Genomic DNA, 72089 nt, shown 5'->3' with positions numbered 1-72089 from the left:
AGTCATTCTTAAGTTCTAGCTTTTCATTTTTATCTCTTGTCTTTCTAATGATCTTAGTATATTGGTTAAGCAACTTGACAAGATCATCATAAGAAGGTGATTCAAATTCATCATCACTATCACTATCATCATTGCTAGCATGATCATCGCCACTACTATCATCATCATTTGATACCTTTCGTTCACCCTTGGCCATAAGGCATAGGTGTGTAGAGGATGATGGCGGTGGTGTCGGTGAAGATGATGAAGAGTCAATCACAATAGCGGCCACCATCTCATTCTCACTATCATCATCGGATGAGCAACTTGATGAATCAATATCTGTGAGCCAATCATCGACGATGTATGCCTTACCATTTTTCTTCTTCTTATGGAAATCATTCTTCTTGCCATCCTTCTTCTTGTATGGCTTGTTTTTCTTCTTCTCATCTTCATCTTCATCTTCATCACTTGAGTCATCTTTCTTTCCCTTATTCTTCTTCTTGTATTTGTCTTTCTTTGGCTTGGGGCATTGATGTGCTAGATGACCAAGTTCTCCACAATTATAGCAATCCATCTCGGAGATTGGCTTCCTTCTATTGCTAGTGAAGAACTTCTTTTTGCCATCAAACTTGACACCATTCTTGTTGAGCTTCTTAAGCATCTTGGCGGTTCTTCTCACCATGAGAGCAAGGCTTGCATCATCAATTTCATCATCACTTGAGCTCTCATATTCAATTCTTGCTTTGCCCTTCTCTTGGCTAGCCTTGAATGCCAAGTCTTTCTTCTTGGTGGAAGAAGAGCCATCTTGCGGTGTGATGTGCATATACATCTCATGTGCATTGATCTTTCCCAAGATTTGAGTTAGTGTAATGGTGGAAGATCACCTTGATGAAGCACGGTCACAATGTGCCCATATTTGTCAATGGAGAGGACACTCAAGATCTTTCTTACAACATCGAATGGTTGCATTTGTGTAAGTCCGAGCCCATTGACTTCCTCTACAAGAACATTTAAGCGTGAGTACATCTCATTAGCACTTTCTTTAGGAAGTATCTCAAAAGAATTAAGCTTTTTCATGACGAGATGATAGCGTTCCTCATGCTCACTCTTTGTTCCCTCATGGAGCGCACAAATGTCCGACCAAAGTGCATGGGCATCCTTGTGGTTCCACACATGATTAAACACATCTTTGCAAAGACCTCTAAAGATGGTGTTTCTAGCCTTTGCATTCCATTTTTCGTAATTCACTTCATCGCCTTGAAGGTTGGCGGGATCCTTAGGTTTTGGAAAGCCTTGTGAGGTGGCTCTAAGTATTCCAACATCTAAGGCTTCTAAATAAGCCTCCATGTGGATTTTCCAATAAGGAAAATCATCTCCCTCAAAGATAGGAGGAGGTCCATCCAATTGAAAGGATCAAGATGCCCAAGAGGGGGGTGAATTGGGCTAATTCTAAAATTCTTTGTAATAATTAAACCCTACACTTAGCCTACTTCACCCCTTGTGCCTAGAATGTGTTCCTATTGATCTACCGCACAAAAGTTTTGCACCCTAGGTTCCAATCCTACTCTAGCATGGCAATTCTAAGAATGTAAAGACAAGAATTGAATTGCTCAAATGTAAATGCTTAAAGTAAAGAGAGGAGAAGGAACGCGGCGATGTTTTGCCGAGGTATCGGAGAGTCGCCACTCCCCACTAGTCCTCGTTGGAGCACCCACGCAAGGGTGTAGCTCCCCCTTGATCAATGCAAGGATCAAGTGCTCTCTATGGGCTGATTCTTCGACACTCCATCACGGTGAATCACCCACAACCGCTCACAACTTGAGTTGGGTCATCCACAAGCTCCGCTGGATGATCAACAAACTCCTGATCACCACCAAGCTATCTAGGTGATGGCGATCACCAAGAGTAACAAGCATGAACTCTCACTTGACCATGACAAGCCTAATGAGAAGGGTGGATGCACACTTGCTACTCTCCTTACACTAATGAGGCCTTAATCTTGGATTCTCAAATCTTAATCACCTCACTAGGCTCTTACTCTCCTTAGCACTCTCAAGGGTGTTTCTCAGCTGAACAAATGGGCAAGAGACCTCCCTTGGATGAATAGAGGAAGTATTTATACCCCCTCATTCAAAATGAACCATTAGGAGGTTACGTCAGCACTCTATGGGGTGACCGTACGCTTCGGTCAGTTATCCCTGCTATAGAGCCATTAAATTGTTACCAGACTCTGACCTATGTCTGATCAGCACTGACCGGATGCGTCCGGTCATAAAAACTGCTCTCTGGAGCCTTACTAATGTTGACCGGACGCTGGTGCCCAGAGTCCGGTCACTTCATTGTTTAGCATCCGGTCAGTTACCGGATCCTAACTAGCATCTGGTCAGCACTAACCGGACACATCCGACCAGGAATTTCCCTCTCTGGAACCTCTCTAGAGTTGACCGGACTCTGGCACCCAGCGTCCGATCACTTTTCACTCAGCGTTCGATCGCAACCAGATGGCTCTAGTTGATCAAATGAACTGACTGGACTCACCCTTCAGCGTCCGGACAGTCATTTGACCCTCCATTCACTTCCAACTCGAAATCATATGTGAATGAAGTTTGCTCCAATTGATCTTAGGGCTACTCCTGAGCTACCTAGTGCTAGATTTGACAAGTGTGCACCACACCTAACACACTAGACTCACCTAGGTCAAGCTACTAGTTCATACCCCCCTTAATAGTACAGCCAAAGGAAAAACAAAGCCCTAAACTACTCTAAGTGTCTCTTCAACACCAAATGACACTTAGAACTAGTCCATCCTTAACCTCATCGTCCATCCTTTGAAAACCAAAACGATATCCATCGTAAGGGTATGACAACCATGATTGCCCAATCAATTGCCATTACCATGACCTAACTTAATTGCCTCTGCAAAACACACGTTAGTCATAGTAATCTCATATTGTCATTAATCACCGAAACCCAACTAGGGGCCTAGATGCTTTCAGTCTTCACCGACCCGAGAGGATGGCGACTTTTGGGTTAGATGTTGATTCTCCACACATTTTTATGGCACACACTTCGCACGATGGAAAAATTAGCTGATATGCCATTTTAAGTTTATTTGCCCTCAAATATGGTGGATGGTAGATGTAGGCTTTTCTCATGTGTTGGATGAAGAGAATCTAACTCAAGCACAAGAGAAATGCCTAGATCTCAACATCCAAGCTACTAACATCATGTATAGATTTTTGGATGATTGCATATTTGGAGAGATCATTAACATGAAGACCGCCCATGAGATTTGGAGTTATCTCAATGAGAAATATGGGATGGTATCTGATGATGATGATGATGAGCCCAAGAAGGAGGCACATGAGGATGTTGAGCATAGCCACAATTCGTTGATTGTGGAAGATTGCTCCACCTCATGGTCAAGTGATGATGATGATGATCAAACCATAAGATCACTGACAAGATTGATAATGATGCCACAAGTGATGCAAATGATGATGCTACTCCATGCACACTTGTTGTTGATGATGATGATGGCTCTGAGAGTGATGTTTCTACAAGCTCTCCAACTACATCACATTGCTTCATGTCACAAGGTGACACCAAGGTATCTAATGCAAATGTGATTGATCTTGATTCATATGAGGAGCTTCTAGATAGATATGGTTGCATGATCAAAGCTTTAGAAAAAGAAATAGCTAAAACCGAGAAATTGAAAAATGAAAACTCTTTTCTAAAGAACACATGTGAACAACAAAAACATCTACTTTATGTTACTACTTGTTCATATGAGGAGCTAAAATTGGCTCATGAGGAACTTAGTGTTGCTCATGATAACTTGGTACAAGACCATGCTTTTCTCACTAAAGAGCTTTCAAATGAAAAATCTAAAACTAGTGAGAGCTCGTCACAAGGGTCAATTGATCAATCACATGTTGCTAACCCCTGTGATGTAGGCAAAAAGCATGTATCAACCTCTTGTAATGATTTATTAGATATACCATATTCTTTGTATATAGATGCTTGTTCTACTTCTATGCCTTGTGAGACTAACCTTTTGAAGGAGAACAATGAGCTCAAAAGAGAAGTGAAGAATTTGAGCAACAAGCTAGAGAGGTGCTACAACTCCAAAGTCACCTTTGAGCATATGTTGAACAACAAAATAAGCTATGGTGATATGAGTGGCATTGGATTCAACAAGAGCTTGACGAAGGGGGAAAGAAAGAGAGAAAGAAAGATGAAGAAGCAAGAGAAAGAGAAGCTATCTCATTTCCTATGCTTCAAATGCCATGAAGTGGGTCATCTTGCAAATGGTTGCCCCAATGAGGAAAAGCTCAAGTTGAAGAAAGAAGAGAGGCTAAAGCATGTCAAGTGCTTCAAGTGCCGCACATGGGGTCATCTCACCTCTATGTGCCCAACCAAGCAATTGGTGAAGCAACAAGTGAAGCCTCAACCAAAACCACTAGTTAAGCAAGAAAAGAAACCCCAAGTGCATGACAAGTCCAACCATGAAGATGGTGGTGATTCGGGGATAAAGAAGACAAGAAGGGGTGGAAGAGCAAGGCATCCAATGCTTATTCAAGATGCCAAGATGATGAGCAAGAATCAAAAAGGGAAGAGAGATTTAGCTCACATCAAGTGCCATGCATGTGAAGAATTGGGCCACCTAGCTTCGGGGTGTCCAAGCAATCTTGAGAAGAAGGCTCAAGCAAACAAGGAGAAGAAAGGCAATGAGAAGCACCACATGAGCAAGGAAGAAAAGGCTCAATCAAAAAGGAAGTGCTACTCATGCCGGGAAAGGGGACACATGTCTCATTCATGCCCCCTAGGTAACTCTCCTAAGCCCATTTCAATTAATGCTAACACTATGCTTAGGAAGAATGGCAATGGTACCTCATTGGTTGCAATTGCAAAACATCCCGCTACTCATACTAAGGCTATGCCTAAATATGTTGCACCTAACTTGAGAGGACCCAAACTAGTTTGGGTACCATCAAAAAGCGGATGATTGATTGTAGGTACCATCGGCATTGGAGGCTTGATTCAATTGATTTTATATTGATCATCATATGTTGAGTCAAGTTATGAAGCCTAGTGCACATCCAAACCCAATGCCATGATAATTGAGTGAAATCCAAATGTGCTACAACATACAAGTGCTATATTTCAAGTTGTGGGTGATTTATTGGTTATAATTGGAGGCTTGCAAATATTTGAGTTGAAGCTTGCTAATGGATGGTCATGAACTATAAAGGTACATTCTTAGTTGATCTAATTTATTTGGGTGCATATAAGTTGATTGAATTGGATAAATATGCATATGTTGCTTGCTATCAGATGATTGAATGGATCAATTGTTTAGTAATCAAGTTTGGATTGATTTGAGTTGGATAAATTCACAAAACAACTTTTGGTAAGTGGATTGAATGGATTTATGTTTTGTGAAAGTATTCAAACAAATTGATTTCAAGTTTGGTTCAGTTTGAAGAAGAATAGCTCAATGTGTTGAAATCTGTCCTATATTAAAAATCTGAGCTAGTTGATTTCAAGTCTAAATTTGAGTGATCAAATCTATTTGGATTGGCTTAAAATTTGGTATGCATGCTCTAGACTTATGGTATAAGATGATGTACAAATTTCATGATAATTGGATAATAGATGCTTCAGTTTTGGAGTGGATCTTGTCAACTATGGTGCAACAGTTTTCAGCATGTAGCGGTGGTGGAAGAATTGTAATCTGGTAGCAATATAGAAGTCAAATGAATCTAATTTTTTTACATCTGCTAGATGACTTAGTTGAGCACATCTCCACCAAATTTCATGGTATTTGGATCTGTACATTGAGAGTTATAGGTATTTCTATGAAGGGTACAGAATCTGCCAGAAAAGTGACAATTATTAGATTAATCAAGAGTCACTTGGATTGAAAGGTCCTCAAGTTGGAATCATGTTTATAAGTGTTTGAGGTACCTAAGTTTGGTTTTGGATTGATCTAGAATCATGACAAGCAAAGAGTACAAGGCCATTTAATTGTGGAATGTACTTGGCACACATTGAGTACTCAAATTGAAGATCAAGATCAAACTCAAGATGAAGATGAGGTTTAAGTTCTTGTGACAATTGGAAATCATTTGGTAGAAAGAAAAGGACTTAAATAAGTAGAAATAAAAAGACTTAAAGAAGGATTCAAGGTTATTCATCAAATCAAGTCCATCATATGGATTAATCAAGCAAAGTCATTTCAAGTGAGTATCAAGAATGGTTCTTTGGAGAGAGGTCATTTCTCCCTAGTGTAGAGGCTTGTTGCCTTTTATAGGTAAATCAAGTGTGGTACTTGAAAGGCTAACATAGAAGTGGTGATCTATGGGATATTCTAGATGCTTGGTTGAAGCAATCAAAAGGGTTGATCTAGCAAGCAAGCAACACCCAAAAGAGAGCTAGTCATGATAATTCAAGTGGTACTCTAAGTAGTTCTCTCATGCAAGCAATGAAGAATGAAAAAGCAAGCCAACCACAACAAGAGCTAGTGCACTTGATCATAAGTGGTTCTCAAATCATATGGGTAAAGAATGGATTTCATTATTGATGATTGGTCTTCACCAAACTATAATTGGACTTCACATTGCTATTGGAGTAATAAATTGGAATCTATGTGACTATCCTCTACTCTAAGATAGCAAAGGTATCATTATAATGTGCATGATCATTTTATCCCTTACTAGTATGCGGTTAGTGCATATAGTACATGCTTATTTGGATCATGCATGAAACATGAAAGTTTTAAATTCATAGCCTACCACTATTGCTTGAATGGTTAATTGATCTAGTGGTTAGTATATGAATTTGTTCATGAGTTAGTGAACCCAAGTACTTGATTTAATTTGGATTGCCAACAAGTGACAAGTACAACCTCGATAAGATAACCTCCAAATGAGTGTGAAGAAGCTTAGAGAGGGTTCAAACCAGACTTGAAAGCTTAGGCAAATCAATTTGGTTCAAGTCAACATTAGAAGCTCATGTTAGTGATAATAGTATAAGCACAAGATAATAATGCAAATGGATATCTAGTTTAGTTATTTCAAGTGGTATTTAGACTCAAACAAGAAGAATTAACAAGTGGTGTCTAGATCAACTTACAAGTGATATCCTACAAGTGGTACTCATGAAGATAGAAAATGTTCAAGAGATGGTTTTTATTGACAAATCAATCATACACGTGGTATCACACTTCTACACGTAGTATCAATCATACAAGAAGGTGGTTCCACAAGTGATCCTCGACTTTAACTGATCATCAAATGAAGAAAAGTTCCCTCACATTCAAGAGCTCAAGATTATCAAGTGAATGACCCATGCTTGGACATAGAGGGAGAAGCCCCACTACAATTGGTATCAAGGTCACAAGATCCTACACATGGTGTCTAAAGAGCTATACAAGTGGTGTCATTCCAATAATCAAGTGATGTCCATAAAAAAATTACAAGATTCAAGCCTCAACCATCTACCCCAATGCGAGCCTTTGCATCAATGAGAAGCACATCTTTTATGAAAATTGATGACAAAGGGGGAGAGATTGTCCAAAGATATGAAAGCTTTGGGAGAGATTAAGACAAAGAAGTTGAAGTTGGACATGGACATAGACAAAGAGGGAGCAACATTGAGGAATTGAGAAGGATTAAAATTCTTAGACAAGAGAAGCACACAAGTAGGGGGAGCAAGCTCATGAACTTTGATTGGTTGCATTTGATATGTGCATATTCATGTGCTTGCTTGCATTGCATAAGTTTTTAAATTTTGATATGCATGCTTGTGTGGTGTATGCTAGTTGTAGAACTTGAATGATGATTTGATAACTAGCATGCATAGGATAGTAGCTAGACTTATATTTTTACAAGTGGTACTAGAACCTTGCTTGTAATGTTGATCTCATGAGGTTTCTAGTGTATTTGGTGTCTAGCTACTCATGGTGCTAAGGATGGTGTTAAAAGTGCAACTCCGATTGGTATCACGCTACAAAGGTTTATTCTTTACACCTTAGCATCATTGGTAGTAATTACTCTCTCATAATTCTAATCTATGCATATGTGCGACCTTCAAACATCCCGTTACCTAGGGGGCATAGATTAGTAATTACTCTCTCATAATTCTAATCTATGCCCCCTAGGTAACTCTCCTAAGCCCATTTCAATTAATGCTAACACTATGCTTAGAAAGGATGGCAATGATACCTCATTGGTTGCAATTGCAAAACATCCTGCTACTCATACTAAGGCTATGCCTAAGTATGTTGCACCTAACTTGAGAGGACCCAAACTAGTTTGGGTACCATCAAAAAGCGGATGATTGATTGTAGGTACCATCGGCATTGGAGGCTTGATTCAATTGATTTTATATTAATCATCATATGTTGAGTCAAGTTATGAAGCCTAGTGCACATCCAAACCCAATGCCATGATAATTGAGTGAAATCCAAATGTGCTACAACATACAAGTGCTATATTTCAAGTTGTGGGTGATTTATTTGTTATAATTGGAGGCTTGCAAATATTTGAGTTGAAGCTTGCTAATGGATGGTCATGAACTATAAAGGTACATTCTTAGTTGATCTAATTTATTTGGGTGCATATAAGTTGATTGAATTGGATAAATATGCATATGTTGCTTGCTATCAGATGATTGAATGGATCAATTGTTTAGTAATCAAGTTTGGATTGATTTGAGTTGGATAAATTCACAAGATGACTTTTGGTAAGTGGATTGAATGGATTTATGTTTTGTGAAAGTATTCAAAAAAATTGATTTCAAGTTTGGTTCGGTTTGAAGAACATGGCTTGGTTGTGGTCTCCGTCGAAGCACGCAAAGAAGATTGTGCGGTGCTCCGGAGAAGTGATTGTGAGGGGTATTGTGCTCACCCCGCGGGAGCCGCGAAGAGCAACTCTAGTAGAGCGAGACGCGAAGGGCGACAAGTGGTCTGGCCGTGTCAAGTGCTAGAGCTTGTGGTAAGCACTCCACGTGGGAGAGTGTGACTTGCGGGTCACCTCTAGCAAGAGGACTGGCGGCAACCTTAGAGCTTGTCTCAACGGGGACTAGCTTGGTGGCAACCAAGTGAACGTCGGGATAAAAATCACTATATCATCCTTATCTTCCTGTTGGTTTGCATTCCCCTTACACAAGCTCGTAATTACATTTATATATATTGTGCTTGTGTAGTTGCTCTTGTATTTAGTTAGCTTGTGTAGCTTGCTAGTTACCTTTTTGCTTGTGTAGCATAGAAGTAACTCCCTTGCGTGACTAATTCGGTTTGAGTAACCTTGTTAGTCATATTGCTTAGTTTGTGTAGCTAAGTAATTTGCGCTCTATAATTTGGCTTGTGTAGCCTTGTTATTGAGCTTTGCTAGTGAGCTTAGGTGGCTTTGTGCATTTGCTTACTAGATTGTGTAGGAGCTCCCCCGGTTGCCAAAGTACTAGTTGCATAAGTTTGTGTGACCTTGCAAGCTAGAATTATTATGTGAGCTCTAGCTAGCCCGGTGCCTTTGTTGCCTAATTAGTATCTTTATAAGGTGCTTGTGAACTTAGATAGATGGGTGTAGTCTTGGCTAAACCGATAGTTTTAATTCCGCTTTTGTTTCGATTAGCCGGTGCGTTTAATTTTAGAAAGGACTATTCACCCCCCCCCTCTAGTCCTCCATCTCGACCCTACATCTGGTCCGTGGCTTTGGGAGCCGCCTCCTAGGCTTCGTCAGTGGCAGTCTGGGGCCGGCGCCTGCTCGGGCCTGGCTGTCAGGGTTGCCGCTGGTTGTTGGTGCAGCTGCCGCGGGTGCAGCAGGAGGCCTGCTCTTGTCGACGTCCAATATCTGAGTGAAAACTCTGCCTGGTTACTCCGGGCCGGCGGCGGTGGCGTAGCCGCGTCATATGCCTTCTTGAAGGCGTCATCGAAGTTCTTGTTCGTCCGAGCGGGCTGGGGTCGTAAGACCTATTGATCCCACTGCGCCGTTCGCCAGAGTCAGCTCCTGCCTGGTGTTGCTCCTTGCTATGCTAAGCCTGATTGTGCTCCATGCTAGTCTTCGCTTCGGTTGGTCCAGTAGTTGCCTAGTGTTGCCGCGGTCGTTTGCTTCTCTGTAGCGGATGCTTTGCCGCTGTCGCTATTCTTCGACGGATGCTTTGCCGTCATGTTGCTCGGGCGATTGTTGTGCCGCTTGGGTCTCCCCTCTCAGGCAGATGCTTTGCTCTTGTGAGCATGATGACCCCCATCCGCGGATGCCTTGCCGCATTGATGGTCATCGTCTTGGGCGGATGCTTTGCCGCCGTGTTGCAGTTCTAGCGGATGCTTTGCCGCCTGGGTCTCTTCTCTAGCGGATGCTTTGCCGCCATTATCATGCTGGCGCCCTTGGCGGATGCTTTGCCGCCGAGGTTGATGCTGGCCTCGTCGCCTTTGCAGTCTTCACTACGCTACTGGCCACCGATGTGTCGTCTTCCTGTATTAGGCTTAGCCGGTTGGGGATTTTAGGTGGAGGGTTCCCCCCCTCCCCTCGTGTTTTCTTGCTTTTGTTTGTGCCTGTGGGATTACGTTGGTAATCCTAGGATTACTTACGAGTCATATGTATCTTTATACCAACTCTAACCTCTTTTAATGAAGCACGTGCCAAGCACGCTTTTGAAAAAAAAAGAGTTGAAAAGAGCCTCTGTCCAGCAATTCATAACCATTATTTCAGAATTCAGATTTCTCACCCACCAACTAACCCCTACCAAAAAAAAAGTCATATTCCCACAAAGAGCCTCTCTCCTTCTCACCTTATTCTCTCTCCCCTTTGCATTGTATTCTCTCTATCTAACACTTGCCCGTCGTGCCTGTATATATATACTTACATGCTGTGAGCATGTGAGCTCACCCCAGCGGCTTGGAACTTGGAGGTAGCAAAGCGTGGGTGAAAGATGTTTGAGACGGAGGAAGGGGGAGGACCAAGAGGTGTGCTCAAGGTCAAGGTAGAGCAGGATCAGCTGGAGATGCCGGTCCATAGCCAGGTGAGGAAGATCAAGCAGGAGGAGGCGGCGGCCAGGGAGCTCCTCCTGAGACTCCAGCTGCTGGAGATGAGGGCGCCCACCGGCTTCCGCGAGCTTGTGGCAGGCCTCGCCGTCGCCCCTTCGCCGCTCTGGGCAGGCAATCTCGGTTGGGGACTGATCAAGGCCCTGCCTTCCCTAGCCTCTCTCGGCTCGATCAACGGGGTTGTACATAGGTAGGTGGTGGTTCTTCTTCAGTGTCAGTGCGCTGCCCATGCCCATCCATGTCTCGCAGCATATGGATACCTGAGTTAGGCTGTTAACTGTGATGGAGATAGTAGTCGCTGTGTTCTCAGTTGTGCGATGCGATGTAAATATTTGCTGCGGTGCTTGCTCGTTAGCAATTTTTTGCTGGCTGAAAGTAGTGTCAGACAGGGTTGCAGGACCGGGAGACCTCAGGCATGAGGGACAGCAACCACACGTCGCACACGGCCAATACGCAATCTGGACCATCTAGTAGGGAGAATTAATCATTAATGCCAAGTGAGGAAAAATGAGAATATACGTGTTGCCAAGCTGCCATTAGTACGTGATTGTAAATCCTAACCCATGATGTTGGCTACAAGGCAGGTATGTGAAAGATGCATCGGACTAGACTCAGCGAGCATCAACATCAGCGTAGACAAACGCCGATGAACTGCAGTATTGATAAAAACAACACGATGCAGCGAAGGCACATCGCAGAGCAGAATAGACCGGGTGCAGATTTTGGCAAATGACGATTATTCTAAAGCATGAACCTAACAATTAACACCATCTCCAAAGCAACCGATACAAAAATAAACACATCAGGTTGCAAACTTCATGCAAACACTACACACTGGCAATCTTTTGTTCGAGTTTACTACAGAGGGTCTAGTTTTCCTGAAACCAACGCACAAAGCATGTTTCCTTGCTCCCAGAAAATGACGGATAAAACCACAATCTTGCAGCAGACGTCATCTACCGGTCTTGCAATCAATCGGTTTTCATGGCCTCCGCGTGATAGCTTGCCAGGTCTTTGTCCAGCTCATCTGCAGTCTTCTCAGGCTTCCTCCCTCTTCCGCGGCCCTGGAACTGACCACGACCCCTGCCCCGGCTCTGGAACTGGCCACGGCCCCTGCCACGGGCCTGGAACTGGCCACGGCCTCGACCAGCTTGGAAACCACCACGGTTGTTAAACCTGTTGCTGGGATTACTGGAGCAGCAATATGTAAGGTCATGGGTCAGTACAAAAGACCAAACAACTTCTTTGTACTCTTTAAAAAAACATATTTTTTAGTGTTTAAGGGTGCACCAACTCAAGAGAGATGTTCAGCCATAAAAACAAGTTAATAACTAAAGTACCCCTCTTTCCTCTCTTTTTTGTAAAAAATGACCAAGTCCACTCAATATACAAAATTTGACCTCGCAAAACATTATAAATCTTCAGTGCGTCCAGTACATCTGTACCATGCAAAACATGTTTTCTTTGCATGAGAAGCAAGAACTCACTGTTTAATTAGCGACTTGCAACCAGCACAGTGTGTTTGTTTATAAACGAGTGCCCAGGTGCCAAAAATCTAAAGCTAACAATAAACATCAAGCTATTGCTACACTGAAAATATGATGGCATTGTAAACTACTAGTAATAAGGCATGAGATGGACTAAGGCACTAAGCCTAAGCAAATAAAAGAGACCACATTTATCTAGTATTAAATGCAACGAATTACAAAAAAGTTGGCTTTGACAGAAGCCTTACCTTAGAGGTCTACTGCTTGAACCTCTGCCACGTTGACTAAACTCAGGCCTGAATTATAAAAATATTGAGTCAGGTGCACCACCCTACAAAGTAAGGGGATAAAAAGGAAATAACATGGTGCTTGATATCAAGTTCACATTGAAGCCACATATTGTGCATTCAAGCTGTGATGTCAAACTGCTAAAGGGAAATAAAAAAAAATTGTAACAGTTCAGAAATTCACATTCCAAATTAACTATAGCATGATCATACTGCATCACATAACACCTGAATCTTTTATAATATATGTAGGAGGACTAATGACACATTAAAATGCACATATCAAAAAATATGCAGATATCTGAGAAACTTGTTATAGGACTTCCAGATCAGATATGGTAGAAGGAAGACTAGTTTGCTGTAAAGCAGTATACTCTGCCAGCAACAAGTTTTTTTTTATAACTATGGTTAAACTAGTGACAAAGGAACACATAATGTTTGTTATAGTGATCTAGCCAGGATTTTTGGGCAAGTCTTTCGTACTTGAAACTTAACAAGAAAATTCAGCATGACAGTTTACAGAAGATTGTCCTAAATGAACTAATTAGCTTGTCCTAAATGAACTAATTCCAAGCTAAAATGAACTTTGCAAGTATAGCAACACAGTTTATGATTGGACTACAGATAAAATGAAAAGATACATGATATGTGAAATGTCGAAGTACCACTTACGTCATAACAACTGTTCTTGTAGCTCTGCCATTAGAAGCCCCAACAACATTTATACGGGGTGTCATAGGCAAGCCTAAGTCACTTCCAATGACTTCTATCTTCATAGCTTTTCCATCAAGTAGAACATTATTATAACGCTTCAGTGCAGCAATTGCATCGCTCCTCCGTGTAAACACCACCTCTGCAGTGCCCTTTAAAATTAAAAACACATATATTAATATAACAATTGAGGAAAATAAACATAGCTAAAAAACTGTAATAGTGACCAGAGAAGGTAATATAAACATAACATAGCCACGCAGTGTTTCATCAAAAGACACCACGACAATCACCAGGTAAAATTTCTTCAGCTTTATTCTGCTGCCGATATTAATAGGTTCAAAGCCAAAATAAGATGGCCTTCTGTACTTGCAGCCAGGCATGCATAACAGTATGGCAAGAACCATATGTGAGCCATAAGTCAAACATTCTATTGTACTACTCTTGTTATCTAATCCTCATGATCACAAAGGCTAGATACAAATTGTTCTAGGAATCTAGCTACAACTCTAACCACAAAATAAAAATAATGGCAATTAACATGTGAACATATTCATCCACAGCTATCATCAGAAAGATAAAATCACTGATGAGTAATGCAGTAAATATTTTACTGCCATTATAAGTAAGCGAGCATAAAACTCTGCTTGTTTTCAATAAACTATATACATTCGGTGCAGTGTAAACAAATGACAATTCAATAGGGATTCACATATAATACCAAGCTAGATGATGCCAACAAAATTAAAACTAAAAGCATATAGAAGGCTCTCTATTAAATAAATATATACATGAAGTAAAGATGGATTTCTAGAAGGTACGAACATTTGGGCGGCCATAGCCATCATAGTGAACAGCAAATCGTTTCAAATGGCCAACTTCTGAAAACAGCTCCTACAAGGCAATTGTGAAAATAAAATTTCAGTTTGATGGTTCTGTATCAAATAATGAAACGAAAGAGAGAGAAAACTAGGCTGCCAAGTTATTTGAACATACCTTTATATCCTCATTAGAAACCCCATAGTCCAAGTTTGAAATGTACAATTTTGTACCAGTTTCTATCCCACTAGCCGCCATGCTATCACTAAATAGATCAGGTCTCCAGGTCATGTCTTTGGTTCTGCTAAATGACTGAAAAATGCCAAACATCCAGCATGTGAGGGAACATGTCATTATAAAAGAATATCTCTTCGAATTGTTTCATATGATCATGCCAACTATCACGAACCACATTGATTTATAATTGATCTTTAGAGAAGAGTAGCGATAATTATAACCGAGAAATAGCAAAACCATGTAGTACTGCATTAAGTTAACAGCTGCGAGGGAAAGAGCTCCACCAATATCACAGAAGTCCAGGAGACAAATGGCTTAGAGCACTTGTTATGTAATCTGCCTAGAAGAACTTCCCTGGGAGTATGGAACAAATCCAGAACTGTCGAATAAGGGGCACATTGCAGTTCCATATATGGCAAGAAGATTGATGGAGTCTGCCCTTCAGCGTATCATGATTTAGACACATCAAACTGGAGTCCACAAGCTTTCTTTTTCATCTATTTCCTTCCATATGTTCGAAGAAATGGCTGGTGTTCCAACAAAATTCCCATTAGAGATGACCACCATTTCCTTCTGCCCCTCAAATAAATGCAACCTTATGCTCTACCTGCAAAATTTCTACCAAAGTTGCATCTGCCCCTCCAAGCCTCCAAACAATACTGACAGAATGCATTAGTCACAGACATCACAGTTACTCCTGCCCCTCCATATAATGTAAGCTTAGACATGTTCTCCTCATTCAGTTTCTACTTTACTCAGGAATCTGACCATGAACAAAAACATAGTGACAGATTTGGTCTTGCCTTAGCAATAGTGCGTGCAGATGGACGGGAGTTAACCCCAAGAGGTCCACGGGGAGGCAATCCTGATCTTCCACGCAGGACATGTCCACCTCGCCCACCACTTCCTTGAATACGGCCACTACCCCTATCTCCACCCCTTCTTTCGTAATATGACATAGCTCAAAGTTGTTACACAGTCAACCAACTGGCAAGCTACAAGTACAATGGCAACCTGCAGTAAAGATGGCAATGTTTAGATATGCAGGGGGGAAGATAGACATAGCTCTGAACTGTGCACTTGCAAGAAATCACACAAACATGTAACACAAGTTGGATATGGTGAGTACCTTTAAAAACACTAAGTCTAATCTAAAGAAACTAAATTACTAACACAAACCTGTTCACCGCACATTGATATTGATAATATTGATATTGATAATAGAAAGAAAAACTATTGCAATCAGCAGTGAGGAAACTGGATATAGACAAAATAAATAAAAGGTAAACGGATTGCGCAAAAGGGTTTGCTGACAGTCTGACATAGATTCAAAGTAACTAATGGACAACTTACACGAATTCTACAGAAGATTTCACAAACTGCAAACAACAATGAACTATACTTGAGACTTGAGATCAAACTGCTCAGTGCTCACATATGAAACATCAGGGTACAAGCCCATCTAAACTTAATACAGTTATGATGCATCATCACGGGAAAACAATTCAGTTTCCATGCAGCTTGTTTCCAGTTTACCGTTAATAAAAAAATATTGAGTTCCTATGTAGCGAGCTTAGGAGAAATTCAAACTTGAGAACTGTTGTTAGGAGTTGTATTAAGCACTGAAGTTCCTACAGTAATGACAGTGGACACATTAAACAAATGTCATCGCCAGCGAACCAAACAGCTCCTACTCTCGATTCCAGAACCCATATTTTTGAACATTGGAAATTCCTGCAGTCTACAGCGAAACCCGCAACGGCGAGAGCGCAAACAGGGCTAACGGCTAAGGCACCGAAGAATTCCACAACAAGTACCGAGCTGTACTCTACAACCCTAAATCCCCCCTCAATCCCACATCGGCTCCCTCGCCAGCCCTACCATCTGCCGTCGAACAGATCGGATCGGTAAAGATATCATCACGAAGAGCGCACGGGGCGGAGGAGGCAACTTACTCTCGCGGCGCGCAGGGGTGTTGGCGATTGGGTGGAGAATATTCTTCGGGGCGCTCCCGGCCTCAGTCTCCTCGAGCCTCCGCCAGATGCCGCGAAGAGGGAGGGGGAGGGGGCGGAGGCGGCGCCGCAGAGGGAGGGGCAGAAAGAAGGGGGCAGGATGCGGCGTGAGTCTGGAATCAAAACCCTAGCTCTCGGTATCTCGATTCCTTCTGCCTGTGAGACGGGATTTGGGAACGAAGCGAATAAGAACGGGGGAGGGGTGGGGCGTAGACTCGGGACTCGGGAGAGAGGAGAGGTGTCGCGCTCGTTCGAACTCGGGACTCGGGTGGCCAGCCCGAATTTTTATATTTTAGTCTCTTTTTTCAAAAGTTTCTCACAAATAAACCTCTGATGAAAAAAATTTAAAAAATAAACCCTTAGCTCGGCGCCATTGATGCTGACATCGAGCTAACACATCTCGGCGTCAGCGTCTCTGGCGGCGAGCTCCTAGGCACGGTAGACTAGCGCCGAGCTCGGCGCCATAGATCTTGGCGTCGAGCTCCCTACCATTTAACCCCAGCCAACCTTTCCTGCCCAAGCGTTTTTCTTCTTCTTTCTCCTCTCTCTCGGGTTTTTTCTCTCCCCACTTAACCCTACCTCACGAATCGGCATATTGGCCCTTGGAAACTTTGATTTGATCCGTAGATCTTCGAGAGCAAGGTATCCTCGCTCTCCTCCTAGTTTTTTCGCATCGATTCGATATGTATTAGTCGGATTTTTGAACGTAATAATCGTTATCACTTAGGGTTTCAGTGTATCCATCAATATATGTATTATACAACCGTAGGATGATGCCAAGGCGTAGAAAAACTAGCAAACCTAGGCGCATGTAGTTATGTTATGGGTTCATTGTTGTGCATCAAATAGAAAACCATAGGTTTATGGTTTAATGTTAATTGCTTTGGGTTCTTAAAACGAAATTGGTTGTATTGTAGTTATGGTTCTCATTGATATTTATTTGTGATGTTTTGATTTATGTTTGTTAAATTACATCCGTTTTGTTAGATGCAAGAAATATTTCGGGAGGAGTTTTGGCGAAAACGGATCGTCCTCGAGAATTATACCCCGACGCGTCTAGCAAAGATGTCCCCGTCCCTCCTGACCTCCCTATCCCTAACTGTGACTGTGGTTTCTCAACCCATGTTTTTTAATCGAAACATCCGGACACTGCGAGGCGTTGCTTCTACACATGCAGTTGTTTTAATGTAAGAAATTGTTTCCACTATCCTTTTTCTTTATTTGTGTAAGTATGCTACTAATATTTTGTTGGAATCTCGTTGTGTAGGATCCATGAGAGGTGTTTTTTCTTTCAGTAGATCGACGGTACAGACAAGTTTGATCCTAGGTACCTCTTTTTCGACGATTGATTTAGAGGGAGACATCCACGTGAGCACTTCAAGCAGTAGGGTTCCACCCCCCCTAACCCTTCAGCCAATGACGGACTAAGGAGAAGCACCTAGCTGCAGTTAGACGACTCAAGGAACCTTCCTCTGTACGATTGTGGAGATCGAGCTATGATAAACCTTGAGAATACGTTGGAGTTTGTGTATCTAAACAAGCATGAAGTAAGTGCAAAGTGTATGTGTTAAAATATTGAGCTATATGTGTTCATGTACTAATGTCTACTTATTTAGGTGCTTTTCAATGGTGAAAGTGTCGTTTCAAGGAGTAGTTGTATGATCCTAAGAACCATTGACCGAAAGAACCGCGAAAGGTTAAGGAAAAGAAGAAAGAAAGGATAATTTACAAATCACCTCCTATCATATACGAATATGGTGTTAAATCCAACTATGGTCTAGTCCCTTCGGAGCTTGGAATAGGCCATTATTACGGCCATATGGTTGAGTATGATGAGGTTGGTTATTTTTGTGGTAAACATGAAATCGTATTTTATTTCTTTTGCTAAGATATATATGATAAAATTTGTCGTTTGAACAAAGCACTAGGAAATGCAGATGGGAATGTTATGATGGTCAAGCTAAGTTCTTGGATGAACTGAAGAAAAGGCAAGTAATTACATAGAAGAGGGGATATGCACCTGACTACGTTAACCTATTCGTTAAACATCACAAAGAAAATATGTGTGAGTTTGCTAAACAGCACGGTATATGTAACCCGATCGATGTTGGGCTTAACAAATAGGGATTAGAGAGGCGGATGACGTTAGAGGAGGAGAGGGCAAGGAATGAGGCAAGGAAGGAGACAAGAGTATAGATGTAGGTCTTGAACGAGCATGTTGTTGCATTATGTGGCAGTGGGTGCTTGAAGCATTTTTTCGTTGCATGATTTTAAATGAAATATAATCACGTTGCTAACTGATTGTATTTTATACATAAAAGGATTGGTTGCAGCGAGGAACATACCGCAGAGCTGGCTCGTGCAAGGTATGAGGAGAAAAAATTAGATGAGCATAGATCTCGAGTTGGTCACACCATTCATTCACCGATTGTGTTATCTGATAAAGGGGGGCGAGGATAAGGACGACACTGGTAGACTGAGTGAGCTCATTGCTCTAGCAGAGGCGGCTTGCAGGCGCAGGAGGCTAAAGACGATACTGGCAGACTGAGCGAGCTCATCGCTCTAGTAGAGGTGGGGTTGTAGGCAGAGCAGGCAGAGGAAGACACTAGCAGACTGAGCGAGCTCATCGGTCTAGCAAAGGCAAGCTTACAAGCGGAGGAGGATGACGACGCGTTCTTCACTTAGGCCGTAGCGGCCGCAGTGGCCGCAGATGAAGCTAGGTGAAGTACACCATCAACTGCAATGCCATTATCTCCAAGGCAATGCAGCTCCTTCCGAGCCTTTGCAACAATCTCACTAAATGAAGGCCTATCATTGAATAGCACAGGCACGCTTTGCATGTCAACAAACTCAACATATTCATAGCGATCGTTTTCAACGGTGCCTCCATGATATATGGTGACTAGGTTATCCATCTAGTTCAAACACGTAACGAAACACATGTCATTTAGTCCAAATTAGACGAAAGATAGTACCTATCAAGTACTTTCTAACTACAAACTAAGTAAATAAGATAATAACTACGTATATTATATACAGTGTACTCACTAAATAGCTAGATCATATGTAGTTAACTAAATATGTAACTATATATCTAAGTAGCTATCTAACTATATCTATGTATCTATGTTTCTATCTATTGACATATATATCTCACTAGATCACTAACTAAATCAACTACTTGAGTCATCACATTAACTAGTAAATAACAAATGCCAACTAAGTAGGTATATTGCATATTCATAATTTTTACCTTTCCAACGACTGATCCATGGACGTCGACGGAGTCACAACGGACAATGGGCGTGGGTCAGGCCGACGATCTAGGCCGGCAGTGGCACAGCCGGGCGCTACAGGTGGTGGGGTCGGTGGTGGCACGACCGATGATAGCTGTGGCGCGCGGTGGGCGTGGGATGCCCGGGGCTCAGCGCGGCGAGTCCAGCTCGACGGGCGCGGGAGGCACGGCAGCCGTGGCCGAGGGCGGCGGTGGAGGGAGGCAAGGTGGGGTGAGGCCGGCAGTGGAGGGCGGCAAGGCGGGCCGCGGCTGAGGCCGGCGGTGGAGGCCAAGGCGAGGCTAAGACGAGGACGACGGTGGAGGGCGGAGGAGGGCCGCTGGCCGTGGCGTGGGCGGCCAGCCGCAGGCAACGGCGTGGCACAGGGGGTGATGCGGCCACAGGGCATGGGCCGTCCGCTGGGGCGCGGCACGGGTGTAAGGTCGAGATGGTGGACTAGAGGGGGGTGAATAGTCTTTTTCTAAAATTAATCGCGTCGACCAACCGAAACAAGTGCGGAATTAAAACTATCGGTCTAGCCAAGACTACACCCCTCTATTTATGTTCTCTAGCACCTTCTAAATATACTAATTAAGCAACAAAGGTGTTGGGCTAGCTAGAGCTCACCTAACTAATTCTAGAAGCAAGGTCACACAAACCTATGCCACTAGTACTTCAAGCAACAAGGGAGCTCCTACACAAGCTAGTAAGCAAAAGCACAAAGCCACCTAAGCTCACTAGTAATGCTCAATAACAAGGTAACCAATGCCAAATTAGAGAGCGCAATTACAAGGCAACCAATGCTCACTAACAATGATTTTTCTCCCGAGGTTCACATGCTTGCCAACACGCTAGTCCCCGTTGTGCCGACCGCTCACTTGGTGGTTCGGCGGCCAATTGGCATCACCTGCCAAGCCCACACGTCGAGCACCGTAAGAACCTACCCCAAAAGTGAGGGTAGCTCAATGACACGCTCAACTAGAGTTGCTCTTGCGGGCTCCCTTGTGGCGAGCACAATGCCCCTCACTAAAGCTCTTCTCCGGAGCACCGCACAAGCTTCTTGCAGGCTTCGACGGAGACCACCACTAAGCCATCTAGGAGGTGGTAACCTCTAAGAGTAACAAGCACCACCGGCTTGCAACTCGATCACCTAGTGTCACTCGATGCAACCTCACGATGCAATCACACTAGAATCGCTCTCTCACACAATCGGATGATCACTATCAAGCATATATGAGATGGAGGACTCCTAAGCACTCACAAGCATGGACACAAAGTCCCTCGAGGTACTCAACTCTAGCCATGGCCTGAGGCCACCTTCTATTTATAGCTCCCATGGGCTAAACTAGCCATTACCCCTTCACTAGGGCAAAACTCGGGACGGACTGGACGCTCCGGTCATATTGACCGAACGTAGGACCTCAGCGTCCGGTCAACTGAATGCTCGCCACTGTGTCGCCTCCATTCAACCTTAGTCACTTGATCTCAATGGTCAAGTAATGATCACGCAGCTGCTGAAACTGACTGGACGCAACAACCCCAGCCGTCGGTCATTTCCAGTAAGGTACCAGTCACGACCGGACGCGTCCGGTTGGTCACGATCGGACACAGCGTCAGCGTCTAGTCCTTCTCCAACTTTTCGTTCGTACATCACCGTATTCAGCCTGACCGGATGCACCCCTGCCAGCGTCCGGTCACTTCCACGCAGCGCCAGCGTCCGTCGAAGACCGACGCCTACACGCTCTCGGCCGCCACTGACCGGACTAGGACCCCAGCGTCGGTCACCACGTGACCAGTGTCCGGTCCACTCTGTGAGACCCTATCTTTTCTGTATAGGGTACCGTGGCACCGTCGGACTGTCCGCACTCTACGGGCGGACACTCCGCCGGTGGAGTTTCAACCCTTCTCGCCCGTTTCATCGCCGAGTTGATCCACATCAACTCCAACTTCATCTCCTTTGTAAATGTGCCAACACCACCAAGTGTACACCACATGTGTATGTGTATTAGCATTTTCACAACCATTTTCCAAAGGATTAGCCACTCAACTTGCCTCGCCACTCAATCCTAGCGACGATGCAAAGTTAGATCACTCGAGTGGCACTAGATGACTGATATGCAAACAAGTTTGCCCCTCTTGATAGTACAGCCATCTATCCTAAACCCGGTCATCAACTTCTCTACACACCTCTGACCGGTGAAATGAAATGCCCTAGGTTATACCTTTGCCTTGCGCATTCCATTCCATCTCCTCCAATGTCGATGCAACACATGCACCAACTATGATCAACAATGATATGATCCACTTCATATCATCACGTGATCATATTGGTTCATCGATCTTGACTTCACTTGCTTTTCACCGTTGCCTTCAGTCCATCGGCTTCAAGTCTTTCTCAAGCTTCACCGCCACGCGGTCCATTGCTCCAAAGCCTCTGACTTGCCCTTCATAGCTTGTAACCAGTCCATCAAGCCAAGTCTTGTCTTGATCTTCTCCACCTTGATCACATGACTCAATGTCATGTCTCATGTGCAAAGAGCTCCTTCATCATCACATGTGTGAGCTTTGCAACATCTCCAAGCCATTTTCACCTTCATGGCATATGTTGCTCACACATATGTACTTGTGGACTAATCACCTGTGTATCTCACATAAACACAATTAGTCCACCTTGGTTGTCACTCAATTACCAAAACCACACAAGGACCTTTCAATCTTCCTCTTTTTGGTAATTGATGACAACTCTACAAAGATATGGAAATTAAGCTCTTTTGGATTCATGTTGCTTGCCCAAGCAATTTTACCATGTGAAAATAATTTTAGACAAGTACCACAATACCCGAGATGGTAGTATTAGCTCCCCCTACATATGTGCTAGAGTGTTTGATTTGAAGCTCGCACATATGCATAGATTAAAATTGTGGGAGAGTAATTACTACTAAATGATGCTAAGGTGTATAGAATAAACCTTTGAAGCGTGTACCAATTAGGAGTTGCACCTTTAAGTTCATCCTTAGCACCATGGTTAGCTAGATATCATTTAGAAATAAAAGCACTAGATACCTTGTGAGATCAACATTAAAAGCAAGGTACTAGCATTACTTGAAAAGCATACCAAGTGTCTAGCTATCATCCTATACATGCTAGTTATCAAATCATCATTCAAGTTCTACAACTAGCATACACCACACAAGCATGCATATTGAATTTGAAAGCTTATGCAATGCAAGCAAGCACATGAATATGCACATATCAAATGCAATCAATCCAAGTTCATGAGCTTGCTCCCTCTACTTGTGTGCTTCTCTTGTCCAAGAATTTTGATCCATCTCTTTTCTTCAATGTTGCTCCCTCTTTGTCCATGTCCATGTCCAACATCTACTTCTTTGAGCTTTTATATCTTATCTCTCCCCCTTGTACAATCTCAATCTCAAAGCTTTCATATCTTTATACAATCTCTCCCCCTTTGTCATCAATTTCCATAAAAGGAGTGCTTCTCATTGATGCAAAGGTATGCATTTGGGGTAGATGGTTGAGGCTTGAATCTTGCATTTTTTATGGACATCACTTAATTGTTGGAATGACACCATTTGTAAATACCACTTGTAACTTGTACCACTTGTATCTTGTGTAGGGCTTCTTGAGATACCACACATAAGATTTTTGATCTTGAGATCAATTTGTGGGACACCTCCCCCTATGTGATAGCATGGGTCATCCATTTGATACACTTGAGCTCTTGTAGGTGAGGGATGCATTCTTCATTTGATGATCACTTAAAGTTGAGGATCACTTGTGGAACCATCGTCTTGCATGATTGATATTATGTGTAGATGTGATATCACTTGAAAGAATCTTCTAGTATGGAACCACTTGTTGGATTTATCAATAAAAACCATTTCTTGAACATTTGCTATCTTCATGAGTACCACTTATAGGATATCACTTGTGAGTTGATCTAGACATCATTTGTAGATTCTTGATGAAATACTTGAGTCTAGATACCACTTGTAACAAACAAACTAGATATCCATTTGCATTGTTGTCTTGTGCTTGTACTCTTATCACTATCATGAGCTTTTATGGTTGACTTAAACTAAATTGATTTGCCTAAGCTTCCAAGTCCGGTTTGAACCAATGACAAGCTTCTTCACACCTCTTACAAGGGTTATCATGCTAATGTTGTACTTGTCACTTGTTGGCAATCCAAATTAAATCAAGCACTTGGGTTTACTTAGCTCATGAATAAATTCATATACTAACCACTAGATCAAGTAATAATTCAAGCAATAGTGATAGGTTATGAATTTAAACATTTCATTAGTTATGCATGATCCTATGAAGCATGTACTATATGCACTAACCGCATACTGGTAAGGGATGAAATGACCATGCACATTACAATGATACCTTTGCTATGTTGGAGTAGAGGATAGTCACATAGATTCCAATTCATTACTCCAATAGCAATGTGAAGTCCAATTATAAGCTTGGTGAAGACCAATAGATACCATGTTGAATTCCATTCTTCATCCACATAAATGAATACCATTTATGAATCAAGTGCACTTTCTTGTTGTGGTTGGCTTGCTTCATCTTTTGATCAATGCTTGCATGAGAGCATCAATTTGAGAATACCACTTGAAATATCATGATTAGCTCTCTTTTTGGGTGTTGCTTGCTTTTCTTGATCAATCCTTTTAATTTCTTCAACTAAGCATCTCAAATGTTCCTCGGATCACCACTTTCATGTTAGTCTTCCAAGTACCACACTTGGTTCATCTACACATAGGCGGTAAGCCCCTACACTAGGGAGAAGTGACCTCTCTCCAAAAACCATCCTTGACACTCACTTGAAATAACTTGATTAATTGATCCAAGTGATGGACTTAACTTGATGAGTAACCTTGATTCATTCTTTAAGTCCTTTTCTTTCTACCAAATGATCTCCAATCATATCTAGAACTTAAATTTCATCTTCAACTTGAGTTTGATCTTGATCTTCATCTTGAGTACCAAAAGTGTGCAAAGTACACTCCACAATCAAATGGCCTTGTAGTCTTTGCTTGTCATGCTTCTATATCTTCTCAAAACCAAACTTATATGCCTCAATTACTTATAAACATGTTTCCAATTTGAGGACCTTTCAATCAAAGTGACTCTAGATCAATCCAATATTTGTCACTTTTCTGGCAGATTCTGTACCCTTCAAAGAAATAAGCATATCTCCCAAAGTACAAATCCAAATATCACAAAATTTGGTGGAGATGTGCTTTACTAAGTTATCTAGCAGCTGTAAAAATTTGAGCTTCATTTGACTTCTAGATTGCTACCCGATTTCAATTCTTCCACCACTGCTACTATGCTGAAAACTGCTGCACTATAGCTGACAGGAACCACTCCAAAACTGAAGCATTTCTTATCCAATTCTCATGAAATTTCTACAGCATCTTATACCATAAGTCTAGAGCATGTACACTAATTTTCATGCCAATCAAATAAGTTTTGATCACTCAAACATGGCTAAGATCATAGCTCACTCAGATTTTTAATATATGACAGATTTCAATCACTTGAGCTATACTTCATTAAATATGAATCAAACTTGAAACGAACTTGTTTGAATACTTTCATAAGACATAAATCCATTCAATCCACTTACTAAATGTTATTTTATGAACTTATCCAATGCAAATCAATCCAAACTTGACTACTAATCAATTATCCATTCAATCATCTCATAGCAAGCAATATTACATATTTATCCAATTCAATCAACTCATATGCACCCAAATAAAATGATCAACAAGAGATATACCTTGGTTAGCTCATGATCATCCAACTAGAAAGATTTAACTTAATTATTTATAAGCCATCAAATATATCCAATGAATCACCACAACTTAATTTGACACTTGTATGTTGTAGCACATTTAGACTTCACTCAATTTGTCATGGCATTGGGATAATGATCATCACTTAGCAATACTTGGCTCAACTACATGATCAACAAGATGAATATCATTTGAACCAAGCCTCCAATGCCGATGGTACCTACAAATAATCATCCACTTTTTGATGGTACCCAAACTAACTTTGGGTCCTCTCAAGTTAGGTGCAACATACTTAGGCATAGCCTTAGTATGAATAACGAGATGTTTTGCAATAGCAACCATAGAGTTACCATTACCACCCTTGCTAAGCATAGAATCATCATTAATTGAAATAGGCTTAGGGGTGTTACCTAGGGGACATGAATGTGTCATGTGTCCCCTTTCTCGGTATGAGTAGCACTTTCTCTTTGATTGAGCCTTCTCTTCCTTGCTCATGTGGTGCTTCTTATTGCCTTGCCTCTCATGGATTGCTTGAGCCTTCTTCTCAAGCTTGGTAGGACACTTAGAGGCAAAGTGTCCCTATACTTCCACACTTGAAGCACTTGATGTGAGCATAATCTTTCTTCTCATCTTCATTCTTGCTCATCATCTTGGCATCTTGAGTTTGCATTGGATGCCTTGCCTTTCTACCCCTTCTTGTTTTCTTCTTCTTTATCATCAAATCACCATCATCTTCATGGTTGATCTTGATTTGCTCTTGGGTGTCTTCTCTTGCTCAACTTGTGGCTTTGGTTGAGGCTCTTTTAGTTGCTTCACCAATTGCTTGGTTGGGCATATTGAGGTAAGGTGACCCTAAGTGCGGCACTTGAAGCACTTCACATGCCTTAGCCTCTCTTCTTCTTTCTTCAACTTGAGCTTTTCTTCATTGGGGCAACCATTTGCAAGATGTCCCACTTCATGGCACTTGAAGCACATGAAATGAGAGAGCTTCTCTTGTTCTTGCTTCTTCATCTCTCTTTCATATCTTCTCTTGCCCTATCTTTTGCCCTTGATCTTGCTCTTGTTGAAGCCAATGCCACTTATGTCATTGCGGCTTTCTTGATGATTGACTTTGCTAGTCTTGAAGCCAACTCCACTCTTGTCACCAAAGTTTCTTTGAGTCTTCAACATATGCTCAAAGGTGACTTGAGAGTTGTAGTACCTCTCTAACATGTTGCTCAATTTCTTCACTTGTTCATTGAGCTTATTGTTCTTCTTCAAAAGGTTAGTCTCACAAGACATAGAAGTAGAACAAGTATCTATATGCGAAGAACATGGCATTTCTAATAAATCATCACAAGAGGTGGATACATGCTTCTTGCCTATATCACAAGGGTTAGCAACAATTTGTGATTGATCAATTGACCCATGTGACGAGCTCTCACTATTTTTAAGTTTCTTTGTTAACACTTTAATGAGAGAAGCATGTTGTTCTAATAATTCATCATGAGATGCAAGTAGTGTCTCATGATTCAATTTTAGCTCATCATGTGAAGTTTTGAAAGCATCAAGTAATTTCTTATGTTCTTCACAAGAGTTCTTTAGAAATGAGTTTTCATTTTCCAATTTCAATGTTTTAGCTATCTCATTTTCTAAAGATATGGTCATGCTAGCAAGCCTACTAACAAGCTCATCATATGAATCAACATGATCAACCATATTATCATTTGATACCTTGGTGTCACCTTGTGACATGAAGCAATGTGGTGAAGTAGGAGAGCTTGTAGTAGCAATGTCATCCTGGGCATGATCCATCATCATAACCATCAAGTGTGCTTGGGGTAGCATCATCATTTGCAACACTTGTGGCATCATCAATCTTGCTAAGTGAACTTGTAGTGGATTGATCATCATCATCACTTGACCATGAGGTGGAGCAATCTTCCACAATCACGTAGTTGTGGTCATGCTCAACATCCTCATGTGCCTCGTTCTTGGGCTCCTCCTTCTTGAATTTGCCATCATTCCAGCGTGGAGGAATCACCAAAGGTGCGCTTGATGGACTCCCATATCTCACGAGCGGTTTCCCGTGTAGTTTACTTGTTTCATCAAATCAAAACTCAATGCATCCATTAGAAAACAACAAGCATGTGCATAAAGTTTATAGAGAACTCTTTAAGCTTTGGTGAGATTTCTATGGTCCAAGACATGAGTGAGACCACTAGTGATAATCCACCAAAACTTAGGTCCCTTTGCATGAAAATGATCAAGCATGTGATTTTTCCAAAGTGCAAAATTTGTGCCATAAAAAATGTGTGTCTCACAAACATCTAGCCCACTAGACGCCATCCTCTCGGGTCGGTGAAGACCACAAATGAGAGACCTAGCTCTGATACCACTTATAAGGTCGAGATGGTAGACTAGAGGGGGGTGAATAGTCCTTTCTAAAATTAATCGCGTCGGCTAACCGAAACAAGTGCGGAATTAAAACTATCGGTCTAGCCAAGACTACACCCCTCTATTTATGTTCTCTAGCACCTTCCAAAGATACTAATTAAGCAACAAAGGTGCCGGGCTAGCTAGAGCTCACCTAACCAATTCTAGAAGCAAGGTCACACAAACCTATGCCACTAGTACTTCAAGCAACAAGGGAGCTCCTACACAAGCTAGTAAGCAAAAGCACAAAGCCACCTAAGTTCACTAGCGATGCTCAATAACAAGGCAACCAATGCCAAATTAGAGAGCGCAATTACTTAGCTACACAAACTAAGTAATGTGACTAATAAGGTTACACAAACCAAATTAGCCACGCAAGGGAGCTACTTCTATGCTACACAAGCAAGAAGGTAACTAGTAAGCTACACAAGCTAAATAATTACAAGAGCAACTACACATGCACAATGTATATGAAATATAAATACAAGCTTGTGAAAGGGGATTGCAAACCAACGGGAAGAACAAGGTTGACACGATGATTTTTCTCCCGAGGTTCACGTGCTTGCCAACACGCTAGTCCCCGTTGTGTTGACCGCTCACTTGGTGGTTCGGTGGCTAATTGGCATCACCCGCCAAGCCCAGCATATCGGGCACCGCAAGAACCTACCCCGAAAGTGAGGGTAGCTCAATGACACGCTCAACTAGAGTTGCTCTTCGCAGCTCCCGCATGGCGAGCACAATGCCCCTCACAAAGCTCTTCTTTAGAGCACCTGCATAAGCTTCTTGCAGGCTTCGACGGAGACCACCACCAAGCCATCTAGGAGGTGGTAACCTCCAAGAGTAGCAAGCACCACTGGCTTGCAACTCAATCACCTAGTACCACTCGATGCAACCTCATGATGCAATCGCACTAGAATCGCTCTCTCACACAATTAGATGATCACTATCAAGCATATGTGAGATGGAGGGCTCCTAAGCACTCACAAGCATGGACACAAAGTCCCCCGAGGTGCTCAACTCTAGCCATGGGTGAGGCCACCTTCTATTTATAGCCCCACGGGCTAAACTAGCCGTTACCCCTTCACTAGGCAAAACTCGGGACGACCAGACGCTCTGATCGTTTCTACCGGATGTAGGACCTCAGCATCTGGTCAACGTATGCTCGCCCATGTGTTGCCTCCGTTCAACCTTAGTCACTTGGTCTCAATGGTTAAGTAATGACCAGACACAGCTGCTCAAACTGACCTGGACGCAGCAACCCCAGCGTCCGGTCGTTTCCAGTAAGGTACCAGTCGCGACCGGACACGTCCGGTCGGTCACGATCAGACACAGCGTCAGCATCTAGTCCTTCTCCAACTTTTCTGTGTCGCCTACATCACCGTACGTCAGCCTAACCAGACGCATCCTGCCAGCTGTCTGATCCCTTCCAGCGCCAGCGTCCGGTCGAAAGACCGACTGCCTGCATGCTCTCGGCCGCCACTGACCAGACATAGGACCCCAGCGTCCAGGTCACCATGTGACCAGCGTCCGGTCCACTCTGTGAGACCCTATCTTTTCTGTATAGGGCACCGGTGGCACCGTCAGACTATCCGCACTCTATAGGCAGACACTCCACCGGTGGAGTTTCAAACCCTTCTCAGCCACCATTTCATCACCTGAGTTGATCCACATCAACTCCAACTTCAGTCTCCTTTGTAAATGTGCCAACACCACCAAGTGTACACCATCATGTGTATATGTGTTAGCATTTTCACAATCATTTTCCAAAGGATTAGCCACTCAACTTGCCACGCCACTCAATCCTAGTGACAGATGCAAAGTTAGATCACTCGAGTGGCACTAGATGACCGATATGCAAACAAGTTTGCCCCACTTGATAGTACGGCCTATCTATCCTAAACCCAGTCATCAACTTCTCTACACACCTATGACCGGTGAAATGAAATGCCCTAGGTTATACCTTTGCCTTGCGCATTCCATTCCATCTCCTCCAATGTCGATGCAACACATGCACCAACATGATCAACAATGATATGATCCACTTCATATCATCACATGATCATATTGGTTCATCGATCTTGACTTCACTTGCTTTTCACCATTGCCTTCGTCCATCGGCGCCAAGTCTTGCTCAAGCTTCACCGCCACGCGGTCCATCGCTCCAAAGCCTCCGACTTGCCCTTCACGCTTGCAACCAGGTCCATCAAGCCAAGTCTTGTCTTGATCTTCTCCACCTTGATCACATGACTCAATGTCATGTCTCATGTGCAATGAGCTCCTTCATCATCACATGTGTGAGCTTTGCAACATCTCCAAGCCATTTTCACCTTCATGGCATATGTTGCTCACACATATGTACCTATGGACTAATCACCTGTGTATCTCACATAAACACAATTAGTCCACCTAGGTTGTCACTCAATTACCAAAACCACACAAGGACCTTTCAACGGGGCGGCCACGGGGCTCGGGCGTGGCAGGGTGCAGAGCAACGCAGGGAACGAGCGTGGAGCGGCCGGTGGAGGCAAGGGCATGGGCGGTGGAGCTCGGCTCTGCTAGGTCGAGAGAGGGAGAGGAAGAGAGGAAGAGAGGCATGGGGCCCATAGGTATTAAAGGCTCGGCGCTAGTCACTCTAGCGCTAAGCTCGGTGCCAAGATCTATAGTGCCGAGCTCGGTGCTAGAGTGACTGGCGCCGAGCTCACTGCCATGTCATCTACTATGCCCAGGAGCTCGGCGCTAGAGGCGCTGGCACCGAGACATGTTAGCTCAACGCCAGCATCAATTGGCGCCGAGCTAAGGGTCCATTTTCTGAATTCTTTCAGCCAGGGGTCTATTTGTGAGAAACTTTCAAAAAAGGGCCAAAATGTAAAAAATTTGGCCAGCCAGCGATCCTAGCCGTGGGAATATGCTCCCCGCATGGCTGTATGCCTGTATGCATGGCAACAGTCTAAAATTGACGGCCTTGATTGGTTTAGTTGTGGCCTCATGGGGACAGCAGGAGAGGGTTAACGATAGGCCTCTCATCAAACTTCGGACCGGAACAAGACTTTTTTCTATTGAAAAAAATGAAATCTTTGTTCTGCACATAACCTAATTTATATCGGGTTAGGTTATTTCTCAAAAAGATTGTATTTTAATACTTTGAGCAAGTTTTTTTAGTTAGATTAGATTGGATCAGTGAGATAGACACAAAGTTTATGTCACCGACGAGCACTGCACTTCTCTTATTCTCCATAGGAGGTACCTCATTCGTCGTCATCCGGCAACACCATGAAAGCAAATGACTAGTTGCACTTCCTCTTCTGAACAGACAGTGGAGAGACGATGTCCTGCCTTGCTCAAGGTTTGTTGGCACTGACCGGACGCCGAGTCAATATCTTTCTTCCTAAAACTTATACTTGATGTACTATTGGGATAGGTTATTTCTCAAAATTTTCTTGTATTTTTATACTTTGAGCTATTTTTAGGTTAGATCGGATCATAAGATAGACACAAAGTTCACATCACCAGTAGTACTGCACTCATCTTATTCTCTAGAGGAGGCACCTCCTTCTCCTCATCTGGCGACACCATGAAAACAAATAAGAAGTTGCACTTCCTCTTCCTCTTCCAACCAGACAGTGTAGAGCTATGTCCACCTTGCTCAAGGTTTGTTGGCACTGGCCGGGTGTACGATCCAAGTGATAACTAGAGTGGCGAATAGCTCATTAAAATTCTACAAGCTCACAAACACTAGATAAAGATTAGTACCAAAGGACATTGATTGATATAGTTAGATCAATGCTAAGTGAATAAAATGTGAGTGATATTGTTGGCCCCAAGTAATCAACACAACTTGTCATGTTTGTAATAGACTCTATTGTCAGCGACTCTTGAAAAAGACCCATATGAGTTGTTGACTAGAAAGAAGCCAAATATCTTATAATTTTGTGTCTTTGATTGCATGTGCTATATTTTGAAGAAAGGCATAAGACTAAGAAAATTTGAGAGGAAGTGCGATGAAGGGTTTGTCGGTGTTTCGAGTAAACACCAACAAGTAAATTTCTAATATTGCGCATCTGGCCCAGATGATGTGCTAAGAGGACACTAGGTTTATACTGGTTCAGACATAATGTCCTTATGTCTAGATCGTTGCTGCTGCTCGTGTTACTAGCACTGAAAGTTCATAGTAGGGGTTACAAACGGTCGAGAGAGGGACATGTCCCAAGTCTTTGGTGGAAAGAACGAATGGGCACCAAGAGCTCGGTCGCTGCTCGGCTATGTGTTCAAGGTTCGATGCTATTGGTTCTGATCTGATGCGGTGCAATGCCATGCCATGCCCCTTAGTGGGGTGTCCTGCTTTCCCTTTTATAGGCCAAGGGAAAACACGGGTTACAGTGGGAGAAAAGAGGAGAATGAGAGGGGGAGAAAGTCCTTTAGGATCGCTGGGCCTTTCTTTTCCTTTGTGCGGGCCTCGCTAACACGGTAGGTGGTGACAGGGACATCTCCATGTGGGGCGCCTGTCCGCCGATGATGCCATGCCCTAGCATTGTCAGTAGGGTCGTGACATCCCACTCCGCCTCGGCGGGCGGTGCAGGTGAACCAGCGTGCTAATTAGCGGCCATACAGGGAGTAGACATCATAGTGACCACACGTCCATCACTATGGGCGATGTGAGTTCCCTAGAATGACATGTTGCGGGGATGGGTCGTGTTGAGATGTGACCGCTCCCTGCACGATGCCAGAAGTTTGACCTTAGGTTGTACTTTTTGGCCCGTAGTGGTTGGCGGCGGCGTGAGCTTCCTGTTAGGAGCGTGCCCGAGGGATTGGGCAAGGCAAAGCCAGCCCTCAACATTGGGTGAGGCGGAGCCCACCCTTGGGGTCGGGTGAGGTGGAGCCCATGGCCTCGGTGTCGGGCAAGGCAGAGCCCACCCTTAGAGGTCGCGCGAGGCGGAGCCCATGGCCTTGGCTGTCGGACAAGGTGGAGCCCACCCCTAGAGGTTGGGCAAGGCAGATCATACAACCTTGGGATTAGGCGAGGCGGAAGCCTGCCCTTAGAGGTTGGGCTGAGGTGGAGCCTACCCTTAGAGGTTGGATGAGGCAGAGCCCACGACCTCAGGTGTCGGACGAGGTGGAGCTCGCCCCTAGAGGTCAAGCAAGGCGGAGCCTATGGCCTCGGTGTCGGTTGGAGCTATAGTCGCACCTTTGACTGCCTGGATGCATTATCAGTATAACAACCATTAGCCTCTCCTCTTTGGGTACCCTAGTATTGGTACCCGACAGTAGCCCCTGAGCTTTCAGAGGAGTAGAATACTCCTTCGAAGGCTTTTCCGAATGGGAGGACTCTGAGGGCTTTAGCCTTCTTCTATAGCCCATGACATAACCTACGAATGGTGGTTCCCTTTCATCGAGACTGGACCCTTCACAGGTATGGCCATGAGATTTGGTGGTTTGGAAAAGGTCTTTCCTGATTGGAGCCCTAGTATCCCATTCATGGGGATTCGGCTAGGGCCAGCTGGTGTCAGACTCTAGATTCTTAGCGGTCAATCCATATAGTTCTCAGATCCATTCGACTAGTCCCAAGGGCTCTCTACCTTCCTTAGGGAAAAACAATGGATTCGTATCCGGCTGAGACTCGAATGCGGGCTAGGATGCCCATAGTGCTTTTGTGCCTAGGGTGCTAGGTCGCTAGCAGACCCACCCCTTTCTACTTCCTTACCTTGAAGGTGCCTAGAGCGGTTGTCAAACCCATCGATGGGCCAACCTTTGAGCTCCTAGGCCTAGATGGGCCATAGATGTGTTTTTGGCTCCGTATTCTTCATACTTGAGATGAGTCGTGACCCGTCTAGAGAGGTGAAATGTCCGGTGAGTTTTCCGAGGGAACGAATAGAGATTGTGTGCGCATATCCCACAGTGTGACATTGTGGTAGATCATGGTAGGCACAGAGATCTAGGCAGGCGGTTGGCTTCCTCATGCCCATCTCTCCTATAAAACCAAAGAGTTCATCCCCTGGGTTTTATATCTTGCCTTCTTGCCTTCACATCTACAACCATCAGTCGCCAAATCACCTAGGCTTCCTGCATCCGTGTCCCCGCCGCCATCAAGCTCGCATCCACCTGCCCCCATCTTCCAATGGATCCGTGGTGCCACTCTGACATCACCTTCCAGCGTATGGAGGGCCTCGTCTGTCGTGGCCTTCTCTGTGCGCAGACCTCGGCCTGAGGAGTAGCTGCTGCCCGACGAGGAGGATCTGCCATCAGCCGCCGGATGGCTACGTGGTGTCATTCAGTGCACTTCCATGAGCTCAGGTTCAGCTATCCCCACCCATAAATTTCTTCGAAGGCTGCTACATTACTACAAGATTGAGTTGTAGCACCTCAATCCCTAATGGGATCCAGCACATGGCGATGTTCATCACCCTATGCGAGGGATTCCTAGGGATTAGCCCCCACTTCGATCTCTGGAGGATACTTCTTTGCCATCACCCTCTAAAAGAAGAGGGAGAAAAGCGGCAGGTAGGAGCTACACATGCCGATGGGGGGCGCCGACATCTAGCTCCGGAACAATCGGGTCGGCGAGTTCCTACCGATGCGGCTGTCAACATCCAACAAGGGGTGGCACTCACAGTGGTTCTACCTCAAGAACGATGCCGCCACCGCCCTGCCTAATCGAGGATGCCCTAGAGTCATGGAGGAAGTGGGGTGTCCGGAGAAGGACAAGAAGAAAATCTAGGACCACATAGCCGCCATCTAGATCCTCAAGGAGAATACCACACAAGGAGGGTGGTGCCGTTGATGATGCGCGTGCTCCCTCTTTATGTGATAGCGCCCGAGGCGTCGTTTGACAGAACGGCGCTCACCGAGGGGGCGCTTCCCAACTCCAAGATTGCGCAACAGATCAAGGAGGTGATGGAGCCCTTATGGGACAACGTAGGTGCCCCCCTCGATTTAGTCTTCTCGGTGCCAGGGCATCCTCTGATGTGGCTAGAACTAGGCCACATCATCTTCGTAAGTTTCCCCTGCTCATACCTCCTTTTCAATTAATTTCCTGACCTCTTGATACTAACTTTGAGGGGGCGGGACCAGCCGAGGGATCTCATTTTCATGGATCACCTAGCTCCGTTGCTGAGGGATTCATCTGTGAGGGCGACAAATCACGCCGAGGGCGAGCGGCTGAGGAAGGTGAAAGGAGGACAAGAGGAGGAAAAGGCAACGGAAGCTACAAGTGTAGGGACGGGGGGAGGACACCGACAGCGATGATGACGATGATGATGGTGACAATGATGAGGTAGCCGACGATGTCGAGTGGGGCATCCTGAGAATGAAGATGCGCTGATAGGTAGTGGTTTGCCCTTGCAGGAGTCAGGTCCCTTTCTTTTCCACCGAGGGAAGGGTACGTCCGGGGAGCCAGTTGAGTCAAAATGTACCATCGACCTCCCTCAGGAGTCAACAAGGGTGGGCGGCTCTACCACCAGCGCCTAAGATGCCGACAGAGGCGGGCGGCTCTGCTGCCGCCCCTAAGAGTTAAGGGGAGTGAGCCCCTCTGCCCAGGAGCAGGGAGTGGGCTCGAAGCGGCCTCGCCCCAACGAGACAGAGCAGAGGTCAGGAGGTTCACCCCCCAAACATATATGCCACCCGACGGCACTGAGGTAAGTTATCAGTTCCCCTGCTTCCTCTTTTTTGGGTGGATTTCATCAGTGAGTTATGTTTTTCGTTTCTTGCAGCGTCAGGAGGTAGCGTAATCCTTTGGCGCTAGCGCCAAAGAAGAGCGTTGCCCTCCAAGCGAGGCGAGAGCCGTCGGCTGGTGTCGCACCTATTTTGGGCAGGAGTGGCGCTAGTGTGATCCGTATCTCTGGCCGGACAAGGCGCTGTCCACGGATGACGCCCATGCCCTCGGTGGGTTAGGCGGAACATGGAGGTCCAAGGGGCGCCTTCAAAGATCGCCAAGCAGCCGACTGATGGTGGCGACACCAGTTGCCAACGACAGGGGTAGATAGGGCTACTGAGCGCGCTCATGGCACTGACCGTGGTGGGTGCGACGCAGCTGGTCATGACCCCACCAACGCAGGTGGAGGTGGCAGCAGCTATGACAGGTGGGTCACAGTCAAGCACTATTATGGTGGCACCTGAGGTACCAGCGTGACCCACGCCATCGGCGACCTAGGCGATGGAGTCTGGTGTGGGCCAGATGGATGGGGACATGGCCGAGGGGGTCCCCGAATGTTGTGGTGCTGGGGGAGAGGTCGGTGTCCATACCGCTGACCCCTTCCATCGCCCAAGGAGGCATCCTGGTGGGGGCATCACGGCGAGAGGGCTCAACGGTGCTTGGAGCTGGCGGGGAGTCATCTCTGGGCATGACGTCGGTGGGCGGTGACTCGCTTGCGTGGGGCGAGCCCCTAGCTCTGGTGGACAAATCCGTAGGACCCAGGTGTCGACACTCTTCTCCCTCAACGACGACACCGAGAGCATGGAGTGGGAGAGCCTCGACATGGGGGTTGCATCCATGCTTGAAGCCCTGGATCATGCCTAGGGTGCCTTGGCCGATGTTGTGGTTCCCGCTGGCCGGGTATTTTGCTTGATTTTGCTTCTTGCCCTTTCCTCTCTCCGCATATTTTTGTATTCTGACCATCGTCTTCTTTGAGTCCCTCATCGCTCGTAGCCGAGGGAAGTCACGGTTCCTTCGTGAGAAGAGGGAAACCTAGGACCGCCTCATCGAGGAGGCACGACTACATGGGGAGGTGACGGCTCAGCTTGCTACCTGCCTAGTAGAAGGTGGCTGAGCTGACTCCCCTTGCTAAGGAGGCAGGCAGTCTTTGGTCATGGGTGGCTGAGGCCCATCGATATGCTGACGAGGCTGAGAGGGCGTTCGAGGCCCTGTCGGCGAGGTCACGGAGGGACGACAAGGAGGCTGCCAAGGTCAGGAAGGAGAGTGATGAGCTGCTCCAGAAGGACGTCGAGACCCATCGGTGGATCCTTGACCTTCTGGCTAAGGTTGAGTGGGAAAGAGAGCTAAAGCTAGGGAGCCGAGGAGAAGCTCATGGCCCTAGAGAAGAGGGCGAGCCTAGATGCCTGCGGCGGTTGCCCGATTGCGCAAGGAGCGCGATGAGTTGCTCCAAACCTTAGAGAGGCTCCACGCGGAACGTGGTGTGGCTCGCGAGGAGTGGGACCAGACCTGCCAAGAGCACGACGACATGCAGCAGAAGGCCAGCTCCCTCTAGGGCGAGCTCAGAATGGTGATGTCCCAAAAGCTAGAGGCCTGAGAGTGTTTCAGCTAGGTTGGCCATGGACTTTGCCGAGGCGAGGAGGAATCTTCAGGCGGAGAGCGACGAGCTCGGTATCCTAAGCACCAGCCCTCGGAGTGGTCTGCGATGACCTTGAGGTGGTGCGGTCGGAGGGGAACCAGCTCACTCGTGGCCCGTGCTGTCGAGATCACGGCACGGGTGCACCAGCTAGAGAGAAACGCCCTTCGCGCCGGGGTCAATCAATCCTTCGTGATTGTTCGTTCTCACTATTTGGACAACATCGATTTGGAGGCGATGAGCCATGGCTTCGCGCCTGGCTATGAAACCCATGAGCTGGAGGAGATGGAGACGGCGGTGGCTCCCCTTTCGCAGGACGTAGCGGATAGAATAGAAGACATAGTTCTCCCCTGGATTGGTTAGTTAGTCAGATAGGTCGGATGATCATTTTTGTCATAATCGAACAAATTGTTGACCCCTGTGTATTGTTTAAACAAACTCGTCGTCTTGTTTTGTTGCGAACGAATTTGTTTTTCTTCCCTTTTTATGTGTGAAAAGGGGTTCATGTGTTTCGACCTTCCGTTTGTTAAGACCGTAGGACCCAATGTGTAGAAGGGGAACTTTGATGACGCTGGTAAGCAAGAGTGCCGTAGCCGCTGGGGCGTAGATCTCTTGCAGTCCAACCAGCCTTGCTTCAGTCATTTGTTTCCGCAGACCTTGCCACTAGTTTTAACGTGAGGAAGAGGTTAAACTAACATCACTTGGAGGGGTCCGGTTGAGGGTCGTCTCGTCTTTGTGATCGTCGCCCCGTCCGCGGTTTCCCACAACCGAAGGGGTTAAACTAACGTCACTTGCCTCGATGGCTCTAGTGACGCGCTCGGTGAGCTCGCTAGCAGGCATGTTCGAGTAGAATCCGGGTCTGTTGTTTGTGACAGGTCAGCATAGCCCTTGTGTGGCATTCCATTGCTCCTTAACCCACCTCCCGACAGATGCCCGAGCCGTTCCGGAGAGCGGCTCCGGTGACCCGATGGCCTCCCCTCAGTGGGGATTCAGTGGGCTTGGCTGAAGGTTAGGATTGAATGAGAAGATTGAGATGACCCTGTCCGCTGCCAAGCGGGTCAGGGCGAAGGCCGCTGGGGCTCATCTGCGTTTTCTCCCCTGGCTCTATTCGGTGCGAGGCGGCCTCGGGCCCTTCGCAGGCCGGCCTTCGAACCCTGGTCTCCCGATTGAGTCCCACACGAGTCGGGATGCCCCACACGGGTTATGCCGACCCCGTTGCGAACGACGGGCCCGGATTCCGCTCGAACATATCCGGTAAGCGCTCCCTGAACCCGTCACTCGTGCCATCAAGGTAATTCTTGTGTCAGCGGGTCACCCTTACTTTACGCGCATCAAATAACAAATCTTAGAGTATAGAACCAAGACCCATGACATAGCTAATGAGGTTCATGACGTGGAGTTTGATGAGACCAATGATTCGCAAATGAAAGATGAAAATCATGTAGATGTGAGAGGTGCTAGGTTGGTAAAGAAGCCGAGTAAACGAAGATGCATCCATATATGTGATGCTATTTGGTTGTCGATTGCATCCTGCACAGGTCTGGAATATCGACGCCATGACACGAAACATGCAGTGGTAAAGGTTTTTACAATACTGCCGCACTTTCGACATGTAGTGTAGCGGGCAACTCAACGCATCCACAAAATCGCTAGTTGATTTAGACATGATCTAATAGAAATTAAACAAGATGACAGAGAAAACTATTTAGCGAAGAATATGGTCAGTGTTATGTATGATAAGGGGGTGTTTGGTTGCCCTTTCTAAATTTTAGTCGTTGTCCCATTGGATGTTTGACACATGTATAGAGTATTAAATATAGACTAATTACGAAACTAATTACATAGTTTGCGATTAATTTACGAGACGAATCTTTTGAGCCTAATTAGTCCATGATTTGATAATGTTTTGCTACACTAAACATATGCTAACGATAGATTAATTAGCCTTAAAAAATTCGTCTCATGGAGTACTGACACATTATGTAATTTATTTTTTTATTAATATTCAAACACTATGCAACATTCTCCGGACACAGCTCGTAAATTTTAGTAGCCAGATCCCAACACCCGAATGGAACGACAGTAAAACCCAACATTTTTAGGTTACGGTATGCCTAGTATGCCTCATACAAACAGCCCAAAGTGCTCAACATCTAGAGATATTTTCTAATGGTTTTTATTCCCACGAAGGTCTTAGGGCTATATGAAAGTTTTAAACACCTGGTCACCTAGACATGTAGGTGTACAAACCTGGGCACCTAGACATGATGTAGGTGTACGTAAATCTAACGGTGCCACAACTTCTAAAAAGTTGCTACAGTATCTGTCACATCGAATATTTGCGGTTTGTGCATGGAGCATTAAATGTAGACGAAAAGAAAAATTAATTGTACAGTTTGGTGGGAAATTACGAGACGAACATTTTGAACCTAATTAGTCCATGTTTGAACACTATTTGCCAAATAAAAACGAACGTGCTATAGTAGCCCCAAAATCCAAATTTCTCCGACTAAATAAGGGCAAACCTGAAACAAAACAAGGCTGGCACAGTCGGCGCCGTACAAAAAAAATCCAGAGCATCAGGCCGGCGTCTCGTGCCGCTGTCATTTCGACCTCCCTCCTCAAGGCAACCCGCACCGATCACTCAAATGCTGCCGACAACCGCCGCCCGCGGCCGGCCCCGCCTCCTCCCCGGGCGAGCCACACGCCGCGCTCCTCCTGGCTCTGGGCTACATGCGGCTGCGCGAGCTGCTGGCCTGCGCGCACGCGTGCCGCGGCCTCCGCGAGGCCGTCGCGGGGGACCCGCTCCTCTGGCTGCGCCTCGTCGTGGAGCCGCCGCTCAGCCACCGGATCACGGACGAGGCGCTCCTCGCGTTGACGGACAGGGCGCAGGGGAGGCTATGGTCACTCCACCTCCTCGGGTGCGCCCGCGTATCCGACGCCGGCCTGCTTGCGCATCGTCTAGCGCAACCCCGACGTCACCGAGGTACGGTGATGCTACTTGTGCGCGAAATTGGCATATAGTGTACGGACTGGATCGTTCACGGAATCATGCGAATGTAATGGTTAGTGCGCGGTTACTGGTTAGTGTTTGCTTGGCCGTTTAGGATTAGGAGTACTTGTGTAATGGATTTATCTTAACAATATGTTGTTAATTCAGTGGGCATTCCATGATTACGATTATCTTATTCCTCAGTTTCCCATATAGATCAGTTATATTTCTCAATTTTCCGGACAGTACGGTAATTGATGAACTCGTTCAGTTGTTCTAAACAAACAAGATGAATATAGATAATAAAAATTAAAAAGGAACTTTCAACGCAAGGTTCAATTCCACTTGTCTAGATGGGCTCATGTTATTATAACTTAAAGAGGGCAATGGGGATATGACAAGTTTTACCCTTCAATTTAAGGTGTCTTTTTGTAGTTTTATTGCATTTGGATTGTTCCTGACAGTTAGGAGAGCCTGTCCTAAAATTTATGATAAGATCCAGATGCAGATCGGCTTGCCCGAAGAAACTTGCGCCACCTAACTCTTTGTCCTCATTGTGATCAAGATGAAGAGACAATTGACCACCTGTTAGTTACCTGTGTGTTCGCAAGGCATTTTTGGTTTTGCCTCCTCAGACGGTTTGGACTCCAAGAGCTTTCCCCTTCAGCCGATGAAGGATGCTTTGCTGACTGGTGGAGCAAAGTGAATAATTTAGTTGATGGACAGGTGCAGAAAGGTTTAAACTCCCTGGTCATCCTCGGAGCATGGAGTCTTTGGAAGCATCGGAATCGATGTGTCTTCGATGGCATGGCACCTAATCTAGGGGTGGCCTGGATGCTCGCTACAGAAGAGCTTCATCTGTGGATGTTGGCTGGGGCTCGAGGGATGTCCTGCTTGTCCACCCTAGCTGATGTTGAGGTTCAGTAGAGTTTGTGGTTAAGGTCGTTTTTTTTCTTTTAGCACCGGCAAGTCTGTAACCTTTTAAACCATCGTGCTTGGGGTTCTTTTCCCCTCTTTTTTCTTCTATAATATAATGACACGCAGCTCTCCTGCGTGCTCAATTTTTTTTTTGTTGATCACAACAAAAAGTAAGTAAAAAGAAAGACATGCTTTGTCGCCTTGATACACAAATACAAGAAAAGAACTGCAACAAGTGTAATAGTATTAAGAATCTAAAAACAAAGGCCAGGCATATATCCAACCAAGTTAAAGTGGCCCCTAACTCCCTGTTGTAACCATGGTTGATGGACAACTATCATCTAAATGAGACAACAATACATAATTATGAATAAAAATTATGTACTTGATGCCATGAGCTCATGAATTAGTGCGCAATAAAATATGAGAGAAGACTTTACTGATTTACTTACTCCAGTATCAGAGGGACAATTTTTTTTTTGAAAACGTAGGAGAGCTGCGCTTCGTTGTATTAGAGAAGAAAATGGTCCCCATACATCCCACTTATCTCATACGGGGACCATATATGAGAGGTGGTTTAAGCAACAAAATAAAGACGGAAAACTTGAGCCAAAAAATTAACACGACCCAACTGAAGCTACAAAGAAAACTAGATTCTACAAGCTCTAAACCCTGCAGCTTCTTAGCTCCGGCTAGGACACCAGAGACTATGTTCATCTTTGAACTCCCTTATAACTTGATGTTACCGAAGGTGCAACACCCTCGAAGACACATGCATTTCTATGCTTCTAGATAATCCAAGCGCCCAATATTATTAGAGAATTCACTCCCCTTCTATGCTCTTTCTCCACTCTTTTCATTGTCTTGCGCCACCAGTTGGCAAAGTTACCTTCATTCGGTCTAGGAATAGAACCAGCTAGACCAATTGGAGCAAACAATCTGAACCAGAATTCTCTTGCCACTACACATGTTGTTAGGAGATGCTGTATTGACTCATCTTCTTGATCGCAAAGAGGGCACTTATCTGGATGAGAGAGTCCCCTTTTAGCAAGCCTGTCCGCTGTCCAACGTCTAATGCGGATCGCTAACCAGAGAAAAAATTTGCATTTTGTAAGATGGGAAATTAATAGTATTGTTTGTATAATAATAGATACATATATGAAGAAAAATGAGAATGGTTAAGCTTAGCTATGCTGTGCTATGCTCACAATGGGCAGCATACGTGGAGAGAAGTATGTAACTGTACTATTCTAGCCAGTGCTATATGAGGTAATATTTGTTACTGAAGACTAGAGAAGTAGGTATGAGCCCTTCTTGGATGGATGTAAATACATATAAGGATTTTACTGGTGCAAATATATAATTTTCATGTTGTCTTACCAAAACCTTTTCTTTTTCTTTTTCTTTTTTTTTGGCTACAAGGAGATTAGTTAATGCAACCTTGAAATCTGTTGGTTTCTTGGTGCCTTTACTGTGTTCAGTGAGTTCATGACATTAACTTATATCCTAGTTGCAGAGTTCCTTGATGTCCCCTTGGCTTTGTTAAGAGAGGAGAGTACACCCTTTAGCAAGGTACTCCCATGATCTATAAGCACCCTGGTTCGATCCCGCATTGGCAGCCTCTCAGCTGGAGCCTGGAGGCTCTACCAACTGAGCTATTTCTCAGTTCACATGAGCTAGCTTCTTAATCTTGTCCTTCAGCAAAGACTTGAGGTCGTTCGCCCTGGTCATCTAACCTCGTTTTTAGTTGAGGGTCTGTTGGTGGTTTTTTATTGTTTTGTGTGATGCACTTTTGCATGTATGTGTTTTTTTGGGTCTAGAAAATGCACTCCTGCCTCTTTCTTTTGTATTTCTTTCTTCTTCGTAATGAAATGACATGCAGTTCTCCTGCATAGTTCGAGAAAAAAAATGGAATGGTCCAACCAGCATACTATCTTTCACTACTGAAAAGGGCCGCAGCAGTGCTGATCACGGTTTCCAGAGACTTCATTTAGGTATATAGCATATTGTGATTAGCTGCATATCTCTTGAGAATGTTTCATCACTAATTGATTTATTAGAATCAATAATTGGTTATACTATGGTTAAAAAAAGGCACGTTATAGTACTTCTCTTGTGAAGGATAGCAATTGAGTAAACAAAGGATCTTAAGGTTTCTCTATCTTTTCATCGGATTTTCCTTAATCCAGAACTAATCACTATTTTAGGGTTCTGATGCATTAGAGGTTTAGTGTATGACCAGCAGTTGAACATTTATATTCTGCAAACTCTTATTTCACCAATGGAGTTAGATCTCTTGAATAACTGTCAACGCCAAAGGCTGCTACCTGCAAAAAGGCTTACCTAGGAAAAAAAGTCTGATCAAATGCACCTGGATGAAGGTATAGATAGTCTTCTTTGTTCCTTAGGAACTTTTTTGAGGCAATTTCCTTATGAACATTTACTGGCTTAATGGTTGTTGTGCCATAAAATCATTTGCTACCGAAAATGGCAGATGAAAAGCTCTCATATTCGTGTTCTCCATTAATGTAACATCATTTCTACGAACCACAAAGTATATCTTTTGTGAGTGTGAGGAAGATGGTCTATATCTTGGGAAGGGGTATTTGATCATAATAATAGCTGTTTTTCCCCCTCAGGGATGTAACAATTTTGTGTGATTTGGTGATGTAACTAGAGTAGATAGACCTCATTTTTTCGGAGCATTCTTAATCAATGTTGCATTTGCATGTGCATTTGATCGGGGCAGTGATCATATTCGATCGGTTCTGTGCTTTTATAACTAAAGTATTTGGTACAAAGGCATTTAATTTTGCTGGAATACTCTTTGCATGCCTTACTTTTGTCAGTTCACATGGATACCTTTTTCTCGCTTTCCCATTATTCTAATTTAAGGTTTTCAGGAAAAGGATTTTTGATAGGGATATTTATTACTTAATATCGTTGCACCTGTCATTTTCTTTGCTGGCACATTTTGTGTTTATTTAGACACGAGGTCACTGTTCTGTTTGAGTGTATTAAAAGTTGGGGGACACCAGAGCAGAGTAAAGTCCAAAGTAGCTGAAGCTACAGCCCATATATGTAATACATTGCTAGGATTCCTCATTCTAGTGCAGTTGACGGAAGAACTAGAACCAGAATTGAGGGTGATAGGTGGGTTAAAGTGCAGTCGAGGGTGATTGGCACGGTGAGGAAAGTGCTGAAATCGATTATAATTCTTGGGGCCTGGATGATTTGGAATCATCGTAATCCAGTGCGAGCTTGATGGCATTTCTCCCAACTTGGTTGGAGTCTTGTTGCTCGCCTTTGAGGTGATTTTCTTTTGGAGTTTGGCTGGTGCCTCAGGGCATTTCCTTCTCGCCCTTGAGCCTGTGAGCGACCAGTAGGTGTTCTAGTTCTTTGGTTGAGGCTGTTGTTTTGCTATATACAAAGGGTGCGAATGTATGCTTAGAAATATGAATTGTGGGTGTGTGTTGTAAGGGTTCTTGCCCCTTTTCTTTGTAATATAAATATACGCAGCTCTCCTGCATGTTCAATTAAAAAAAACTAGAACCACAATCAAAATCCACTCCATAAGCAGCCAGAATTTGGCTTGATCAGAAGTGAGATGCAATAATTAGATGGTTTTTCAAGGCATCAGCACTTAAGAAGGCATATGAAGAATTTGTTTCCCTGGCATCATCTTATTGGGTAGCTGCGATATCATTCATGATATAGCAGTTTCTCTGGCATCATCTTATTGGTATAAATTGGGACTTCACAATGGATTTCTTCCAGATGATGCAGCAAGCCAAGGTCCAACATAACAACCCCTTTTTTATGGAGACCTTCATCATTGCCACCTGGCAGATTTGGAAGCAGAGAAACAACTTTATATTTGACAGAGGCCTGGCCGTCCTTTGATTCTTGGCAAAACTCCTTCTATGAAGAAGTTAGACTATAGGCCCATAGATTCAGTTCTGTTGAAGCAGCTCTGTCTTCCTTTCTTGTACAGCTGCCCTAGTTTAGCTCTGCTGCCCACCTCAGGCATTTTTCACTTTTTGTTTCTTCTTGTATAGATTTGTGGGTATTCTTTTTGTTTAATAAAAAGTTTACAGTGGGGGCCTCCCCTGCTGTATTTTCCGCTCAAAAAAAAAAAGTAACCACTAACCGTAGAAGGACCATTCTAGAGGGAACCAATTTTGCTCATAATTTGACATGGAATTTGGCTGAGACCTTCCTAAATCCTTCTAAAATAGTGGACACAATTCCAGATATTCTGTAATACACACTGATATAAGTTATGGTACATTGTCTCGTCACCACATGACTCACAGACTTTTCTTCCATTTCCTGTGCTTCAATGTGAGGCAGATTGAATATTATTCTGAAATTTCTTCACAGGAAACTCTTGATCTTCAGACGTATTTCTTAAGTAAGACATTCTCTCTATATCATAACACCACTGATTGACTTGATGCGATAAAAAAGATCCCGTTGTTCAAGCCTCTGACTGGCTGGCTTCTAAACTGCCCATGGCACTTGTTATTCTCATCCAGTGAGACCATAGCCATTATCCACAGTAATTTATTCAGTGTTCTTACTAATTGAACTTGAGTTCAACATGATCTTAGTGATCGATTGATTTCTAGCTTAGTATCTTTGAATATATAAGTTTAATGCACAGGTTACATGCTGTTCTGGAGTTTTTTTCTTGAAGCATGGCAAAGGCAGTAAACAAGTACAAAATTAGGTCTGTTATTTTTTTGTTTAAAATGTTAAAAATTACAAAAAAAATGTGCTGGATTTTGTTCACTTTTGTGGATTAGGATCCTCTTATTTTTGTTGGCCTTATTTTTTGTTTCCGCTTGGCTAGCTGAGGTGGTTATCTGCATTACAGAACCAACAATCTTTTTGTCGCCTGCTACACTGGATCTCTGGTAGTTTTGCCTTGTCTCATTAAACCCTGTACAGCACATTGCACTGGAAATGGTGATTGATTATTGGACATGAAAAGTGGTAACATGCCTTTCCAAATAAGAAAGGGGGGACAAAAAAGCTGGAGCACTTAAAACACTGCCATTTTTTGCGACCATGAGCTTTATTGCCATTTGTGAATGAATGCTGCCGATGTATGAATCCATATACGCTACATTGTACTTTACTAGATGCAAACCAGTAATGGGTCATTAATAATGACCGGTTTCATACTAAAAGCTTGGAACAGTGATTGCTGCTCCCTTTTTCGACCAAAGGCTTGGCCCTGCTTATATTGAAAGCTTAAAAAGTTTGCTGGTGTAACCAGCTACAAAGTTCAGTCCACTACCTCCACTGAGACTAGCAATACTCGCCTAGAAACACACTCGCCAACCAAAAGCTGTCCTATTACAGAAATAGAATCTGATGAAACAGAAACCCATCCAGGCTATCCTATACATGCACAGAGCTTCAGTTGTCACCATTTTGCTAATTCCTCCTTCAGTCTCCAGATAAGTGTCTCCAGCCTTGGTGTTTCCTTCTCGCCATCGACCTCCGTTGGTTCAGAAAGCTGAGAATTTTTAAGCTAATTGTTTAGGGCTTAAGACCTAGACATTTCTTGTTTCCACAAACCCTTAGTAACACTTGCTAAGACTATTAGTTTCCACCAGTTCTCACTTCCTCTTTCTGACCCCAACATCTCCTCAAAAGATCTCAACGACACTGGGTTCTCTCTCCATCTCATGCTGATTCTGATCCAAGTCCAGGTCACCTGAGCTATGGGACATTTGAAGAACAAGTGGTCATGTGATTTCAGCTTATGACAAAGTTTACAGCTCCTATATCTCTTACAAACCTTTACAGTTCCTAATTTTGTAAAATGGTATTGAAGACTTATTAAGTTGCTCCATTTGAATTGTTGGAGTGATCTTGGAGGTTCAAGCCCAATGAAAAAAGAGAGATGCTTAGAACAGCTGTTTGTTAATAACTCTTGAATCATTTTGACCAATGTTTCACACTGTTGTCACCTCAAACTATGCCTTATCAATCTTGTTTTATTTGCATGATAGATTTTGTCCAGCGTTTATGTTTTGTACTGCAAATTACAAATGTGTTTGTCTGATTGCTATTTATTTACTTCCAGATCAGAATTTAGATTACATGTGGATGGCAAAATTCTGCAACTATCGCGGAATATGACATTCACTGAGAACTCATACTGACATGCTCATTCTGTCACTTTCTGCTATGTACTAATGCACTGGCCTCCATATGCATCTAGTTCTAAGGTGTTTATCTTTTACTTGCAGCTCTTTGTGCCCAGATGCACAGGATTAACAGCTGATGGTCTGGTGAAAATTATTCATTTTTTGCATGGGCACAAAGGAAATCTAAGTCGTGTTCGACTGCATGGTATCTGCAAGATGACTAACCACCATCTCGATGTTATCAAGTCTCTCGTGTGCAGAGGTAGCCAACAGCAAGATGCTCAAGCACTTTACTACAACCATAGAGTCCATGAAGTGCTCAACACGGACGATGGTCGCCCTATTGATGTAGATGTGTGCCCTTTGTGCAGAAATGTGAGACTCGTGTTTGATTGTACAAGGAAGAACTGCAGGTCTGTACCTCTGAATCTTCAATCTTTTGAGTTCCCATTCAGCCTTGTCATTAGAAATTCTGCTTGCAGTTTATTGGTAGAGCTGGCATTGCTATACCTTTTCTCTACTTTGTGCGTGGCTCCATCGATGATTTCTGGAAGTCACTAGTCTCACCTATAGATATTTGCTTGCATCGGATCTCCTGTGGTGGTGGTATAGCTGACTTGGGTGTTTCTTTTGGCAATGGTACCGTAGCTCATTTTTTCCCCACCCCTATGGGCTACATGAAAGCAGCTTGACATTTAGTTTTTGGTTTGTTGCTCTTGTCTTCGGAATAGTTGGTTCTTAGGTCTATTGACTTTGACCTATGACCTATACCAATTTTCATTTTGAAAAAAAATGGTTCTGTGTATCTTCCATTCTGACGATTTTGATTATACTTCAGGGAAGTGAAGGATGGTCGGTCCCGATGCCGAGGTTGCTTCTTTTGTGTTGCTAGTTGTGAAACTTGTGGTGGGTGCATCGACCTGGAGGAGCTCGGTGAGTCTGGACTAGCCTGCTCTGACTTTCTGTGCATGGATTGCTGCCTCAAGCTCCCAAAATGCTGCACATGCAACCGTCCCTACTGCGAGAGGCATTCAAATTTAAAAGAGAATCTATCAGTGCCAGATTCTAATACTGGGGTACCCAATAGGGCGTAACTAATAACCATCAAACGTTGATGTTTCCAAACAGACAAGAATATAGCTACACTTCTTGCCCGAACGACTGAAGATTGGCTCCGCCTCGCCCGACGTCCCGGGCTGGCTCTGCCTTGCCCGACGTCTAAGGGCAGGCTCCGCCGCCCGATGTCCGAGGGCAAGCTCCGCCTTGCCTGAAGTCTGAGGGCAAGCTCCGCCTCGCCCGACATTCGAGGGCAAGCTCCGCCTCGCCCGACGTCTGGGGGCAGGCTCCGCCTTACCCGACGTCCGAGGGCAAGCTCTGCCTCGCCCGACGTCTAGGGGCAAGCTTCGCCCGCTCGACGTTCCGGGCTGGCTCTGTCTCGCCCGATGCCTGAGGGCAGGCTCCGCCTCGCCCGACGTCCGAGGGCAGGTCTCCGCCCCGCCCGACGTCCGAGGGCTGGCTCCGCCTCGCCCGACCCCTGAGGGCTGGCTCTGCCTCGCCCGACTCCCAAGGGCTGGCTCCGCCTCGCCCGACCCCCGAGGGCTGGCTCCGCCTCTCGACCCCTGAGGGTTGGACTCCGCCTCGCCCGATGACTAAGGGCTGGCTCCGCCTCGCCCGACATCCCGGGGCTGGCTCCGCCTCGCTCGACGACTGTACCCTACTCCTTCATAATGACGAGCACAGGGTACGATAGGACATTCGAGTCAACCGTAGTACCGAGGACCATGCCATGCACGCCTGTAGGAAGGTACCGTCAGGATACGATGGGACGGGCGCTTTAAATCCTTTCCGCCCTGACAGAGCCCGAACAGTGTTGTAGGCGTCGACTTTTGTCCTACCGTGTTGTGGGCGTCGCCATCAGCCCTCAAGCGTACGACAACCACTACAAATCCAAGAGAGAACTCGCATCATCTACAGTGACGGGCGTATGGTCACTTCCCCGTCTACCCCCGTAGGGTCACAACTCGGCACCCTGGCATGCCGCACCGTCCGCCGGTATAGGATGGGATGCAACCACTTGCTGAACGAGGCCAGAGAACGACCCTATGAGGATCAGCGAACATGCCATCCTTGGCATTGTCTGCCATGTCAACAGGGCAGGCTCAAGGGAAAAGGAAGACCCGACTCCTTCGAAGGACCTTCTCAACCTCTGGTTTTTTCCTCTTTCTCTCATCTGTAACCTCATGCTTCCCCTAGGTCTATAAAAGGGAGGGCAGGGTACCCCACTAAGGGGACAGATCAATTTCACACACAACACATAGCCAAGCAGCAACTGAGCTCTTGCATCCTTCGACCTTTCCATCAGAGACTTGGGACCTGTCCCTCTCTCGATCAGTTGTATCCCCTACTATGAACCTTTTTTCGGTACTAATAACACGAGCAGCAGCAAACTGGACGTAGGGACATTCTGTACCGAATCAGTATAAATCCTTGTGTACTTTAGTACACCATCCGAGCCTAACGCGCAATAAATATAAATTTACTAGTTGGTGTTTGTTCGAAACACCAACAGTTGACGCGCCAGGTAGGGGCCTTTGCGCATTCTAAATAGGCCTCGGATGGCTAGCCACGCAATCAGCTAGGGTCCCTGGGTGCATACAGTGCGTTTCCAGTGACCTGGACTTCATTGTCACGGTGGGAGGAGAGTTGGCGTTGGCCCACGTGGCCTATCCAATCTCTCCCCTCCATCAGCTTTCAACTACGGGAGGCCTGAGCGTCAGCCCTGACGTCTCCCTTAGACCCCAGCCAGTCCAGGGAGGACCCATGTCGCCCTCACCCTCTCTCTAGAACACTCCACACGGAGTGCCCTTGATGGCGCTTCCGTTCGGTCTTCCGCAACACCGCGGCGACCATTAGCCACCTTATGGCGCAGCGCACGATCCCATCCCCCTGCGAACAACGAGTTCATGTGGATGATTGAAAGTGTCACGGAATCCCTCCACGGCCTCCTCGCAGAGGGGCTGGGGTCAGACTCTGGCTCTGACTCTAGCATGGGGAGCCATCACCCCTCTCGGTAATGTTTCATGGCGGGTACCTCGAGGGACACGTCGAAAGCATCTCCGTGGAGGAGCCTACCCCGACAGGCAACCTCGGTGACAGAACCGAAGGGGAGACAGTGGCCCCACCTCGCGTAGGGGTCGAGCAGCTAAGAGCCCGAAAGCAAGAGATCGAAGAAGCCAGGAATCCAGCTTGTGCGGGAATGCGCGGAGATCGATCAGGAGATCGAACACCGCGGAGACGGTGGGCGCGCATGCGCCAGGGCCCGGGATGTGAACCGAAGGATCATCGCTGACGATGAAGCCCTTCCTCGCTTCGCCCTGGCAAGCCAGAACATCACCGCCACGACGGCCTTGCTCCATGGCCTTCCAGAGGCCGCGATGCCCGAGGATCGTCAGGCCCACCGCGAGATTCGCACGCTACTCGAGCGTGCGGCGATGCAGCAGGCGAAAAGCTCGTTGTCTCGGCGATGCGAGCTCGACACCAGCCCGCGCACACCCTCGGTGCGCCCTGCTAGGGATGCATTAGTCCACCAGGCACCACAAGGCGGCAGGCAGCGCGCTGCGATCTTGATACATCAATGTCTCGGCCGCAACCACGATGCACGCAGCACTCTCGACGCCCACAGACGCACCTACAGTGACCCAAGAGATGGAGCCCGCCACGGCTATCATCCTTGTCGCGGCGGACGCTACGACAGCAGCGAGGACCGGAGCCCGAGCCTCGGCCTGCCAGGCCCTCAGGCCTTCGGCTGACACATCCTCAACGCTGCTTTCTCGCCAAGGTACCGACCACCTACCAATATCCCTAAGTACTCTAGGGAGACAAACCCCAGACTTTGACTTGAAGACTATCGGCTTGCCTATCAAGCCGGTGGTGCGGATAATGACGACTTCATTATCCGCAACCTTCCACTGTTCTTGGCCGATTTGGCACGAGCGTGGTTGGAACACCTGCCGTCCAACGCAATCCAGAGTTGGGCAGATCTAAAGGAGATCTTTGTGGAAAACTTTCAGGGCACATACAAGCTCCCTAGGAAACCATGGGACCTCGAGAACTACCATCAGAAGGCCAGTGAGACCCTTCGCGGGTACATCTAGCGCTTCTCCCAATAGTGCAACGAGCTCCCTAACGTCGCCGATGTCGACGTGATAGGAGCCTTCCTGTCGGGGACGACCTGTGAGTCTTTGGTTTCATAAGCTAGGACGCAAGGGCCCGCGAACCACCAAGGAACTCCTGGATATCACCATCGGCCACGCCTTAGGAGAAGAGGCGGTCGGAGCGATCTTCGATCGCCTCGAGGGCAAGGCAAGGCGGGACGAGGGTGTCGGTGAAGGCACCTCCAATCATTTCGCCAAAAGGAAGAATAAGAAGCAATGGTGCGAGGACTCGCTCTTGGCCACTGTCGACCGCAAGGGTGGTCGGAAGCCCACGGAGGGCACTCCGAACCACTTTGAAAAATTACTCGAGGGGACGTGCTCGAACCACGCCTTTCCTGTTAAGCATCTGCTCAAGGACTGCAGCCTCATGCGACGATTCTTGTCCAGAGGCGCCAACAAAGGGGAGTAGGGGAAGGACCCTGCCCCCACTATGGACAACGCCGAGGAGAAGGACGACGGCTTTCCAACGCCAGACGACTGCCTTATGATCTTTGGAGGATCAATGGCCTATGACTCCAAATGCCATCAGAAGGTTGCACGCCGCGAAGTCTACATGGCCCAATTGGCCACACCTCCCTTCCTCCGGTGGTCGGAGTCTGTCGCAGAACCGACCAATTTATAAGAGTACAAGTACAATGGCAGCCCGCAAGCGGTCGCACTGGCATACTTGAACCCATATAAACCCAGTAGTCCGTCGAGTACCACGACGGGTCTCGATAAACGATTTACAACAACCAAGATCGTACAGGATTCAACATACATGCCACATATTGCATAAAGTTCACAGATACATTTCATCATCAGAGTACGAATAAAAGTTATTACAAACCGAGTTGATAGAATAAAGCGGAAGCAATTAAGTTTGAAAATAAAGTTTCCAACATAGTTTGATACAGTGCCACACAGGATCATGGTCCACAAAAGCAAGGATAGGAATTAATAAAGAAGTCTGCCCAAGGCTTACTCCTCATCCACGGTGGGATAGAAGCAACTCTTGCAATAACCATGATACACAGTGCCATCTACAATAATGGGAAATAAAACCCTGAGTATGAGAAGGTACTCAGCTAGACTTACCCGTCATGAACCAGAAATAAAATGACTCCAAGGATTATGCAAGGCTGTATAAGTGGATGTAACTTGACAACATTTTGCGTAAAAGGCAATGGACTCATTGTACAATTACGATTCCTTTATCAAGTTAATTATAACTATCCATTTCTAGATTAGCAACTATCCTATGCCAAACATGTGGTATATCAATTTAAAAGCATACAATAGTAACCATAGCATGTATTGTAATCCCATATTCATCCGAACCATCATGTTTCATAACATAGTTACTACGATGTTGGGACTAGCCAAGTTTCTCACTATCCGGGAGAGACGGCGATTCGAATTGATTTCAACCAGCTAGGAATTTATTCCTAACATAAACCCAGGTCTACCAGCCACGATAGCCTTAGGTCACCTTTGGTACCACTCAGGTACACATTTCGCGGGTCCGTACCGTGCCGCACAATCTGGAACACCAGATGTCAGGACGTTCAGGCCTAGCCTACCCTTGGGCTCAGTCTGATCGTTCCCCGGAAGGAGCGCACAACAGAACGGGTCCCGGCCTGAGTTGAATTACTCGGCTTCGTGGTTGGAACGAGTTATCCGGCCAGCTAAGTGAGAGGCATGCGTTCAATCTTGTCAGAAGCGCCAACAACGGTACGGTCCTTAATCGACACAGACGGGGATAGATCCACACCCAAGACATCCATGTCTTGTTGCTTCTCTATCGACTTCCCGTCCGGTCTCGATTTTCTTTTACCCCATGGTTCTGTTCCACGATAGCAAATATAGCCAACCGTGCTCCGGTGTCCACCTATATCTCGTAGGTGACAGGACATCACCCGACTTCTACCGGTCTAAGCATGGCTAAGCATATATTCGATCCTGGACCTATACCGGTTAAAGGTGTAATATCTGGACAAGGAATTTATATGCATCAAGTGGTTCCATTCAACTCTTATAACCTAATGCATCAATCATAAGTACTTAAGTAAACATTTGTAAATTACTGGGAGACTTAGAATGCTTCGGGGCTTGCCTCGCAGAAAGGAAGTAGGGCGGTGGTCAGGACACTCCGGAAGCTCTTCAGGGTTCTGCTCCACGCCTTCGGGAGCTGCGGCTTGCGGATTCTCCTGCTGGTCCCCTTCCTCTGCTTCTTCGAATTCCAGCAACGTTATCTCTTCCTCCGATCCTAGATGCATGAATATGGCATAAGTATTACGAATGCATATATGTTAACAAGTGCATCATGTTTATTGAGTAGGTGCATATCTCTTCTCGATTATTTAATTAACTACTTCCACAATGCATCGACTATACCATAAAACAACAGCTACTTGTTTCGCTCATAACTGGAGTTCTACTAATCCAAATACAGTAAGCTTAGACTTTTCGGAAAGCTTATCAAATTATCTACAACTTTGTTATTAAGCATTTTTACAGCAAACATCATCCCTATCATGCAACTTATCCAACTACAGAATCTGTCCGGAAACTAATCTAATTCGCATTACAATGTAACAATACTTCTACTTCATGTAATCATTCAAAGTTTGACAACACGAAGTCTACCAACAGTTTAAGCATACCAAATACATCCAAGAAAATATAATGGTGAAGCCTAAACTATTTCTTTATATGCCTTTATTATTTTATTTGGATACATAGGTTAAATAATAAATATATATCAAATGTGCATAAAAAATTCTTAAAAATCTACAGTGCCTTACTAATGCTATCAAAGGACTACTGTAAAAATTTCATGTCATTTTGCCAAGTAGAACATCCTATACAAAAATGGCAAGGCAGCAAGGCTTGAAATAGCATAAATGGAAAAACCTATTGAAAAGTGTCAAGCAACATATTTCCTATTTTTCTTAGCATCCATATGGTACTAGGATTACCTCCAACAAATTTCATGAATTTTGGATTCATAAATAATTTATAAAAATTCATACAAGGATTAACTATTCATAAAAGAAAAATCTATAACTATAAATCTACACATGCACTGATCCTCAAATTTTTACCAGAGTTCATATATGACAAGAATAGCTTACCCCAAAAATTTCATAATTTTTGGAGCACAGGAACTCTAGATATAAAATAAACAAATTTGCATGCATTCAAAAGCATATTTCAAATTTCTATTTAAATCTCCAAAAATTTCTACGGCAAATGTTAAGAACATATTTTTCCTAAATACTACACTTCCTAAGGAACATTAACAAATTTATTTCACAATTTTTGAAGCTACCAAACTGAAGATACAAAAATTACAAAACAACACCAGATCTGGATTTAAATGAACTAGCCTATTCTACTCCTGTCGCTGACCGGTGGGACCCGCTGGTCAGCAGGGCCCGCCTGTCAGTGAAACCAAAATAGAGCCGGTGGCGCTGAGCAAGCTTGCGCGGCCACGACTCGTCGACGGCGAGTCCGCCGGCGGTGACGTCTACACGGTAAGACCTACTTGACCGGGCGCATGTGTTGGGCTAGCTAGGTGAGCAGATGACCGGCGCGAAGGGTGACGCGTCGGCCATGGTGGCACGGCGGCGCTGCACAGCGTGTGCCGGCCGTCTCAGGCCACGGCGAAGCCAAGTGACGTGCTCTACAGAACTACGGCGGCCCTTCGACTGTGACTAAGCGACCTATACGGCTGGAGCTGCTCCGACGAAGCACGGCCACGGCAGCGGCCATGGCGGAGCTCCGGCGAAGGCAAACCCGCGACAGCGCAACGCTGAACGTGGCTTACCAAAGGTGAAATCGTGGGCTCTGCAGGGTGGAAACGGTGGGGAAGGTGGAGGCATAGCGACGAGCTCGACCGATTGGCGAATGGAACGGCGATGAGCGCTGGTGAGCTCAGCGGAGCGGCTGCGACGGCAATGGCGTGGCGGACGCTCGGAGGCTGCGCTGCGGTGACGGAGAAGCCAGAAAAGCGAAATGGGAAGCGCAGGGCGACGCGGGCAAGTGCGGGCGATGTTAAGGTGCGCTCTGGCCTGGCCGAGCCACACGCGGCGAGGCGCCGGTGACGCGCGGCCGTTGCGGCCTCCACGCGGCGCGTGATGCCTGAAGCCGGTCGGCCATCGAGCTGGGCGATTCAGTTGGTTTAGTCGCGCGAGGAGCAGCTTGACAGCGTGATTTGCAGCGAAGAATTCTCCAAATCCGTGGACTGCTAGCCAAAACTTCCTAAACCAAAGTTGAAGCCCGAGGTACCAGCTCCAATTGTTGTTTAGAACTCATGCCTTGAATCTCAACCAAACTCAAGTTCTATCATCCCAAAGTCGACACGACCAAACTGTCAATGCACATGACTTAGACAAATTTTGCTAAGTGTTGAAAACAGGGAATTTATGATTCTTGTGAGCCCAATTCAAGCATGTTAGGAGCTAAACCAGTCTATGCCCCAAACATAAAAGTTGTTCCTTATACCAAATACTACAACTTTGCTTTAGTGATCTCCTCCATGCAAGGTCTCTAACACCTAGTTCAAACTTGGTCAAACAAGCTACATTCAAAAGATGGTACATACTTAAACTATGACATAATGACCTAATTAGCCCTAGCCATAAATACCAAAGTTGTTCATGATGATATACTAAACATGTTTAAGCTATTTGTAAGGTCACACAATCATCTACATGTTTACACTCATGATCATATGCACATACACATGGGAACATGAAATAATAAGAATGTTGCATATGTTTCAATCAAATGTTTCCAGTGTCAAAGCTTATATATGAATGCTTTATGATCATGCTTATGCTATGCAAGTCAAGTTATGCAAGGCTAACACCCAAGGTGTTACAGCCCCTCCCCCTTATAAAAATCTCGTCCCGAGATTTGCAAGACCTACCATTCTTGGAAAAAGGCGGGATAAACTTCTTGTAAATAATCTTCTCTCTCCCACGTAGCATTTTGTTCACTGTGATTGTTCCACACCACCTTATAGAACTTAATAATCTTACTCTGTGTTACTCTCTCCATCTCCTCTAATACTCAAATTGGCTTTTCTTCATAGGTCAAATCCGATTGAAGTTGCACGTTGGTGGGTGCAATAGCTTCTTCAGGTACTCGAAGACATTTCTTCAACTGAGAAACATGGAACACATCAAATATTGCACTCATCTCTGGTGGAAGTTGTAACTTATATGCAACATTTCCTTTTCGTTCCAAAATTTTGTATGGCCCTACATATCTTGGTGAAAGATTCTTTTTCATCCCAAATCTTTTCACACCTTTCATGGGTGATACTCTCAAGTATACATAGTCACCCACTTCAAAAGTCAGTGGTCTTCTTCTTCTGTCGGCATAACTCTTCTGTCTTGATTGAGCTGCCTTCATATGTTGTTGGATGATACGTACTTGCTCTTCGGCTTCATTGACAAAATCAATACCAAAGTATCTCCTTTCACCAGGCTCAATCCAGTTCAATGGAGTTCTACATTTCCTGCCATACAAGGCTTCAAATGGAGCCATTTTGATACTCACTTGATAACTGTTGTTATAGGAGAACTCAGCTGAAGGTAACCATTTCTCCCATGAACCTTTTGAAGATATAACACAAGCTCTAAGTAAATCTTCTAGGATTTGGTTCACTCGCTCTGTCTTTCCTAAAGTTTGCGGATGATAAGCTGAACTTCTGATTAGCTTGGTTTCCAAAGCCTGGTGTAAGTGCTCCTAGAAACGAGCTATGAACTATGGTCCTCAATCTGAGATTATAGTCCTAGGTACTCCATGCAGTCTCACGATCTGGGAAACATATATCTCAGCGTATTTTCCAACTATATATCGTGTGTTCATGGGTATAAAGTGTGCTGACTTGGTGAGACGATCAACAATAACCCATATTGAATCGTGACCTTGTGGCGTCATTGGAAGGCCTATGATAAAGTCCATGCTGATTTCCTCCCATTTCCATCCTAGAATAGGCAATGGCTGAAGTAATCCAGTAGTTTTCATATGGACAGCTTTTACTCTACTGCAGTTATCACACCTAGCAACATAGGCTGCGATCTCTTTCTTCATCTTAGTCCACCAAAAATGGGGTTTTAAATCTTGATACATCTTACTACTACCCGGATGGATGGACAATTTGGACGAGTGAGCTTCATCTAAAATTTGATTCCTTAGCTCATGGTCTTTTGGTACCACAAGTCGGTCCTCAAACCATAATACACCTCTTTCGTCCAATCTAAAATGTTTGGTTTCTTGCTCTTGCATTTTTCTTTTGATGTGACTTATTCCTACATCGGTCTGCTGTAGCTCTACGATTTTGCTCTCAAGTGAACAACTGATCGTGATATTGTGTAGTACAGCAGGATGTAACAAGTTGAACCCATCTTCCAACAATGCTCCCTCAGTGTTGCAATGGGACTTTCGACTAAGTGCATCGGCTACTACATTTGCTTTACCCGGATGGTAATGCACTTCTAAATTGTAGTCCTTAATCAATTCCAACCATCTTCGTTGTCTCATGTTCAGTTCTGGCTAGGTAAAGATATACTTGAGACTTTTGTGGTCAGTATATATATGACATACATTGCCCAACAAATAATGTCTCCATATCTTTAATGCGTGAACAACTGCTGCAAGTTCCAAATCATGTGTAGGGTAGTTGACTTCATGTTTTCCTCAATTGCCGAGAAGCATATGCAATAACTCTCCCTTCTTGCATAAGCACACATCCCAAACCTATGCCTGATGCATCACAAAATACATCGAAAGGCTTTTCAATATCTGGTTGTGCCAGCACAGGTGCTGTAGTCAACAAAGTTCTAAGGGTGTGAAAAGCTGTTTCACATTCTGGTGTCCAATTGTACTTCTCATTCTTCTAAAGTAGTCTGGTCATAGGCTTAGCTATCTTTGAGAAATCTGGAATGAAACGACGATAATATCCTGCTAACCCTAGAAAACTCCGAACTTCATGAACCGAAGTTGGGGCTTTCCAATCCATGACCTCTTGTACTTTTGATGGGTCTACAGAGATTCCATCTCTTGATAAAATGTGACCTAAGAAAGGTACTTTGCTCAACCAAAATTCACATTTGCTAAACTTGGCATATAGCTTATGCTCCCTTAATCTGGATAAAATAATCCTTAGATGTTCTTCATGATCTGTCTCATTTTCTGAATAAATCAATATATCATCAATAAACACGGCCACAAACTTGTCAAGTTCGGGCATGAATACCAAGTTCATCAGGTACATGAAGTAGGCTGGAGCATTTGTTAGTCCAAAAGACATAACCAAATACTCGTATAAGCCATACCTAGTAGAGAAAGCAGTTTTAGGTATATCCTCTGGTCTGATCTTTATCTGATGGTAGCCTAATCTCAAGTCAATTTTGGAGAATATCTTTGCCTTCGCTAGTTGATCGAACAAGATGTCGATGCGGGGCAACGGATATTTGTTCTTGATGGTCACAGCATTGAGTGGTCTGTAATCTACACACATTCTCAATGACTTGTCCTTCTTTTTCACAAACAAGGCTGGACATCCCCACGGAGATGAGCTAGGTTGAATAAGACCCTTGTCCAATAGATCTTGTAATTGAGCCTTAAGTTCTGCTAACTCGTTGGGTGGCATTCTATAAAGCCTTCTGGATATGGGTGCCGTACCTGGCACTAATTCAATCTTAAATTCCACCTCCCTATTAGGTGGTAAGCTTGGTAATTCCTCTGGAAATACATCCGAAAACTCACAAACCACTGGGATATCACAAAGTGTGGTGGTTTGGATAGCACAAGCTAAATGTTGGAGTTCGAAATTGCAGGAGAGTGGTACTAGAAAAGCATTCCCTCCCATGGGTTCTCTCAACATAATAGTGCGGGTGCTAGTGTCAATAAGAACACCATGATCCTTCATCCAATTCATGCCTAAGATTACACTTATCGATAACCCGGGCAATATTATCAAATCCATGGTGTACTCCCTCCCTTGTATAGAGATGAGTACATTTTTGACTATCTTTTTGGTAGTAACAGTACCCCCTGCTGAACTTATGTTATAACCCCCTTTACTTACTTCAATTATTTCTTGATCATGTCTAGATGCAAATGCTTGACTCATAAATGAATGAGAAGCTCCTGAATCAAATAAAACAACAGCGGGATACTTGTTGACGAGAAACATACCAGCCGTGACAACTTCTCCGGCGGGCACTTCTTCTACAGCGGTATAATGCACGTGTCCCTGACATGCCCTGGCATTCGCCTGCCTCTGATTGTTCTGATTTGGGTTGCCATTCTTCTTGGGGTGGGGGCATTCCTTGGACCAATGACCCAGTTGGTTGCAGTTGAAACATGGTTGATTACTTCTGAATCCGGTGGAGCTGTCCTGACTGCCATTTCCTTTTGGTAAGGCAATAGTGAACACCTTACGAAATGGTTTCTGTGGCCTATTATTCTGAGCTTTAGGTGGTGGAGGCCTAAACTTAGGTGTAGGTGGACGGAATTGTGGCCTAGCTATGATAGGCGCTTTTGACTGGAAGGATCCGGAGGCACCGGCCTCATATGCCCTCTTGCGACCCTTGGCAACTCATGCATGTTGTTGTGGTTTTCTTGGGTCAAGGCATCACTAATAAACTCATTGTACATGGCACACCTAGAATTGACCATGGTCTTCATAAGTTTGGTATCCAGACCTCGCTTGAAACTCTCTATCTTTTTCTCCTCAGTATCCACAAAACCTGGAGCATATCTGGACAAGTTGTTGAATGCGTGCATATATTCTGTGAGAGTCTTTGTCCCTTGAGTGAGCCTCATAAATTCGGCGTCTTTCATGCGCATCAGGCCCGGGGGAATATGATGTCCCCTAAAAGCCAGCTTGAACTGTTCCCAGGTCACTCACGCATTAGCAGGCAAAGACGACAGGAAATGTGTCCACCAGATCCCTGCTGGTCCTTGCAATTGATGAGAAGCATACTCAGCTTTCAGATGCTTGGTGACCCTCAGCAGACGAAATTTCTGCTCAATGGTATTTAGCCACTCGTCAGCCTGCAGTGGTTCCTCAGCCACCTTGAAGATTGGAGGCTTCGTATCCAGAAACTCCTTGAATGTACTGTGCTGATTTGGCTCGGCCCCTGGTTGATGTGGGTGGCCACGAGCGGTGTTTTGCATGATGAGGCACAAAGCTTCCTCCATTGTCCTCTGGCTCCCCAGGAACTGGGTAAAGAACTCCTGAGCAGACGGCGGCGGTGGGGGTGGCAAGTCATCATGGTTGCCATCCTGGCTGCCACCAGCTCCAGCACGAGTGCGCGTCATCTGCGAAGTTGCAACAATAAGCGATTATTGGTTGATGCCAAGAGATTGCAGATGAACCATAATCATGCCAAACTGAAATTACTGGGGAAATTTCTCAAATTCACAACAACAATAGAGGCATAACAATTCATTCTCACAACATGACATCACCAATTTGCCCACTTATCGTGCTCATAATGCATGCAAATTTAAATCATGATTACCAACAAAGGACTGGAATTGCATTGATGTTCAACCAAACGTGCGATAGTCGTGCGATTAACAACATTACATGATAGTCGGATTACTATTACCAAATTCGAGCTACAGGTCCATTACATGAATAAAGGTGATACATTGGCCTTCCACTAAGTACTAAGCGATCTAATCCTCATCATGATCACTATCGAGGTCAGACGTAGGATCATCTCCTTCCTCAGGCTCCACTTCTTCTTCAGGCTCCACTTCTTCTTCTTCCTCGTCCTCTTCTAGATCCATCTCAGCAGCTCCAGGTGGAACATAAGGGTGGAGCTGGTTATTCAGCAGATGAACCTCCTCATGTAGGTGATCGTTGTATTCTTCCGCATTAGCCAGCTGCTGCCCTAGCTCAAACTGTCGAGCTCTCAGAACATCTTCCCTGGACCTGGCTGCATTCCTCTGGTGAGTTAACCGAGCCATCTCTACATTGAGCCTCTCAATCTCGGCGTCGTGCTCCCTCTAAAGCTGACGTCGGTCCTCGCAGGCATGACCAAGAGCACCAGACACATGTCTGAGGCTACCTTCTACTCCATCTAACACTCTCATCACTGTGAACATGGCGCTCATGGCAGGGTTATCACTGTTCTATCCTTCTGCTGCACCAATCTCCAAAGATCTTCCTCTTGCCTGCTGCCATGAGTCAGTGGAGGGGTTGCCCCTCAGAAAGACTCTGACCAAAGTGGCTGCCAGCTCCTGAGGAAAACGATCCATGATATCCCTTAGGATCCCAAAGGCTGCCTTGCCAGCTGCTTCTTCAATAGTCCTACCCGTTGACTCATAACACCAACCCTTCCACTCAGAATCGTCACCTCGGGGATGAACAACGGCCTCCACAGTAACCAAGAGACCTTCCCCTAACTGCTCATTCGCCCAGAAGTAGCGGGGTTCCATTCCGTCAGGATAGCCTACATAGCTGAGCACTCTCCACAAGAGTGTAGGCATCCCAAACTCTCCAAGGAATGTGTGACGTTGATGGGTACGTGGAGCAAGCTGATGGCTAGGAGCTCTGCCTCCGGTGGACTTGCGAGCGGTCTGCTTTGTGCGTGCCATCTGCACCATTAACATGTACCACTTGGTGAGACAATGCCATAATGGATAAGAGTTACATAACCAAGTAAGAATTTTATAAGGGGAGGAACAATGTAGTTATGTGAATGGTAATTATCATGATGCATGCTCGTTCCGTACGTCCTCACAAACTTAGGAAAATTTTTGTTTCTAATCGGTAGACACGGTGGCATACATTCATTCTCTCATAATAGCGTAACTAGTCGAGCTACACGTTTCGTTGTCAGTGTACCTGCATAAAATTCCATTTCAGCCCTAAACCCATAATGAAATTTGCAGAATGTAATTGTAAATATTTCCATATATGTATACCCATACATATACTTCCGTATCAATCTACCCGACAATAATTTAAACCCACAATTAAATACGTAGCATATACACATGCAATCATGCATATATAGCCATACCAAAGCTAACTCTCCTCGACCGCATGCTCACATCTTGCGGTCATACACTCATCATCTTACCTTGGCGTAGAGGCATTTGATCCATACATTACCACTCAAGTGAATGGTATCCATACAATAGCACGCCATATGGACGACGAAGTAAAAAACCCCCATGTTAGTACTTAAATAGCCACCTAATAGTCCTTAATTTGGGCATAAGGAAAGTGATCATTGGCACACTTTAGATTTCAAATACCTATTATATAACTATTAGTTGCTAGAGGAGGATTTTTGAAAAACAAAAACTTTTGTTTTAAATACACTTGTGACAAATAACGTTGAATCTTGCTCTGATGCCAGCTGTCGCAGAACCGACCAATTTATAAGAGTACAAGTACAATGGCAGCCCGCAAGCGGTCGCACTGGCATACTTGAACCCATATAAACCCGGTTGTCCATCGAGTACCACGACGGGTCTCGATAAACGATTTACAACAACCAAGATCGTACAGGATTCAACATACATGCCACATATTGCATAAAGTTCACAAATACATTTCATCATCAGAGTACGAATAAAAGTTATTACAAACTGAGTTGATAGAATAAAGCGGAAGCAATTAAGTTTGAAAATAAAGTTTCCAACATAGTTTGATACAGTGCCAAACAGGATCACGGTCCACAAAAGCAAGGATAGGAATTAATAAAGAAGCCTGCCCAAGGCTTACTCCTCATCCATGGTGGGATAGAAGCAACTCTTGCAATAACCATGATACACAGTGCCATCTGCAACAATGGGAAATAAAACCCTGAGTACGAGAAGGTACTCAGCTAGACTTACCCGTCATGAACTAGAAATAAAATGACTCCAAGGATTATGCAAGGCTGTATAAGTGGACGTAACTTGACAACATTTTGCGTAAAAGGCAATGGACTCATTGTACAATTACGATTCCTTTATCAAGTTAATTATAACTATCCATTTCTAGATTAGCAACTATCCTGTGCCAAACATGTGGTATATCAATTTAAAAGCATACAATAGTAACCATAGCAGGTATTGTAATCCCATATTCATCCGAACCATCATGTTTCATAACATAGTTACTACGATGTTGGGACTAGCCAAGTTTCTCACTATCCGGGAGAGACAGCGATTCGAATTGATTTCAACCAGCTGGGAATTTATTCCTAACACAAACCCAGGTCTACCAGCCATGATAGCCTTAGGTCACCTTTGGTACAACTCAGGTACACATTTCACGGGTCCGTACCGCGCCACACAATCTAGAACACCAGATGCCAGGACGTTCAGGCCTAGCCTGCCCTTGGGCTCAGTCTGATCGTTCCCCGGAAGGAGCACACAACAGAACGGGTCCTGGCCTGAGTTGAATTACTCGGCTTCGTGGTTGGAACGAGTTATCCGGCCAGCTAAGTGAGAGGCATGCGTTCAATCTTGTCAGAAGTGCCAACAACGGTATGGTCCTTAATCGACACAGACGGGGATAGATCCACACCCAAGACCTCCATGTCTTGTTGCTTCTCTATCGACTTCCCGTCCGGTCTCGATTTTCTTTTACCCCATGGTTCTGTTCCACGATAGCAAATATAGCCAACCGTGCTCCGGTGTCCACCTATATCTCGTAGGTGACAGGACATCACCCGACTTCTACCGGTCTAAGCATGGCTAAGCATATATTCGATCCTGGACCTATACCGGTTAAAGGTGTAATATCTGGACAAGGAATTTATATGTATGAAGCGGTTCCATTCAACTCTTATAACCTAATGCATCAATCATAAGTACTTAAGTAAACATTTGTAAATTACTGGGAGACTTAGAATGCTTCGGGGCTTGCCTCGCAGAAAGGAAGTAGGGCGGTGGTCAGGACACTCCGGAAGCTCTTTAGGGTTCTGCTCCACGCCTTCGGGAGCTACGGCTTGCGGATTCTCCTGCTGGTCCCCTTCCTCTGCTTCTTCGAATTCCAGCAACGTTATCTCTTCCTCCGATCCTAGATGCATGAATATGGCATAAGTATTACGAATGCATATATGTTAACAAGTGCATCATGTTTATTGAGTAGGTGCATATCTCTTCTCGATTATTTAATTAACTACTTCCACAATGCATCGACTATACCATAAAACAACAGCTACTTGTTTCGCTCATAACTGGAGTTCTACTAATCCAAATACAGTAAGCTTAGACTTTCCGGAAAGCTTATCAAATTATCTACAACTTTGTTATTAAGCATTTTTACAGCAAACATCATCCCTATCATGCAACTTATCCAACTACAGAATCTGTCCGGAAACTAATCTAATTCGCATTACAATGTAACAATACTTCTACTTCATGTAATCATTCAAAGTTTGACAACACGAAGTCTACCAACAGTTTAAGCATACCAAATACATCCAAGAAAATATAATGGTGAAGCCTAAACTATTTCTTTATATGCCTTTATTATTTTATTTGGATACATAGGTTAAATAATAAATATATATCAAATGTGCATAAAAAATTCTTAAAAATCTACAGTGCCTTACTAATGCTATCAAAGGACTACTGTAAAAATTTCATGTCATTTTGCCAAGTAGAACATCCTATACAAAAATGGCAAGGCAGCAAGGCTTGAAATAGCATAAATGGAAAACCCTATTGAAAAGTGTCAAGCAACATATTTCCTATTTTTCTTAGCATCCATATGGTACTAGGATTACCTCCAACAAATTTCATGAATTTTGGATTCATAAATAATTTATAAAAATTCATACAAGGATTAACTATTCATAAAAGAAAAATCTATAACTATAAATCTACACATGCACTGATCCTCAAATTTTTACCAGAGTTCATATATGACAAGAATAGCTTACCCCAAAAATTTCATAATTTTTGGAGCACAGGAACTCTAGATATAAAATAAACAAATTTGCATGCATTCAAAAGCACATTTCAAATTTCTATTTAAATCTCCAAAAATTTCTACTGCAAATGTTAAGACCATATTTTTCCTAAATACTACACTTCCTAAGGAACACTAACAAATTTATTTCACAATTTTTGAAGCTACCAAACTGAAGATACAAAAATTACAAAACAACACCAGATCTGGATTTAAATGAACTAGCCTATTCTACTCCTGTCGCTGATCGGTGGGACCCGCTGGTCAGCAGGGCCCGCCTGTTAGTGAAACCAAAACAGAGCCAGTGGCGCTGAGCAAGCTTGCGTGGCCACGACTCGTCGACGGCGAGTCCGCCGGCGATGACGTCTATGCGGTAAGACCTACTTGACCGGGCGCATGTGTTGGGCTAGCTAGGTGAGCGGATGACCGGCGCGAAGGGTGACGTGTCGGCCATGGTGGCACGGCGGCATTGCACAGCGTGTGCCAGCCATCTCAGGCCATGGCGAAGCCAAGTGACGTGCTCTACAGAACTACGGCGGCCCTTCGACTGTGACTAAGCGACCTATACGGCTGGAGCTGCTCCGACGAAGCACGGCCACGGCAGCGGCCATGGCGGAGCTCCGGCGAAGGCAAACCCACGACAGCGCAACGCTGAACGTGGCTTACCAAAGGTGAAATCGTGGGCTCTGCAGGGTGGAAACGGTGGGGAAGGTGGAGGCATAGCGACGAGCTCGACCGATTGGCGAATGGAACGGCGATGAGCGCTGGTGAGCTCAGCGGAGCGGCTACGACGGCAATGGCGTGGCGGATGCTCGGAGGCTACGCTGCGGTGACGGAGAAGCCAGAAAAGCGAAATGGGAAGCGCAGGGTGACGCGGGCAAGTGCGGGCGATGTTAAGGCGCGCTCTAGCCTGGCCGAGCCACACGCGGCGAGGCGCCGGTGACGCGCGGCCGTCGCGGCCTCCACGCGGCGCGTGATGCCTGAAGCCGGTCGGCCATCAAGCTGGGCGATTCAGTTGGTTCAGTCGTGCGAGGAGCAGCCTGACAGCGTGATTTGCAGCGAAGAATTCTCCAAATCCGTGGACTGCTAGCCAAAACTTCCTAAACCAAAGTTGAAGCCCGAGGTACCAGCTCCAATTGTTGTTTAGAACTCATGCCTTGAATCTCAACCAAACTCAAGTTCTATCATCCCAAAGTCGACGCGACCAAACTGTCAATGCACATGACTTAGACAAATTTTGCTAAGTGTTGAAAACAGGGAATTTATGATTCTTGTGAGCCCAATTCAAGCATGTTAGGAGCTAAACCAATCTATGCCCCAAACATAAAAGTTGTTCCTTATACCAAATACTACAACTTTGCTTTAGTGATCTCCTCCATGCAAGGTCTCTAACACCTAGTTCAAACTTGGTCAAACAAGCTACATTCAAAAGATGGTACATACTTAAACTATGACATAATGACCTAATTAGCCCTAGCCATAAATACCAAAGTTGTTCATGATGATATACTAAACATGTTTAAGCTATTTGTAAGGTCACACAATCATCTACATGTTTACACTCATGATCATATGCACATACACATGGGAACATGAAATAATAAGAATGTTGCATATGTTTCAATCAAATGTTTCCAGTGTCAAAGCTTATATATGAATGCTTTATGATCATGCTTATGCTATGCAAGTCAAGTTATGCAAGGCTAACACCCGAGGTATTACAGAGTCCGCCATAACCTTCGATCGGACCGACCATCTAGATACCATCCTGCACCCAGGAAGATATCTGCTTGTGGTCGACCCAATCGTCAGTCTAAAGCGACTCACCAAAGTTCTGATGGACGGAGGCAGTGGCCTCAACATCATATACGCCAAGACACTCGACGAGATGGGCATCGACCGGACGTGCCGCCACCCAACCCAAGCACCTTTCCACGGCATTGTGCCCAGGAAGCAGGCCATGCCACTCGGGTAGATCGATCTACCCATTACCTTCGGGGATCAGTTCAATTACAGGACTGAGACCCTCACCTTCAAGGTGGTTGGGTTCCCTAGAACTTTCCACACCATCCTGGGATGTCCCTGCTACGCGAAGTTCATGGTCGTCCCTAACTATACATACCTCAAGCTGAAGATGCCGGACCCCCATGGGGTCATCACCGTCGGCACCTCCTTCCAGTGCGCCTATGAGTGCGAGGTCGAGTGCTGCGGCCATGCCACAGCAATCGTTGCCTTCGGGAAACTCGCCGTCCTCAAGGAGGAGGTCGCCAAAGAAGCGCCCGACACGAAGAAATCGATCGGGTCATTTGAGTCGACCGAGGGCTCTAAAAAAGTCCTCGTGGATCCCAGCAGCTCCGAGGGCAAAACAGTACGCATTAGTACCACACTTTCCTCTGAATAGGAAAGTGTGCTCATTGACTTTCTCCTCGACAACAAAGACATCTTTGCGTGGAAACCCTCGGATATGCCAGGCATTCTGAGGGAGGTCACCGAGCATACCTTAAAGATCCATCCAGGCTCCAAGCCGATGAAGCAACACCTACGTCGCTTCTACGAGGAGAAGCGCAGGGCCATCGGTGAAGAGATAGCAAAACTATCAGCGGCTGGATTCATCAGGGAAGTACACCACCCAGAGTGGTTAGCTAATCCCATTCTTGTACGAAAGAAGAGCAGAAAATAGAGGATGTGTGTTGACTATACGGGTCTCAACAAAGCATGCCCAAAGGATCTGTTTCCTTTGCCGCGCATAGACCAAATAGTCGACTTTTATCTCAGGGTGTGAAACCCTCTGCTTCCTTAATACGTACTCCGGCTACCATCAAATCACGATGAAAGAGTCTGACCAGCTCATGACATCTTTCATCACCCCCTTCAAATCGTTCTGCTATGTCTCGATGCCATTCGGTCTGAAGAATGCTGGGGCTACGTACCAGCACTGTATGCTCAAATGCTTCGGGGACCTCATCGGGCGGACCGTTGAGGCCTACGTTGACGACATCGTGATTAAGTCCAAATGGGCTGACCACCTTGTTGCTGATCTTGAGCAAACCTTTGACAAACTCTAAGCGAATGGCATCAAACTCAATCCTGAGAAATGTGTTTTCGGGGTCCCAAAGGGCATGCTGCTCGACTTCATCATCTCTAAGTGTGGCATCGAAGTCAACCTGGAGAAGATCTCAGCCATCACAAGGATGGGCCCGATTCAAAACATAAAGGGGGTTCAGCGAATCATAGGGTGCCTCGCCGCCCTCAGCCAACTCATCTCGCGCCTCGGCGAACGAGGTCTCCCCCTTTATCGACTCTTGAAGAAAGCCGACCACTTCGAGTGGACATTTGAGGCCTAGGAGGCACTTGACATGGTCAAACTGCTTCTGACAAGGCCCCGATCTTGGTTCCTTTGACTGATGGAGAATCCCTCCTGCTATACATAGTGGCCACCACGCAAGTGGTCAGCGCCGCCCTGGTAGTAGAGTGGGAGGAAGAGGGGCACACCCTTAGGGTGTAGCACCTTGTGTACTTCATCAGCGAGGTACTATCCAACTCTAAGACCCGCTACTCCCAAATCCAGAAGCTCCAATATGCTGTCCTCATCACCAAGAGGAAGCTACGCCACTACTTCGAGTCACACCCCATGATGGTCGTGATGTCGTTCCCCCTCGGCGAGGTCATCCAGAGCCAGGACGCCATGGGAAGAACCACAAAGTGGGCACTCGAGTTGATGGATCAAGGCATCATGTATGCCTCCCGAACGGCGATCAAGTCCTAGGTGTTGGCTGACTTCATCGCGGAATGGACCGAGGTCCAAACACCACCGGCGATCGTCGATCAAGATTACTGGATGATGTAATTCAATGGATCACTGATGAAGAAGGGCGCCGATGTGGGGCTAGTCTTCGTATCACCCCTTGGGGTTCACATGAGGTACATGGTTTGTCTCCATTTCCCCTCATCCAATAATGTGGCTGAGTATGAAGCGCTCATCAATGACCTACGAATTGCCATCGAGTTGGGCATCTGATGCCTCGACATCCGGGGCGACTCCCAGCTGGTCGTCAACCAAGTCATGAAGGAGTCGAGCTATCATGACACCAAGAGTGTTGCGTACTGCCAAGAAGTCCGACGGCTAGAGGACAAATTCGACAGCCTCGAACTCAATCACATCCCAAGGCATCTCAATGAGGCTGCCGACGCGCTTGAAAAAGCGACATCCGGTCGAGAGCCGGTGCCAACGGGTGTCTTTGCCAGTGACCAACACAAACCCTTGGTGCGCTACGAAGGGTCGGAACAGGCCGACAATGGCCCGTCTGATCCAGCCTCGGGGGCTAACCAACCGACGGCTCTGTCCGGCCCTGAGGTCATGGAGCTTGAAGAGGATCCAGTGATAGAGCCTGCTCCTCTGATCGACTGGAGAATGCTCTACCTTGACTACCTCCTCCATGACATGCTACCAACGGACAAGACAAAAGCTCAACGACTCGCATGTCATGCCAAATCCTTTGTTCTTGTAGAGGGCGAACTCTACAAACAAAGCCACACCGGGATCCTGCAACTCTGTATCCCCGTTGAACAGGGGAAGCTTTTGCTAAGCAATATCCACAGTGGGGTCTGCGGTCACCACGTTGCGCCTAGAACCTTGGTTGGGAACACATTTCGATAGGGCTTCTATTGGCCCACCACAGTAGCCGACGCTAAGCAGATCGTACGCACCTGCGAAGGGTGCTAGTACTATGCTCGACAAACTCACCTCCTGGCCCAGGCACTCCAGATGATCCCCATCATGTGGCCCTTCGTGGTCTGGGGGCTAGATCTAGTTGGGCCTCTCAAGAAGGCACCCGGGGCCTACACCCACTTACTTGTCACCATAGACAAGTTCACAAAATGGATCGAAGCTCGGCCGATCTCCGTGATCAAGTCCGAGCAAGCTGTGTTGTTCTTCCTCGACATCATCCATCGCTTTGGAGTACCAAACTCCATCATCACGGACAATGACACATAGTTCACCGATAAGAAATTCCTTCGATTCTGCAATGAACAACACATCTGGGTCGATTAGGCCGCCATCGCACACCCCCGAATGAACGGGCAGGTCGAGCACGCAAACGGCATGCTCCTACTAGGCCTCAAGCCTAGGATCTTCAACCGGTTGAACAAGTTCAACGCACGCTGGGTCATCGAGCTCCCTGTGTTGCTCTGGAGCCTAAGGACAACCCCCAGCCGAGCCACCAGCTACATGCCTTTCTTCATGGTCTATAGTTCCAAGGTCGTCCTCCCAACCGACCTCGACTATGGAGTGCCAAGGATTAGAGCATACGACAAATAGGGAGCCAAGGCATCCCATGAAGACGCCATGGACCAGCTAGACAAAGCTCACGACATCGCCCTCCTCCATTCGGCCAAGTACCAGCAAGCGCTGCGATGGTACCACAGCCGATGGGTGTGGGACCGAACCTTTAACGTCGGGGACCTGGTTCTCCACCTCGTGCAGAGCAACAAGGACCACCACAAGCTCTCCCCACCCTGGGAGGGGCCGTACATCATCGTGGAAGTAATCCAGCCAGGTGCCTACAAGTTGAAAACCATCGACAACGAGGTCTTCACCAACACCTAGAACATTGAGAAGCTACATCATTTTTACCCTTAAATAAACGCATACCTTCTCTTATCAGTTTTTGTCATAAAAATCCCCGATCTTTAGTGACACCCGACCCCTGCAAAGTGCGAGGGGTTAGACCTCACTCGGGGGCTGATATAAGTACGTTTATCTTGCAAATACTCTTTGTGTTATCTTGCAAGCATTCTCCGTGTTTTCCCTCTTTTCTCATGGTAAGTCCTAAAGGCTAGGATTTTAGGAACAAAATATGAGTATAACTAGTCGGACTACAGGAAATCCACACCCCAGTGGCTACAGCCTCCTTGCTCACTAGCATGATCAGAATTGGCTCGCCTGCACTCCGAGTTTTTTGCGACCTTAACTATAGGAAGGGTCGGAAGGCACTAAACCTCTTTTACAAAAAGAGGGAGAAGAGCTAAAAAGTTGTTTGCCGTAACAAAATTTGAAAACTTAGTTCATTTTTTGCACAAATTCATCGCTTACAAAGTGATTTCATCATGAAAAGGACTGATGTATTCATAAATACAAAAGTCTGTTCATACGGGGCTCCCCCACAACTTATTCGATCACAGTTTCTGACCAGTTCTACTATAATTACTACTACGGTCGCCGCGCCACGCTCTCCATCAGCGACGTCCTATCGCTCCGTGGGATCCTCGAGGGTGCCCTCATCTGCAACGTTGTCGGGGACCTAATACCAGGGTACCCAATGAGGTGGAACTAATAACCATCGAGCGTTGACGCTTCCGGTCAGACAAGAATGCTACTATGCTTCTTGCTCGAACAACAGAAGATTGGTTCCGCCTCGCCCGACCCCTAAGGGCTAGACTCCGCCTCACCCGACATCCGAGGGTGGGCCTCACCTCACCTGACGTCTGA

The 72089-nt window shown here is 45.3% G+C and overlaps 1 protein-coding gene and 1 pseudogene across 2 annotated transcripts; one reads left to right on the top strand and one right to left on the bottom strand.

Annotated features, from left to right (window-relative positions):
• Positions 1–11765: 11765 nt before the first annotated feature.
• Positions 11766–16789, bottom strand: LOC136473306 (THO complex subunit 4D-like). Of its 2 annotated transcripts, XM_066470972.1 has the most exons (7): positions 16526–16789; positions 15374–15584; positions 14511–14645; positions 14340–14408; positions 13476–13666; positions 12765–12812; positions 11766–12220 (listed from the first exon to the last, which is right to left on the bottom strand). In XM_066470972.1, exons 2-7 carry the CDS (start codon positions 15527–15529, stop codon positions 12001–12003), a joined length of 819 nt encoding a protein of 272 aa, XP_066327069.1. In that variant the 5' UTR covers positions 15530–15584; positions 16526–16789; the 3' UTR covers positions 11766–12000. The 2 variants fall into 2 exon arrangements, with proteins under 2 accessions (XP_066327069.1, XP_066327070.1); XM_066470973.1 differs by lacking the exon at positions 16526–16789 and having other exon boundaries at positions 14855–15516.
• Positions 16790–38568: 21779 nt separating this feature from the next.
• LOC136469746 (F-box protein SKIP28-like) lies at positions 38569–48661 on the top strand (annotated as a pseudogene).
• Positions 48662–72089: the final 23428 nt, after the last annotated feature.

The sequence above is a fragment of the Miscanthus floridulus genome, chromosome 8, assembly GCF_019320115.1.
Source record: "Miscanthus floridulus cultivar M001 chromosome 8, ASM1932011v1, whole genome shotgun sequence".
Lineage (NCBI taxonomy): Eukaryota > Viridiplantae > Streptophyta > Magnoliopsida > Poales > Poaceae > Miscanthus > Miscanthus floridulus.
Note: the sequence above shows the minus strand (reverse complement) of the source record. Positions and strands in the feature narration are given on the sequence as shown.

What these genes read in the sequence shown, in the direction of transcription:
- LOC136473306 (XM_066470972.1), bottom strand. Translation starts at nt 15,529, where the DNA reads ATGTCATATTACGAAAGAAGGGGTGGAGATAGGGGTAGTGGCCGTATT. An exon ending in CTGCACGCACTATTGCTAAG is followed by an intron (nt 14,646 to 15,373) that starts GCAAGACCAAAT and finishes GGCATTTTTCAG; the next exon opens with TCATTTAGCAGAACCAAAGA. An exon ending in ACAAGAACAGTTGTTATGAC is followed by an intron (nt 12,813 to 13,475) that starts GTAAGTGGTACT and finishes TTTATAATTCAG; the next exon opens with GCCTGAGTTTAGTCAACGTG.